Genomic DNA, 72,089 nt, shown 5'->3' with positions numbered 1-72,089 from the left:
CGCAGATGTTTTACTTTGCCACATTTTTTTCTTCTGCTAGGGAGAAGAGCTGAGGGTGAGTTTAGCTCTTAAATTTTCTTTTCTTTCATTTTGACTCTTCTGCATGTGGGTATTTTGGCTGAAGTCTCCTCTCTGGGGTGGTTGAACTGGTCCTGGCTGCAAGGTCTCGGCTTGGGGATCCCCCATGGCTCCTTACTGTGCCCTGACTATTGAAAGAGAAGTATTAGAATTAATTTTATTCTCCTTATATATCAGCTAAAGAACATATTCGAAGGAGATGAAATTATCTAATGACACAGAACGGTGGGCAGGCGGTTTGTACAGAGGGAAAGCTCATTGGGTTAGCAATGGCGCGCTGCCGGCAGGGCACAGGCAGACAAATGTGCCTTGAAACCAACCCTGACAAGTGGTGAGTGGCGGGAGGCAAGGCTCCGCCAGCATGTTAAGGAAAGCCTGTGTGTGTCTCTAACACCAAGCAGGAAGGAGCCAGGCATTCACAGGGTCAGATTCATGGCTATGTAAATAAGAGGTAACAAATATAAGCCAGAGAGAATGATGCTGGCATTGCTTCAGGGATGGAAAGTGATTTTTGAATTTTTTTCTTTTTAGTTATAGAAATTCAGGGCCAAATCTAATAAGGGGCTTAGTATCTAAACTGGGGTTAGTATCTAAACTGGGCTGTCCCGCTCAGTGGTGACATTTGCATCCAGGCCAGGCAAGGACAACGCTGGGGCTCAGCGGGGTGAGGAGACCTTCGTGGTCCCTCTGACCAGTTGGGGCCACAATAAGCCTCTGATTTCAGTGGAAACAGGGTCCCTGTGACTTCAAGAAGGTGGCCTGAGTCCAAGGGTCTCTGTCAGTGTTTTGTGGCTGCTGTGGGTGCTTTCTCAGATTTTCTGCTGATTATGCTAGAGCAATATTGCAAGGAATTTATGCATAATGGACATAAATCTCCCTATACGAGCCACCTGAGAGGCAAGAAAAATGGTCTCTGCCAAGGATCTACATACAGAAATACATTAAACAACAGCTCTCTGTAGAGCAGGAACTTCAGTTTCAAATGTAGGTTTAGGGGAATAATGAAGAATAAAACTAGCACTTTGGTAATGCATTAAGCCTTTTGGGGGGGTTTCACTGGCAGATTTTTATAGCCTTGAAGGATAAATGGTGATGATAATAAATTCTTCTAACTTTTGAACTGATCTTCCAAAAGAAGATGCAGAAAGCTTTTCCTGTGCCATTGTAGAGCTGGAAGGGCTGTTCAGCTGGGACTTCATTCAGATCACTGTTGTAACTTCCAATTAGCAAACCATGCATTAAAAGCAACTGCCTACCAGAATGGGAGGGCTTCTGATGGCCGTGACGAATGGCTGCACGCCCTGCGCTATCACTCGTGTTTCTGCACAGGGTCTTAATAGGCTGTTTGTGAATCATCCACACAAACTTTGTCAAGCCCCGGTTATCCATCAGAGGGGAGATGCCTTTTAGTGTGGGATTGTGTCTGTTAATGACACTGCCTTTTCTCTCTGACCAGGATGGGTGTGATATTTTTTCAGTGACTGAGTGCTGCCAAATTGTGTTGATAAAGAGAATTTAAAAACAGAATAATAAAATGAAAGCATGCTCATTCCTTTCAGTGTGTTAGTTATTACAAAGGCAAGCGTGATGTTATTAAAGTGTGTGTGAGCCTCTTCCCGTCGCATTTCTGTGGCTCTGGCTTTGTTATACATATTCCCATAAATTATTTTGTTGCTATAGCAATACTTTTCTGTGGGCCTAATCCTTTCTCGTTTACAGTGGAGCCCTTTACTTTGCTGTCTCAGTGCAATGGGGCCTTTACTCAGGCAAATTACCTTTCAAATTACATCTTCAGGTTACGTTTGCTTTTGCTTTTCAATGCTAATCTGGATTAGAGAATTCTTAATTTGGATTAAAATGAATTTGGAAATTCTTAGTAACAGAAGCGTGAAGAGATCACATCTGTAAAACTATAATATGTATCATGTGTATATATATACCTATATTCACATGTGTCTGTATCTTTGCAATCAGAATGGATCTTCTTATCTTGTCTCCTGTATTGATAGGAAAGTGGTGGGGAATACAGAAACATATGATAAGAAACTCCGTATGCTCCACGTTTACAGATTTCTGAATTGTGTTCTCACTATAATGCTTTTCACCATTTAAAAAATATCTCTCAGTCAAAAATTTTTTCCCAGCCTTGTGACAGGAGGAGCAGAGGGAGGATTGTGGGATGGCACAAGGCAGAGGCAGTGAGTTCTGGTGGGTCCCAGCACTGGTGGCTTTGTTCTAATCCATAATTTTTCTTCTTTTTCTTTCCATTTTTTTGCATCAGATTGGGTTTTTTTGTGTGTGTGTATATACATATATGTGTGTGTATGTGTATGTTTTTTACAGCACTCACAGACCAAGTATCTGCTGTCCCTCATGCTGGGTCTCTGCAACTCTTAGCAATCCTTTGCTGTGTGATTCATGGAGCTGCAAGAGGGGTGACAAGATTTAAATGCCAAAGTAGATACTTGTGATTGTATACATGTATGAAAGTCAGGTTCAAGGCGAAAGGATTAACTTGTTTGCTCTGTATTAAGTAATACGTATTACATAATGTTCTCTTATATTAATTTTTAAATGGACAAATTTAGGAATGAGACCAGATTCTGGATGATCTTCTTTTAATACCCTAAAAGAGTAATTATAATACCAGCTATGTTGCCATGCAAAACTAGTAATCGTGAAAGGTTAATAAATATAACTCAGCTTATTGAGCAGCAGAAAGCTGCTACTGAAGGGCAACAACGGGCTGGATTCTAATACTATTACTTCAAATAAAAGCATTTGAAGTCCAGCACTGAATTCATTGCAAAAGTCTGAAATTGAGCGAGAGGGTCTTGGGTTAGTGGCAAGGAGTGCCTATCAACCACAACTGCCTCGTTAGGCTCACACAGATTGGCACACGTTTGAATTAAGCCAATTTATTCATGGTTGCTCCTATAGGCAAATCTATTCAAATACATCAACCCTTTCAACTATTCCCATTTGGGTAAAAGCTTCCAGCTCCTCCAGCCTTCCTAGCTGACAGATGCAGGTGTCTTAGCTTCTGTTGCACTGCTTCAACAGTCTCATGTACTTCTTTATGAATAAGGTCCCTCCTATGGTGAAATGAAACCCTGATGTCTCCCTGTTTGAATGCTCACGATGACGGTGGGGTAGGATGGAAGAGGTGGGTGCAGTGTGGATGAGTGAGAGCCATAGGCATAAGGAAGAACAATGCATTTCTCAGTTTAAGAAAGGCAAAATACAGAGGGAGTCTATGAGTTACAGGGTTTTTTTTTCCCTTGAGTCTGTTGTTTCTAACTTCCTCTGACTTTAAAGAAAATAGCAGCATTTAGAGGTAGAGAAACAGACTCCCATAGTGGCTGCTGAGATTACCTCTGGAGCCACCGTGGCTTTCTCTGGAGACCTTAAATTTCCTCGGCTTCAAAACTCTGTTTGTTATTTAAGATCATAGGATGTTCCCACTGTGTATACAGAATACAGTTTTAACATACTGTCTTAAGTATAATCGGAGTGAGCTATCATTGATATCTATTGTAATAATTTTCCCTAAGGGCTGCATGACTGGTGTATACTTTGACTAATCTCTGGATATTTGCCTTTTTCTATTCACCCCCCTCCCCAAATGATGACTGCTTTTAGTTCCTAAAATCTTAAAATGTTTAAGGTTTAAGTATTGTTTTAGTTTGAAAAAAAAGTCAAAGCAGGTATATTGATGTTCCAGAGAAATTATTTTATTTGCATTCATTACTCTCCTTTTATCATGATGGGCTGTCTGGCTTTCTCCTCTCCATGTTATATATACACTGAGTGAGGGAGCTGCAGAGGCCACATTGCTTCTGAGGGTTGGAGAACAGAATGGGGGAGGAGTCACTTCCATGTGTGTCAGATCCTGGATCTGAATTATCATAATGACCCAAAGCCCTTTCTGAGGTGATACAAACAGGTTAAGCAAAAAAAGAAGTGTGCTGAGTTCATACCTAAAGTCCTTTTGTTAAATTTCCGCTCAATGTTTGCTTGGACTCCCATGATACCTGACCTCATATCCATCTCCATTGAGGACCTGAATAATACTTTAGTAAACTTGGTGCTGTGAATTGTCTTTCTAGAATAAGATTGACAAATGTACATTTTTGGTTGATGTTCTAGCAGTCTTTTTTTTTTTTTCATACTGAGTGTTACATGTATTGAATAGTTATTTTTGGTGACCGATTAATTTTTATCATGACCGTATAACCAAACGAAGATAAGCATCATTTTTTGTTGTTTATTTCCCAAAGCAACAAATCAATTTTACATTTTGAGTAGGAGGCAAACTAACTGAAGCTGGGAGAAATATAGATAACTATGTATCTTTGTTAGGCCACAAAAATAAAGATATCTCACAGCTTTTTAATCATGGATTCTCAAGGTCTACATTTAATATCTGGGACTTAACGTAATTAATTTCATAGCAGAGTTTGTCATCAAATTCATTAATTTTTGTCAGAATGCAAGTGATAAATTGTTCTGGATAAATAATCATCCATCTATGCCATTGGGAATCTTCCTACATGCAGGCTTTGGTACCCAGCTTCCATCTCTGCTGCCACCTCACACAGCTCCAGATGCTCCAGCTGCAGGTAACCACACACCTCACTGGACTGTGGGACATCTTCTGAAAAACCATGGGAAAACCACTCAATGTAGTTGAAGTCATACCAGAATGGTGTATCTTGATCTGATCTTCTGTTACCTCTGAGCAACGAATATGTATGTATGTTGCATTATTTACTCTCTATCAGCAAAATATAGGCCAGCTTTGAAATGCAAATAAGCTTCCTCATTTACCAGCCAAAGCATGCAGTAAATTGAATCTACCAAAATGTACCATTTTGTTGTTCAGGCAGTTTTATTATCACTGGCAAGCCAAGCTCACTGAAATATGGCACTTTTCTTTGGGACTTCCAGTGGAAAACAATCTCTGCTTTTCATTTGTTCTCCTTCTTCTGAAGTTTCAGGTTTCCTTCAGGTACCCTTTGCTGGTCGCTGTTTATCATGAAATCGATATATGTTTCCACAGGGCAATCCCAGTCATGAGCTGCATCTGCTCCCTGAAGTCTCATACGACAACGTCTTCTCAAACACTTAACAATTTTCAGGTGGTGTGGCAATGTGTTCTGCACATGGTCTAAATTGGGGCTTTTCACACAGCCATCACATTTGCTTAGGAGGAAAGTTCCTTTCCAGAGCAGAAACACAACATCGTCCTTTCTAGTCCCATCTGGTAAGAATAAATGCTGTAGCAGAGTAAATCTATTGTCCCTATACATCCAGGCAGAAGTTCCCACCTTATTGCCCCTGAAAACATGTCTCCTGTAATGGCCATCAAATAGATTTCCAACACGTGCAGACAAGCCAGTAAGCGTTATTTTAATTCCATGGTAACTTGAGAAAAGAGTAAGGGAATCTGACAAAGAGGGATGATGATCTTGCTAACAACATGAGTATTGGAAAAGAGGAAAAAATAGATCCAGTAGAGCAGATGAAGATAGATTATGAAAATACTAGACTTGAATCTGTATGCACAGCTTTGAAGCCTTGTGGCTCAGTGGCATAAGAAAAATATCAGCTCCTCCCACAAATCCCTTTTTACTCCCAAAATAAAATTATTTCTCAGTATTATCACATCAAAAATAGTTGTGTCATACTTATATCCCCAAATGCTTAACATTGTAGTCCCAAATTTTTGGCTACACACTTTTAAATGAAGTATAGACAGCCTTCTTAAGAAAATCAATTTTTATAGCCCTTTTTCCCCATCCTTCATCCTAGGTGGTATTCTTGGGTGAAATTCCCAAGGAATGTCAAAATTTAATTATATTTACATTTGACAGTCCTAATCTTCAATCTGTAAGAGTCCAGCTGTGATGCTGGATCCACCGTAGGTGTGTGCTGCTGGTGGCAGCAGAGAGGAGCCCATACAGTGGGGTCTGCAGGGCAGAGTACCTGCAAAACGTCAACAACAAACACATCCTTTGCTCACCAGGGACTTGCAGCCAAAATGGGGTGTGGAGAAGCAAACTGAGTAATGTTGCACCACTATAGCACACCGCAGTTTAGTCCTAGAAATGAAAAATGCTTGGCAGTTAGAGGGAGAGAAGGAACCAAAGAATGCAGATTTATTAATCCCAGTTGTTCAAACCAAATTCCAGCTCAGATAACATGTCTTTTTCCACAAGCTAAGATTTTTATGCTAAAACTCCTCTTTTGGAAGTATCTGGAATATTTTTCTATTACTTAGTTGTTCATGCTGAGAAATTGATTTTTTTAATTTATTTTTTTTCCTTGGCTCTAATCAGATGTTATTGCTTTCTCTTAATTTAGTTTTATAGCTGTTTAATGGATGCTGTTCCAAAAGGGAATAAAAAAATCCAGAGGATTTAAGGAGCTAGAAAACCCTTGGAATCTGATTTGTGGTGTATTTCAGGTGGAAGGGGACAACTACTGCTAGCTCTCTATCTTTGATAAGCCTACACAGCACCACAGATGAGATCATTTAGTCAGTTAAAAATCATTCTGAAGCAAAAACAATTTCCAGATGTTTCTCTAATTTTGCAGGACACTGAACTGTGAGCGGTCATATAACTTTATTCCTTTTTCTTCCTGAATTTTCAGAGAGAGAAGTAGATAAATAAGACTGTGGGGAAAAAAAAACCCAAACCATACCACTGCTGAGCGATAATTTGTGTAAGGGAAAACTCTGGGCTAAATATGTTTATTGTGGGTGTGGCCAAAGCAAAAGGGGACAAAGTGCAAGGGGAAGGCCTGGGAGTGCAATCATTGCGTTGAAGAGGGAGAGTAATCACGCGTCTTGCAGAACCTTGGTGTTGGTAAAGTCAAGTGTTGGAAACATCCCTGCGGAGAGATATTTTTTTAATAGTTATCACTTTCCCTATGGCTGGCTCTGAGACTGTGTGATTGAGATCTGTCAGCGGAAAGGTTTTTGCTTTTAAAATTAATTTAACTTGCTGAAGAACAAGCTCCTGATTTGCAATACTTTCTAACCCTGAGTGAGAATCTAGTATATTTTCTCCCAGAAATACTGTTTCCAGGACTATGAATTAAATCCTCCATAAAATTTTGATAAAGATCTTGAAGCTTCAACTTTAGAAAGCACGTACTTATAAAACTCGTCTTACTAGATGTTTAATACAATATTGACATTCAGTAATTAGTTTATCCATGATAGCCTTCAATTCTCTTCTGCCAGTTAGTGCTGCAGTGTTCACTTTTGCCTGTCATAGAAATAAACAGAGAAGATACCATTAGATTTTATTTTACTACTTTTTAACATGGTTTTCACATTCGTTTTTTGTCCATTTAGTAGTGGAAAATGTACTGAGCAGTGTAAATTTGCCAATTGCCCCAACGTATACCCTGCAACACCCCTTTTTAGGGGAGAAAAAATTTAGCTCTAATGTACCCAGGCAGTACTGACCGTAAATTAGCCATACTTGGTTTGAATGACTTGCTGGTTTTGCTGCTTTAATTTCTCCCGTAACTGTGGAATAGAAAACCAAGTGGATTTTTAACATCTCTAATTTGTATTTACCAATTAAGAACCCATAAGACCTGTTCATGTGCTTGCAACACTGTTTGGAAAAAAAATGAATACAACCTTTTTCTGTATTTTTTCTGTAAATGGTGTCATTTTACATTGATATAGTCTCTGTTTTTGTTGAAGCAGCTCCTGTGTTTTTTTGTTGGTTCTTTGGATTAGACTGGCTGTTATGAATTTGACAACAGTTATCAAATCTCCCCTGCAGCGGACTGACTGTCAAGGATATGATGGTCAAATGTTTCACATATTGCAATCAAACCATTTGTGTTTGGTTTGAAGAATTCCAAAAGAAAGCTGTCAGCTAAGAAATGAAGTCGAAGTAGCCTGAAGCTTTTGGAGCATGTTGATCCAATTATGATGATCCACTCATATCCTTCAGCTTTTTTTCAAAATCAATTTTCATTTTAGCTCAGGGGACGTTTTTTTTTTGGTAATGCGGAGAAACATCTGTAAGGGTATTTCAGATGTGTTGTTTCAGGAAATTTCTTTTTTGTGCAAGAGAGCATTGAACTCTACATGTATTTTGCAAGTGTCTTTTGTCTCTGGTACACATGAACATACATTTATATTATATGTTATCTGTCTTTACATATATGTATATACATGCAAGCAATATATACTAATCTGGATATGAATTTTAAATTGGTTTACATCTGTTCAATCCGGTTGCTTGAACCTGAGGGGGTAAAAATGCTGCAAAACCTCAAGGGGTGAAACGGCCAGCATGTAGGGATGGATGTAAAGAAACCGAAACCATGAGTGTTGTGGATCAGATTCTCATCTGGTGTTTAACAGCAAAGCTGTTTGTCACCAGCAGGGCTCTGTCCTGGAGAGACACCACTGTGTGTGACATGTTGACATAACAAGTCAGTGGTCATCTATCTCATTTCATCCCTTTAGCTGAAAGATAACATTTGAAACTGCTTAATATTTGTTATTCTGCTGCCAGGGTGTTGTTGCTGGGGTGTCTTGATTTCTGTGTACTTAGTGCCAAACTGAGAGTGATGCGACGGTGTGACTGATGTGATGATGAGTACCAAAGCCATGGGATCAATCCATGGGTATACAACATTTATGAGTTAGTTCAACAGAGCCGATCCAAGATTGCTGTGCAATTCTCATCATGTTGTTTTCACACTAGATATATGGCAAGTATTTAATAAATGTAATTAAATCAGATATTCCAAGCCTTTGGCCGTGGTAATAAGAACTAGGTCTGGGCACTCTCCTTTGGATGACAGGCATTGTCTTTGTGATGATAGACTCTCCAGTGCCCAACAGAGAAACATGAAATCCCTGCTGCTGGGAGGGGAGCGAGATGCAAAGCAGGAGCTCCATCCCTTTGGTCAGCTTTCCTGTTAGATCCAGTTCTGCTGATGGTTCCCTACAGCCATATCTAACCATCATCACCCACAACCTGATTCTCTTCTTGGGGAGGAGCTCTATAAATTCTTCAAACTGGCAATTATTTCACAAACAATCTATACACCCGGCAAGCTGCGAGTCCTGTGACCTTTCAGAGATCCATAAATGCTGTTCAGAAACCACCCGTATAAAATCTCCATCATTTTACCCAATAGTAAGAAATATATAAGGATATATTTCCAAATCTCCAAGAAGTGAAATTTGACCTTTTCTTTGTGATTCATCTTCGAGCTTCATTTAATGATTATTCTGCTATGAGAATGCACTACTGTAAGATAAGGAGAGGGAGCCTGACTATAATAGCGAGAAATATTTTCAAGTTTAGCATTCATGTTCCTACAGAGAAAACTTATCTTAGTTTTAGTAAAGACCTGATAGGACCAGAGGTTGTTTAATGGGCACAGATACCCAACCACCATGAACATGCTGTGGTCAGCAAAATCTGTAAAAAAATCCGTGATACAACTGCTCCAGGGGAAAATAGCAGACATTGCAGTTCTTATGTGGCACCTGATTCCTTGACCATCTCACTGTAGTGGCAGAAAGTTTTTTATACTGTTTATCGCCAGTGCCATGGGGCATCCTTCTCATTCACTCGGCACAGTGAGCTCAGGAGCTGTTATAGAGGCTGTTTTGGTTTGTGATTTAATGAAGACCACAGAAAGCTATTCAGTATTGTTAGGTTTATTAAGGATTTTAAGGTCTTAAATTAGATGTTTATAGAGAAGTTAATCTTCTTGACTTTTATGCCAATATACCTAGAGCTGAAGGGCAAATTTAACTACTCTTTCAGCAGTATATTTGGTTAAATCAGGATATTAATATCAATTGGATTGCTTATATTTTCTGTGGTATAACGTGAGCCAAGGCATAGCTGTTGGTATTTAAATATCTTTGCACCTTGCAATAGTGGTTTTAAGAATGATTTTGACAAATGCTGGCTTTCAGCAGAATCCAGATTTATTTTTATTCTGTTCTGAAGTCCTGGCATTTCTCAAGGAAATGAAGAGTTTATTTGATAAGCTCCAAATACTCAGGAATGGGCTCCAAATGCTGACTTTAACAGAAAGATGCTGATTTTCACCAGTTGAAACTTTCAGGCCTTTCTCTCCTTCTTCAAACAGAAAATTTGAAGTAAGGCGGCACCAAATTCCCTTATGATTTTACTAGGAACTGGATCAGCCCCATAAAAGCAGTTATCTGGAAAGAAATAGACCAACAGATACTGAATACTTTGCCAAGTATTTTTATTAAGTGATGATGGAGAAATGTGCTGAGACCAGAGATCAGCTTTCAAACCTTTTGGCCTAAGTGTACTTTATCTTGGACTTACTGTATATCTGTCAAACTTTGAAGTTAAAAAAGTGAATCAGTTAGTTTTTTGAGTCCTTTCACTGTACAGTAGCACTGCTGTTCAGAAGAATTATTCAAAAATCATTTAAGGTTCTGTTTAACTGTAAATATTTATTTTTCTTCAAAGGAGGGAAGTCCCAGAGGTGGGCTAGGCAACAATATATTATTTTTTGTACACCCTTTTCCAAGCTGTGCAGTCAGCAAGAGTCAGTAGCTCTTGAAGACGGGATCCCCTGCAAAGGCCAGGAGTAAGGGCAAGTTTCTCAGGTAAACATGACGGGCCATATTCTGCTCTAGAAAGGATATGTCTGGATTTTCTTTTCCCCCAAACCAAAGAGGCAAAGAAAAACATTTGTTTCCAGTCAAAGCAAAACATTTTGTAGGCTCCTGAATATTTAATTATAAAATCTTTCCATAATTTAGGTAAATTTTCAAAATACTTTATTTTTACCATATGATAGAATAGAAGCTAGAGTTTGATGCTCCTCCAGGAGACACTAAACCTCAGTGTTTGCAAATGTGATAAGAGCATTGCACAGATGTTTCAGACAAGTATGGACCTGCATAAGCACAGAAAAAACCCTGTCCAATCTCTCTAGATACTAAATTGTACAAGGAGAAAAGTATGCAAAATTAATACAGCTCATGATACTGAAATAAGGAAAATGCCAAAGTCTCCAACTGCTGCTATCAAGTGTCCCAATAACACAGGATTTGGACTAAAATCTATGTCAGCAGTTAATGGCTCACTTGCAAAATGGTGTACTTAATTATTTTCTGGTATTACCGCACACGAATGCTCTAGCTACGGCCTGGGACAGATCTGTATTAGTGCTGCATAAAAGCAAACTTCAATATGGGATGAAATACAGGGATGCAATTAGCATTGTAGAAGAAAACACCAAAGAGAATGTTAATTGCCTGCACATCATAAATCTGATCTGTGTCAATTTTTTTCTGTAGCAATTCCAAGAAAGGAAAATTTTACAATGATTTAAAGAAGAATCCAGATGCTCTTCCCACAGGTGTAGGGTCATTTAGTTGAAAGTGCAAAATTGCATTTTTGAAACCATTGGTCTCCCAACATTGAATGGCGTGAGGTGGAAAAATTCAGAGCTTGACAGGACGAGTTCCTCAGCAGCCTGCTCTGGCTGGACTTGCTGCGAGCGGAAGACTGGCCTGAGTGGCTTCTGGAGGTCCATATGGGTCCTATCAAGACACAAAATGCTAATGGTTTTCTGTATGGATGAACAGAGAAGGCCACGTATTAGCAGTATCATGCAGAATAAAAAATTGGAGACTTAAACATAGCCTGGAGGCTTACGTACAGGAAGATTTGCAAGTGAATATAAAGTCAGTATTACATAAATACAAGCTAAAGGATCAAAAGGCAGAGAGTGTGGTGATGTTTTCCACAATGGTTCGGTACTTGTATGTCTGATCAGGCTTGAGAAGAAAGATGAATAATTCCATTTAAATGGTATTGAACCAGAATAGGTGGCTCAAGATCTACAGGAGAACTAGAAAGACAAGGAGAAAAGAAAAACCAGCAGAAGGGCAATGCAGAAGGGTTCAGGAAACCCACCCTGATCCACACTGGCTGAAGCTCAGACCCAAGACGTGCTTTGTATCATGGCTTGGAGTATCTGAGCAAACGCTTTGGGGCTACTGCGATGTTGTTATCTTCTTAAAGGGAGGAGGAAGATCCCTAGTGCAGTCTGTATCCTTGACCCTTCATGCTTTCTGCTTTGAGCATAAGCCACTTATCAAATTCATGCATAAATATTGTACAACTTTTAGAGTTGTGTTTAGCTGCTTAAATTTCAAACCTGAGTAAATGGAACAATTTTATTTATTTATTTTTTACTCTGTGCTGCTGCTCAGGGGCAAATACATAAAGATGATGCATTTCAAAACTGAAGCTTTTGACTCAAAGTTTAGCAGAGTCATTAGTCATGTCACACATGCCAAGTCTGGTGGAATTTGGCGTAGCTGTTTAAACTTTAACAAGGGCTAAATTAAATGAACCTTTACCTAAGATATACTGCTGAGGACAGAATGCCTACGGTTACAATACAGATGCTAATTTATCAGGAACTGTTGAGTACTCAGCTTCGTATTAAAATATCAGTGTCAGCCAGGATCAATCCCTACAAATCTGCCAAGAAAGATACAATTTGGATCAAACAATAACATTTTTACTCAGGCTGCACAGACACAGTTTGGCTCTGATGTGTTTTCCTGGGTGAATTACAAAAGCAGGATTTGGAGATTCTTCCATCTTGGGAATTAAATGCTCGGAACTATTGGCTGTCAACTTGAAAAATGTTAGATCTGCATCTCTCTACAATTGTCTTAAGTTTCTTGGAATTGAGCCCAGCTATTAGCAGGGGGTAAATAAGACAAAAATTGACAACAATGTGCATTATAGGGTGAAGCGTTGAAGGATGGGTTTTAGATGTGAATGGTTAATGGATTTCTTAGAACTGCAGTATTTGATTTGAAGCTTACCGTGTTTTTGAAGCAGGTTCACCTAAATTGCTCTTTGGAAATTAAAAAAAAAAAAAAAATTGCATTTATTCCTATTGAAGTACTGCAAAAATGTGAGGTAGTGTTTATGAAAAATATGTTTTAAATGGACAGCTTTATAAGTTTGAGGTCAGCTGGATTCAGTTTGGCTGTTGATGTAGATCATCACAGTAAAATGGGAATTGCTCAGTGAAATAAGGGTTAAGTGTCTATTATTTCCGAGTCTATTCACATTATTTCCAAACTCCTGCTTTTATTTTCATAATATACTGTGCCCATATGAGTTGTACTGTCAGACTGGGACGGATCTTGCCTTTTCAGATAAATGGTTTTTTGCTTTATTATTTCTGCTGACTTATGTGTTTGAACAGTAAGAATCCTTCTCCTCTTCCGTGTGATGAGCTGGGCTTTCTATGTGACATTATCTTTACTAGGGTAGAAAAGTCCCAAAAAATAATTGTTAATTTTACCAAAGAGCCAATGAATGAATAGCACAGTTAAAATAGGGTAAACTTGCAAAACATCCCAATTCAACAGGTTCATTGGGTTGTATGCGATAAGCACAAACATGAACACCTTCACACAAGCCCCAGGCAGCATGAACAAACCTACATACATGTTAAAGCTCAGTTCAGCAAGGTACTTCAGTCTAAGGTTATTTAAATGTGCACATAGACTATTTGATGAGACCATGCAGCCAACCAGAGATGCACGAACCAGAGTGACTTGGTGTCTTCTGTTTTTACCAAAATACCACCCACTTGGGACTAAGACCCTGTAGCAATATAAGCTAATAGCTTAGATGCAGTAGTTGCACTGTCATTAGGTCACTGGGTTAGAGAAAATGTTAAATGGAAACTACTCAGACCACACCAGCATGTCCCAGCAAAGTACAGGAGCAGACAGGTTACGAGCAGCTTCACCAGGGTTCCTGTAAATGAGGAGTTTGCAAGTTCCCATTGATCATTCCTCTTTGCAACGTGTATAAAAGAGCAGTTTGAAGTTTCGGGGGTGTCATGTCTGCATGATGAGTCCATCAATTTTCTTTGGCTGCAGTTTTCCCTTCAGTGGCTGGAGCGTAAATTATGAGAAGCTGAAGGAGAAAGCTGTAAATTATTGGGGTCTGTCAACTTCAATATCCTCAGCCTGATGGATCCTTGATTTGACAACAATCTGCTTGTCAGTCACTCTTGCGAAATATTAACACGCTCGATTATCAAATGTGTTAGCCAAGTGTTAAATCTAAAAGATAGTGCAGTCGGAAGTCCAGAGATGCAAAGGCTCGGTCAGACTCAGCTTCCATTCCTGCTGCAAAACATCTGCTGAAGCTCAGGAGCTGCTCATTGTTGCCCTCTGGCAGCAGAGGTTCTTTAGGTTGTATAATATTTTCTAGGAAATTCTGGTTCTTCCTGTGAGAAAACTGGAAAGAAGAACACAAACATTGTTGCCTAATTTCCCCAGGTACAGTCCGAGTTTCTGCGCAAGGTCAATGGGAACAGGGTGTGCCCAGAGCTCCCAAAAATCAGTCTCTCTGAAGATGAAGAAAATAGATTATGTGCCTAAATGAAGTCCCCAGGTTTGAGAGCAAAAGCCAGGTTACTTTCACTGAAGAGTATTTTATAACCAGCTGAGGTGACTCCTCATAGCCAATCTGAAAGACCCTTTGGGAAAACCATCGTACTTCACTGTGGTTTTATTTGTCCTTCTGAGTTTTTTACCATCTGGTCTGTGAGCAGTCATGGCAGCAATGTCTGTCGCTGCTCACTTTTACAGCACCTGGCCCTCTGATTTGGGCCTAAGCCAACCTAGGAGATGGTAGAGAGAGCACAGGGAGCTGAGTACCAGGTTTACCCAAAGATTATATGAGCAGACCAGAAAACTTTGCTCTCTGGAAAAGCTGGAGCCAACAGTGCATCCCAGAGAGCTATGGGAGTGCTGGTTAGCAGGAGGGGACAGAGATGGGACCACAGGGAAGGGGACACCGGTCACTAGTTGCATCCCTTGGAGATAAGAAACCTGGGGTTGGAGAGAAATCCACAGTGCAGTAAAGGTGGGTTGCCCATTCCCCCTTCCAGACAAAAATATGAATTTTAACAATATTTTACTGGCAATAACGGAGGGAATGCCCTCTAGCATTACAATGCAAAATGAAAAAGATATGTGTTAACAGCCTCCAGCATCTCTGCTCATGGAGCTGCAGTAGCAACGTGTCTTGGAAATACCTACTAACAGGAGTGCCCATGCTTAATAAGCACTGTTAGTTTAATTGCCCCCATTACAGATGTTATCAGCAGCAGGAAGAAGAAAGTAATCGCCTGTCAAGCAGAGCAGGAACGCCAGGACAGTCGGCAACGCGGACTGCTGCGCTGTGCTGCATGCATAATGAAACTGCCAACCAGCACAAGTAAGGAATTACGCGTTTAAGCTATAAGGCCTCTCTTCAAAAATTCCTGCAGCTTTTTTTCTTTTTGTCTTCCTAAAATAATGTGCCTGCAGAGCTGGTTAAATAAGCACTGACTGTTGGTTTGGAAAGGTCTAAGACACCTCCCACCAATTTATATTGGAAAGTTTTTTATAGACGGGGCATTGATCAATTATTACATTTAATTGCTTGTGTGGATTTTAAAAAGAAAGTTGTATCTTTAAGCATACTAGTGTGCCTCAGGAAATGATGATGAGCATTAGCCTGTATCCTCATGCTGTAAATTATGATGGGCCACTGTAGATATGGGAGTTGTGCTAAACAATTACCTGGAAACAAATAAAAGTAGGAGTAATAACGAAATGCAAATTTATTCCCCATCTATAACGTGCTAGTAAATGCTGACATTCAGAGGGAAGGAATGTGGTGCAGGAGGAGGATGTTGGTTTTTGCAATTACAGTCCCAATCCATTCTCAAAAGATTAAAGTTTTACACAGTGGTTGTTCTCAGGAAATTTGCTGAATCCTAATATTTAAGATGAAAGCATAATAAAGGGTGATTTTTTAAAAAGAATTGTCTGATAGGTTTGATTTGCCAGTTCTCACTGAAGCAAAACTTTCCACTGACTTCAATTATCAGTAAATTGTGTTGACCTCAATAAGGGTTTGTGCAGAACTGGACCCGTAGCATGAATAGGCTGTTCTGCGCAGAAAAGTGGCTGCATGAAAATGGCATCTTCTTACTCATCAGTTCTGCTTCCCAAGGGCACACTGAGCTGCTGCATCTGACTTTAATGACAAAAATGAGGTTTTGCCGCTCTTTTCTCCTGCAAGACCCTCAGAGCTGGTGGAACCAGGCTGAGAGTTTGCTCAACAGAGTGAGAATTTGGGTAAGAACCACTTTGCAGAGTGGTCATGTCCTCCTGGTCCTACATACCCAGAGGGGTCTGAGCCCAAAGCTTGTCCCCAGACCTCTCTCTCCATGTGACAATGAATCAACCGTCGTTTTCCCAGTGGGCTACTCCAGTCCGGGAGCTTTAAATGCTCTCTGTTTGACATCCTCCAGATTTATTGCATTTGCAAAGGTGACCTTAAATATTTTAATGGTAATAATTCTTTCAAGGGCTTGAATCAGTAAATGTGCTACGTTCATATTTTGGCATTATATACTGTAGGCAATTTAATCCATATAAGCAGTTTCAGTGATATTAACACTGTAGGCAAACTGATACTAAAGTTTAAATGTCAGAGAGAGTTTTCATATTAGATCTAGTGCAAACAAAGCATTTTTACTCCAAGTACTGAGGCATAAAATACCAGGAGATAGTAAAGACAGAGAGTGCCAATGAATCTGAAATAAACAGGAGGTGAAATTTATAGTATTTTCAAATATGTGCCCTATCCAAGGACTGCTGCAGCTGCACAGATCTATAAAATTAGAGATAAGAGAAAAACCTTGTAGCGCTCCACAATAAATGCACCTACACCAGGGTATCTATCTGGATTTCTGTAACTCCTTGGAGATTTATTATTTCACCTTGGATTTATTACCCCACTGTGCATACCGTGGATGGCATTTTATATTTCCTCCATTGCCCCACTCATTATATAGTGGCAGGTCCCAGTTATAATCACTGTGCAGGAATGTGCTGGCAAACCATTGCCCACCCCTTGCAGATGGGGGCGAGCAGAAAAACACCAGGATGATCCCACTAGTATTTATCCAGTGATGCAATGGAAGCTGTGAAATGAGGCAGGTTTCCATCCTGTGGCCCATAAAGTTCTGGGTGCCTTCTTGCACTCAATGGGCAGCCAAGACTCTGCCTTATTGGTGAAAAAAAGCAGGGACTGGATAAAGGGAAGTGTCATTCATGTTTTCCAGCTTGTGGTGAGGTGCCAGCTGCTGCCCATGCTGGGGTAAGGGATGCCCAGGGCTCTGCAGAGCCGATGGCCCTGATGAGATGCGCCACACAGGGACGCCTGAGCCGACCAAGTGTTTGGCGGCACTTGCTCATAAAATCTGTGACAAACGGTCAAAAAGTTTATTGCCCATGTTCTGCTGCTTATGACTCCATAAACCACCAAGGATAATGTGTGTGGAAACATGGGCTGTTTGTTAGGATGTTTTCTTGCTAAATAACCTGACCTGCTCTGAAATCTGCTGGCATCCCTGGGCAAAAAAAGGGTGGCTGTAGAGATGAGCCCGCTAAAAATGAGCAAAGCAGCCCATGTGTACGTGCTCTATTGGATATATAGGTAATACATGCTCAGTCCCATGGAAACACTGACTTTGACTTCAAATCCCATTTTTCATGCAGGTAAATAATAGAGGCTGAAGTCAAGATAACTGTTTGTTCTGTACTTAAGGACATCTTCCTGCTAATGTCCTTCATGAACTGTGGACATCTCCCTCTCTCTGTTTCCTTGGCATGACAGTCATGCCTGATGGCCAATCCTGCTGTGTCTGCCTCCTCTGCCCAGCCAGCTCTGGGCTGTTCACCATCATTGCTTCAGCCTTGGAGGGGCACTAAACCTTAAGCCTTCCCCTTCCTTTTCCAACAGGAGAACTGTGCATATAAGCACAAGGTAAATGGTGATGGGGTGACAGACAGGAGAAGAAACCTGTTCCTACGAGAGCTCTAACACCAGTATAGCCACCGTTTGTTTCACTCCACTAATGCAAAGGAGCTGGGCTCCTCTGAACCAGATTTCCACTCAAGGAGGAGAACACGAGCATGGAAACAACCTCTATGTCTTTATGAAGCTTCATCATATTTCAGTACAATCAGTCACAGTTTCCCAAACTGTAGCGATAGGAGTCCTTGAACTGGGATGGGCACGGGTGGGGAGATGGTGGCTGGATAACAAAGTTTGGGTGCGTGATGTCAATGTTGCTTCATAATCAGCCTGCATTGTGTGGCGCATGTTTTTCTCCTTTCTTCAAGACTTTGCCAATCACCATTATGACACTCAACACAATTGTTAATCAGATTTTTTAGAAGTGGGATGAAGCTGGCAAGCTGTCTCCCTCAGAAAGTGCACAAAATGGTGTGGAGTAAGTGTCAGCTTTATGGGAGAACAACTCGAGGACTCAGAAATGACAATTTTTGAACCATTTCTCCAAGCTACCCCACTGAATGATGCATACGAAATCACAGGAGGAGGAAGGACAAGTGCTGTCACGTGGGAGATGAGAGTAGAAGGGGAACAACCACTGAGAATCAAAATGAGCTAATGGTGCTCCTTTCTCTAAGGATTTTGTCCTTTCTGTCGACCCTCTGAAGGTTTGGAACAGCTGTGGTGACCATGGCTCCCAGGTACTTTCATCACTATCATTTAGATACGTGTGACCACGGCACTGGACTTGGTAGTACTCCTTTACCCCAAGGTATTTTGAGGGTCCCTCAGGCAAACGTAGACATCTGTATTTAAGGGGGCAGACCCTGGCTGGGGCAATGAAAAAGGTCTGCAGCCTCCATCCTTCCCTGGCTCCTGGAGCTCCCAAGCTAAGCCCTGCTAGACCCTGCTGAGATGTCCCAGACCAGAAATGAAAAGACCTCAAGACTCTCAAAACCCCATGGGTGGGAAGGAAGAGACAGACAGGAACACTTTCTTTCACTTTTCAGAAAGCTGAAAATACGTAAGATCTTCCTAGTATTGTTGTAACTGCACCAAGGTGAACATTTTTTTTGTTCCAGGCTGAAGGACTCATCTGGCACAGCGCTTCCTTCAGGAGCCCCCAACAGCAGATGCGACCATTGCCATTTCTGGCCATGGCACTTGGTAGAGCAAGCGACCCATGCACAACTTGCAAACCCTCTAAAATTGGTGAGAAAATGAATTTTCTCAAAAGCTAGTTAAAAATTTCAGTCTTCTGCTGAAACAGAGACAAGATCTTTAATTAATATTCAAATCTCTAATCAATGTTTCAAGAAAATCAAAATGTAAAGATTAACCTGTGCATTCATGTTTCTGTCTTCGTCCTGATTGCACTTCATTTCATCAGGATCACACTAGAGAGCTCAGGCTTCATTAATTTTAAGCTATGACAATCAATGACAGTCAGAGGAACCCAATTTTAGTTGCCTCTCTGCAAGATTTTTCTTAGTCAAAAGCAATTCTTTAGCTTCCTTTGGCCTCCTTAAATTGACAAACTGTAAATAAGGTGTTATCATGGCTTGTTTCTCCATAGAAGTTGTTATCACCATACTTAAAAACATATAGAATGACTTGTGATAACTGCTACTACATCAATAGATGATAAACCAATAAATTAAAGTAACGGTGCATAAAATGATGAATTCCGATAGACTTAAGGCAATATAAAATAATTGGAGACTTTATTGCCATTTCCATTTTTAATGGGGTACCATGGCAGTACATTCTTGCAACGGGGCTGGAAAGGTAAATTAATCTTTATGTATCATCATCAGGCAGTGTAAACATGGCCAAACTTAATTATGACATAATAGATTGTTAAGTGTCTGCCCCACAGAGGTGTGATTGCTCTCAGGCAAGTGATTACAGCAGAGACGACTATCAGACAAGGTCTTCTTTAAAAGGCTGGTAGTGGCTTTTGCATGCCTCTGACAGTAAATCCGACATGAAAGCTGTGCCAGAGAGGCAGCTTTCCAGAGCCCCAGCTGTAGCAGAGCCGTATTTGAGGGACAAACACAAATTTACAGTGGAGCATTAATGAAATGGCCTGAGATCGCAGTACTTTGCCAGTAAAAACTCTTGTTTCACTGCAAAAACATGATGGGAGTTATTGAAACTGCAGCCCTGGAGCAGGATGGAGGTGCTGGGCACCCTGGCTCATCTCCCTGCACCCATTAGTACCCCATCCTCCTGTGCTGGGGTCCCGCAGGGAGGAAAACTCACGGAAGGGGTGACTGGGCTGAAGTACTTGTATAAAAAAAGCAAAAATCTTACTTGATGTATTGTCTTTTAGAAATTATAGCACATTAAGGAGAGAAATGCAATACAACATGTATTTTCTGCCTCTCTCTCTGATACTGTTTTCTGTCATTAGCAGCTCTGTTCCTGGCACAGATGCGTGATATTATGAACCCATTGTACCATTACCTCTCTTTCCATGGTAGCAGTTTAATTTATGCTTACATATGTAAGTATATATTTATACTTACGAGACACACTCTGCAGTGATCTTGCTTCTTTAGTGGACTAAATTCACTAAAGGAACACAAGGTAATAATTTATATTTTAAATTTTATATATATTTATATATATTTTAAATTTTATATATTTAAACTGCAAATCTAACAGGTTTTTTGTGAGAAGTTTTTGGGAACTAATTCTGAGAATGAAGTATGTTTTATTGAACAGTTTCAATCAGTCTAGATTTGATGTGTGTACAGTGTGGGCAGCAGAAAATTCAGAGAATATCTTTTAGTCTTGGAAAAATTTTAGTTATGTCTGCTTTAAAACTTGTACTGTAGTGTATGTTTTCTGTTTCAACATCATGATGCTGACAGTGGTGTGAACTGGTCAGACATGGAGTGGCAGATCTTTTTCACACTGTTAAATACCATAAGGTGTCTTCATAACTGGAAATCAAACAGCAGCAGGATCTTGAATTCCTTGATTACTCTAAGCCACTTTTTGGAGTATCACATACTTGTGTTTATTTCCTGATAATTGTGCTAAGAGTTTTCTGCTGCCAAATTGCCTCAGGAATTAGGATATGCTTTTGAGAGTGGTGGAAGGACTCCCCTGCTAGCACACCTCTCCAGAGCAGAAAACATCTCTCATTATGGAAATTATCATAGATGGTGTGTGAAAAGGGTGAAAAAATCATTTTAGAGTTATGGCAATGTCCGTTCCCGATCACCAAAGAGGCCTCTTGGACCCTTCTTGATAATCAGAATAAAACAGCAGAGAAGACACAAAATGTTAAGATCTCAACTTTATTTGGTTACTAGTGTACCTTGCTTCTCTGTACTTTAATTTCTATTTTAATTCTTTTTCTATTTTTAATTCCTCTTCGCTCATTTATTACACCACTTTGCTCACTGTTCGCAAGACCTAAAACTAAACTGGTTTAATCCACATACATCTCCAAGTCAGACTGCATCCCTGCCTCTTGCTTTTGCATTTCCACTCTTTGATAATGGCTTTTACTAGCAGCCCAGTTTAAATTCTTAATTTTGTCTAATTCCTCTAAATGCACAATGATTCTTCAACTGGAAAGGAAAGAGAGTAGCTCTGAATGATCCATATGTTGAAGTACTGTATTTTCATCGTTTAAATGATAAACTTCCCATCAAATATCCACAAATGTACATTCATGACTCCCATCCAATGATCTATTGGCCAGAGGCACATACATTGTTTTAATTTATTTTGGAGGAAAGGTGCTTTCCTGCCGAGTTTGAATAAGCTTGCTATGTACCAAACAGATGTTCAATAAAAGAGAGACTTTACTGAATATGACATATAAACACAGGGAAAGAGGATGAAGGAACGAAAATTACAGGATGTATGGATTCCTGGTTCATCAAACAACAGGCCACAGTTTTAATCAGGGCCCTTTTATGGATGGAGCAGTAATGAAACAGAAGGACTGGGGATGTCTTAGGAGAAGGTAACATCTACGCGTTGCTTGTGGTGGAATTAACTTTCGTGAACCCACTGTGACAGCACACAGTTTCCCCGTCCTCTGCAGCAGCACGATGGCTTCTGTTGTTGCTAAACTGTTACTCCCATCACAGAAAAAGAGCCTAAAATAATTCAATTGCATGATCTGGGAGAACTAAAGGGTCTAGAGGTAGGTACATGAGGGTTTCTTCCTACCATGTAAAATACCCAGTTTTGCTCTTGCCAGGGAAAAGTATTTCTTAGAGCGCCCACCTCTTGCATCTATTCAGTCTTTTCCTATTTGGAGAGAGGTTCTGTTTAAGGAGGCATTGAGGAGAGCAAAGCCGGCCTGATTCATCAGGAGATCAAAGGGGGAGTGCTGCCTTTGAGATAAAGATGTCTTTGCTTTGAAAGGTTTCTCCTTTGTGCAGGAGTGTTGCAGCGGGATGTCCACCCGCCGGGGAACATCTCTCTGGGTGGGACACCTCCTCCTAAGAGAGACACGAGAGGAGAAAAGTACCTACTCTGCCTGCTCCTGGTGAGCTTAACCCTGGGGGCAAAGTAGAATTTTTGGATCTTTCCGTCAAAGCAAAACCTTGTGCCTGACCTTCTCCAGACCTGCCCTGCCTTCGTGGCCAGATGTGGGCAGGGCAGCACAACTGTGACTGTCATGTGCCTCCAACTTCTTGACAGATATACTCGAACCTGCATTATGTAAAATTGAAAACTTTTAAAACCCCACTGAAAACTTTCTTATCTGCAGGCACTCACAAATGTGAACACCAGTGCTGATTTGCTAAGGAAAATTTATTGTCATTTTCAGCCTAGCAATTTGCCGTGCTTGGCCAGGGGCAGTGCGTTTTGCCTCACTCTGCCTTCCAGTATTCATGTGTCAGTGGTGAAAACTTGAAGTATTTAAATACTTTCATAGACATTTGGTAAAGTTTGATGATACAGAAGGCAGTGTGGCTCCTGCAGATGCTATCATCAGCGCTCTCCACCCGCAGTACTTGGTACTTTCAAAATCAGTCCTGATAGTAGTGATCATGTCCTAGCATGCAGTGTCAGACAACCTGCATGAACATCTTTAAGCTGCTGAGGCTTCCCAGAGAAGGACAACGGATTCGGTTTATGCTGAAGACTACACATTCTGTCTTCATTTGTGTTTGCATGCAAATTTACTTCAGTTTTACAGTTGGTAAAGACTGGCATAATAGTTTGAAAACCACAGTATTCCCAGCCCCACGGGCATTGCTGAGAGCCTGGAAGGGCTCATCCTCTGAAAGCATCCTGATTTGCAGATGCTGGTTGATGAGGTGTCAGAAGAGCACTGCTTTTTTTACTGTATAATGGAGTGGAGAGAAAAGGTAAGCAGCAGTTACTGGTGAAGAGGTTTTCATCATTGAATTGTATATTCAAAATGGGATCAGCATCCTCCAAACCAAAGCTTTGGTCATTCTGACAATATCAGACTGCATGAAGCTGGGGGGTGATTTTTCCCTGGGGCTGTGCTCTGCAGCGGGAGCTGGGTGTCACAGGATGGGCTGCAAATACTTACAAACAGGAGAAGAGCTTCTTAGGGAACCGGCTTCTATCAGACTATGTGTTGTCTGGCTGAATCAGCAGGTATGGAGACTTGATTTCTATGTATGTATGTATGTATGTATGTATCTATCTATCTATCTATCTATTTATCTATTTATTTATTTAAAATCACCACGTCCATCTGCAGGACTTCAAAACTCTTGAGTTACCCTAACCCTATGTTTACAGCATCCCTAAGCCAAATGGAAGACTCTGATGAGTTTTGGGTTTTTTTAACTTAGTCTTTTTGATAGTCACATTAGCACACTTGAGCTAGAGACTATTTTGCTGGTATCTTAAGTGCACAGGTAAAGGTAACTGCTCATTGAGTGGGAGAGGCATGTAAATAGCAGGGGGCTATTTTGGTGGGATCTGTAGGTGGCAAAGGGAATCACATGTGGGAGCAGAAGATTCGAACAGAAAATTGTAATGATGAAGCCAATCAAACTCATTAAAGCTGTTATTTTAATTCCATCTGACTGAGTATATTTAAAACAGCCACAGCAGAGGGACCTCTAGTCTGTAGGTGAATGAAGACACTTTTGAGAAGCCTTTTAATTCTGAAGGGGAAAAAGTACACTCGGCACTTTCTGAGCTTGTTCCTGACACTGCTGAAGCTTTGCCGCTTCTTCTGAGTAGGATATTTGGGGAAGGAACATGGCCAAAATTAATGGCAAAAGAAGAGCTGAAGAAAAGAAAAGGTCTAAGTGATAACTGGCGTCAGACCTTTTTTTTTTCCAAGAAGTCTCTGAGATGCTAACCTGGAGATTTATGAAGCTCTTCCTGGGCACAACATGCCAGTTACCTTCCAGTTGAGATGAGAAAGTAACTCAGCTGTGGAGCTGCGATGAGTTTCTCCAAAATACAAAGCAAGATTTGGTAATTTACACTGGGGAAGCAATATTGTCCCTTTAGTAACAGGGTATTTTATATCCCAGTCCTCAGCATGAGCCACCAGCCATTCAGAACCAAGCAGCGAATAAAAGGGAGTTTGCAACATTGGAGAATGATACCGTGTAAATAAAAACCCATATAGACTTGTTGCATCACTACTATGTGCAAGTAGCTACAACCAGGAGCACCACGTCTCCTACTCCAGCTGATGAACTCAAGCATGAGGCTGCAGTTTCAAAACACTGGAGCCTGGGCAATATTTTTAACGAGATGGATTGACAGTTTTAATAATTCCCAGATCCCAAACACATATGAAACGAGCCCTTGATGAGAAAGGTCTGATTACAAATAACCTGCAGAGAGATGAAAGTTTGCTTTTAATATCTGGTTTTTTAAGTCTGCTTTAGACTTTCAAGAGGCTTCAAAAGAAGGCAAAGACTAGAAAACAGTTTGATTTAATACTGTTAGATGTGTGAAATAAAATGCTGGACAATAAGAGATATAAAACAAGCAACAAGTGCAAATTACTTAAATCAAATTAAAGAGCTAATTGAAAATAATGGAATTAAAACCTTTTTTGGTTGTTTTTATTCATCTGTTTTTCATCACTGTTTGCAACAGCGTTTTTTTAATCTTTTTTGCTTTGAAGAACAAACTTTCTCCACCATAAAAGACAATGATTTTAATCAGTATCTGAAATGTCATTCTATGGGGATGTAGATTCTAAATGCCAGTCAGGAAGAGAAGCACCATCAACATAAGCCAGCAGGACAGCCAGGGAGCTATATGGCCTTTGTCTATAGAGCTTTCTGATACAACATCATGATACCGAGTTACTTTATCTCCCATTACAGTGATCCTCACTAACACGTCTTTGCTTTCATTTTCTGGGCTCTCTAAAGGAAATAGGTTTTTGTTCATTGTAGTGTACTTGCTCTTATACCTTCAGCTGTGCAAACCTCTGCCTCTGGTGAGTAACCAGCAAGGCAGGGCAAACTGAAATCTGAAATCTCGTCAGTGTGAGAACAGTTTTTGCTTGGATCACCCAAAAAAAAAAAAAAAAAGGACTTTAAAAAAAAAAAAAGGGCTTTGGTGTGTGTTTAAACAAATGGGGTTCACATTAGAATGTTTATGTATTATTCTTTTCATAACAGCAAAGGAGTGATTCCTCTGCAGTGGGCCTGGTGTGAGTGCAAACACGCCTGTGCATCGATAGGGACATGCCCTTCAGTGTTCCTACTGCAATGTCGCTGTCACGTGGGAGACCAGGCATCCCAGCCGGAACGTAACTATCCTTATGGCTCTTCACTCTCCCACTTCCCCTGCCCTCTCCAGTGCCATTTCCCTGCCTGGTTGACATCTCCTTGCTCTTCTCTCTCCCCTCTCAATCCTTTTTTGAATGGAAGCTCACAGAAGTAACTTCTCCATGGGCATCAGAGCAGGGCGGCAGGGCGGGTTCAGCTGCCCCATGGCTTTAGGGGTTATTTGTGCTTTACTCCATCCTGCACATGAGCAAACTGTGCAGCTTTGCTCACAGGCAGCTTCATTTTAAATCTTTGAGAAGAACAGGGGAAAAGCCAACTGAGAAAACATGAGGACGATTCCCCCGCTTGTGGGAACGGTATTTTTTAAATGAAATTATTTCCCCTGTGTACTGCTACGCTGCCTCTTCATTAGAGGGAGAGGAGAAGCATGTGCACTTGCCCAACGCCAAGAGCTCACAGTATGTGGGGACTGCATAAAAAATCATTTCTGGGACTAAAACCCAAACCATCATCGCTCCTTAAGTTTGGTGAAATATCCAGTCAGTCTCAGTGGGGTTTTGCGGGAAAAGGAATTAACTAAAAGAAAAAAAAAAAAAGGGGGGGGGGGGAGGAAGAGAGAAAACCCACCAACCCCAGTGCGTTCCCATAATGAAGGGTCTAAAAATGCCCCACTCATTGATGCAAAATTACAGTTATTGTTTATCCTCCTTCTACTTCACACAGCTTTATACAATATGCACGACGAAAAATACAAGCAAACAACCGACACATTAGTTAAGAGACCTTCCATTTTACTTTGGCAGTTCACGATAATGGAATTTAATTGTGGAAAAAGCTGAATAATTTTAGCTGAATGTCATTTGGTTCATTCAAACTGGGAATCAGGGACATTTTTAACAAAGGTTTTCAAACTTCTTTTGAAATCAGGAAGCTGCTGTGCACAGATAAGGGGAGAGGTTTGAGGATTCTCTATCAGAAATTTCAAGGTTTTTTCCATCTGCTTTTTCACATTAACTGGTAATTATCCAGAAAGGCACATAATAGTGCAGAAATGACAGAAGCTGACAAAGGTTTTCCTAAGATATGTAAATTGTCAGTGATAGGCAAGGTGCAACAGAAAGGCTTTCTACAGCACAATTATTTATGCCAGTTTCATTTGCTTTTAGGTAGCACTGATGGCATACGGCACCGCCGCGCTTATCACAGGCGCTGCACATTCCCTCCACCACCAGCACGCAGGAAAGATGGCAAAAACCGAGCTTGAAGGTTGGTGGTCTCCTCCGACTCTGCTATTTTATATTAAATACGTGTGCGTGTGTGCCTGTGTGTATAGATATTTCTGAGGACCCTCTTGTTTATTAGACCATTCCCCTTCATTTCTGACGCCGCAGAAATAAATAAATAAGTGCGGCACTTCCCACTGAAACAGCTTTCACATATTGCTTACGGCTGGTCTATGAGTCCACCTTACCGGCAGCAGCACTATTTGAGGGAGAATGTGTTAAAAGAAGCACTCACCTGTTTGCATCTGACGTTCGTTAGCCCTTTTCACTGATTGCATATTTTCAGCAAATAGCTGAGCCCGTTAAAGATGCTGAGATGAACTCCCTCCTCCAGCTGAAGAGCCCAGCTCTTGCTGCGCCGCGCTCCCCTTGCTGGGGTTACACTGGCGGGGGGTGGGACAGCCACTCCATCTGCTTTTAAATATTCAGTGCTGGGGCAGCCAGATTCAGATACTCTCAGTTTATAATCCTGAAGGGAGAAAAGACCCTCTCTCCATAAATTGCCCAGTCAGTCTCAGGAGTTATTATGCAGAGGAGTGCAAAAATGCCACCCCTCCGTCACATGTCCCTGCAGGTCACCAGGGTGGGCTCCAGGTCTTGAGTAGGATTTTAGATGGGTTTTTTAAGGTTTCTGCTATACAAGTGAGGGGACAGAGGGTGGAGATTTGATAAATATCCCCTTTCGAAAGGAGAGGTTGGGCTTCTGAGTCCTTCTGGGAGGTTAATTTTTATTTAAGTAAAGTGTCAGGGGCTGTGCATGGGAGAAGTTCCTGCCTGACCGTCGCGGCATTCAGCTCATACCGGAATTATGGGCTTTAATTAACCTTTTCTGGGAATAGGACTTTATATGTAACTACATATGTAACAAGAGGTTATAAGATCTTTAATGGATGAAAGGACTTTACCTATGAGTCCCTGGTGTAGTGGTACCAAAGGTATTATGGTGGCATAATTACTTTACATTAGCATGTGAGTGATGTTAAGTTACTCTGATGGGAGGGTGTTTCCTTGTGTGTGTGAGGGGTGGAATTAATTTCCTTTATGGTAATATTAACTTAAGTTAATGGGGGCTGGGAGAAAGTAAACAAGGATGCAACACAATAGATTTATATAGGAAAAAAAAAACAAGATTACATTTGAAAGTCAATGGGCTTAGCTATTAACTATAAGGACCTTGTCTCCTATGTCAAGCTTCGTTTTCCCAAATCAGGAGGCTGGAGGTCAGACTCATGTTAAAGGCTTTGGGATGGAGGGGAAGGATTTGACCCATCAGAACTGGTGGGGTTGCAGGCTGCTACCTGAGGGGGTCTATTCCTGCAGGAACCAGCCTGGGTGGTACTTGTTTTCTTTTTATCTTTTTTTTTTTTTTTTTTAAGGCAGATTTTCTTTTAGGTGCTCTCATGCTGTAGAGAATAAACAAAAACTTTCAAGAGCTGCTTTGCTTGGCCAGTGCTTAACTTCATCAGGAAGTGCATGGTGGAACATCCCAGCTGCTGAGGAAATCACGGCTGGTTTATGGGGCTGCAGCCCAAAGACCGCTCCTGTGTTTGTGCCCCCCCTTTGTCCCCCCTCCTGTTAACACACAGGGCTTCCTTTCCTACCTACAGCACTCTGGAAGTGCTGGAGGGACAAAACCACCAGCTCCAGCTTCTGACACTGCACTGTAGCTTGTGGTGAAAGACACACTTTTACTGGGTGACAGGTAGAGCTGGGCAAAGCCCTGAGGATGACCAAGAAACAATCACAGGAACGGTGGCGTGAATCCGTCTTCACTATCAGTACGTGTTTCTGCATTTGCTTGTAGTGAGGTTTTGGCCACCAGTAGGCATGCTCCTGAGCAGAGTGTGGATGCTGCCAGCTCCCAGCCCTGGGTCCTGCCCTGAAAGCAAGTCCTGAGTGAAGTTTCTCAGTCTCAAGCTACCACAAAAAGCTTGAAAATAAACCAGAGGACCATCTGCCTGAGTCTGCTGTCAGCCTGGAGCCTGGTGCCCCCATCAGCCAATGCCACACACCTGCTTAGAGAGTGATGTGGGGGGAGAAGCATCAACACAACTCACGTGAGCAGTTGTATTTACCCAGCAGAGCTTAAATTTTGACCATTAAATAATTGCAGGAAAATGCTCAGCATCCATCTACAGCTATTTAGCAAATAATTGGGAATAAAGACTCCATCAAAGGAAATTTTATACTGAAAAAAGGGGTGAAATTCACTGGAAGAATTATTCCCTTCAACTTATTCACTCAGCCCTGCTAGCAAAGATTTGGAATACAGGCTTCAAGGAGACCGCACAGGCATGGGAGACTGTACGCAGTGAAAAGAGAGAAGTGTAAGAAAAAACACCGAGGCTGAAAAAAGCACTGCACCAAAACCTGCCCATTTCCTTGGCTCTTGCTGTCCCCTAATGACCCTCATGATGGTCAGCAGCTGCTCAGGGAGTGCCAGTCTTCTGGTAAAGCAAGGAATGTCATTAAGCCCCCAAATGTATCTTCTGGTGCTTGACTTTAAGGTTGACCATAATATGGTAGGGAGGAGAGCATATGTCAGCGCCTGAGCTCAGAGCAGCAGCTCCCCATAGCCGTGTTACGTACTCCAGGCTGAGATCTGTAATGGTTTAGGAGAGTTTCACTCGTCTGCATCAATTTTCTTTGTAATGGGATGCGAGTGGCGAATTGGTTGGGCTGTTATGGGATTTTGCTCTTGCAGACCTTCCATTTTACGTATCTGATGAGCTTCATGTCAAAAGAGGAGGAGTTTAAAGTACACTAAAAACTTTAAGTAATATGGAAGAAAAACATGCTCCTTTTTAAAACAATATCCCCATGCCCAAGCACTGTCTCCTATAAAATATCCTGCTCAGATTTCCTCGTTCTCTTTTAATCAAGGGCTTTGAATTTCAGAAGTGCTTCTGACTTGCCCAGCAAGGCAGCGGAAGATTCGGAGTCAGAAGGGATTTCTGGAGGTGATGTGTTTTGCCCGAGTCCCTTGCTGCAAAATTTTGGACGTGCTTTAAGCAAGCAGTGCTCCTCCTGAGACATCTCTCCCAGGGCTGCTGGAAATCATAAAGTAAATGGTCATTGGGGATGGCAGGAGCTCTGCATCTTTCTAGGTCATAAAAGGATGAAAGAAAGAGCAATGTAGGAAAAAAAAAAAGCTTTAAAATATATTTTCATTGATCAAAACCTTCCAGCTTCTGTGATGACAGAGCTCCCAAACATCATTCCCAGAATTTTTGGGGGAAAGAAGAAGGAATTAGAGCAGCCAAATGTGGGGGTTGAAATGCACAGAAATGGCCTGAATGCATCATCCAGATTATCTGGAATTTTTTCTGCAGCCCTTTGAAAGAAAAAGAGAGGAAAAAAAATTAAACATATTTCAGAGTCATTGAACTGTGCTCACATTAGCTTACACTAAAATTATTTTTAATTAAATGAACTTCCCCTGTTTGTAGCTGGAAGGTACTTATGTGAGATAAAAACTCCATTCTAATAACGCTGAGACTCACCACCACTTAATTACCATCACAACTCAAGGCAGACCGAGTTGGGGGGTGGGCTTGTGCTGCTGGGTGGGATTTTAGGGAAAGATGCTCCCTCCTACAGCAGCCCCCATCCCAGAGCCCACCCAGTGCCGTGAGGCACACCAGGAGTGGAAATCACACCTTGTATTTGACACAGTTTGTGGCAAAAGCAATTATAATTAACATTATATTAAATATTAAGTCAAGATCATAAAATGTTGATTGGTACTGATTAGCTGTATAATCCATAATTAGAAATCACTGCACCCTTCACCAGGTACTGTAGTGCTTCGCTTATGATTTCACTGCTAAATTAAGTGAGTGATTCAGCTTTTGCCCTGAGTTTTACTTTTGCATTTAATTTAGGTCAGAACCACATTCGGGTGAAGAAAGGCACAAGGCTTGTTCCCACTAAGGCTGTTCCCAAACTCTCCATCCCATCACTTCTGTGCCCACGGGAAAGCAGTGGCCAAATCCCCCTTGACCAGCCCCAGCACAGCTTTGGTTGCGTGTGCAAGACATAGGAGGATGAAAGCTCCTTGTGTATTTACCCTCAAAACAGCAAATGCAGGAGGTAGAGCCAAGGCCACACGTGCCCTCCTGGCTGTTCTCAAGCCAAGGCAGATAAGCCAGCGTTAGGCAGCACCAAGATAATGGTTTATTGCTAGTGTAAGCTGGGAGTACACTGATACCTTAGGAGGGAGGGAGAGAGAGAGAGAAGACTCTTTAGTCTGATTTGATTTTAGAAGAACAAACCCATCTGTGCATCGCTCATCAATGGGATGGAAACACCCCGAGCCTTTAGTAAAAGCGTTTGGAGGGGAGGGTGGCTCTGGGCTGGCCAGTTGCTGCGGGAGGGCCAGTTCTTTGCGGTGTTTGGGAAGGCTCGCTGCAGCAGCCCTGCCTCCCTGAACAAGGCCTTCCCCTGACTTTATGGGCTCATTTATCATGGATATCTGTTGTCATCGTTGCAAACTAGGAAGCATTCAAGATTTGTTAAAGTGAAAAACAAAATCCACTAACCATAAGATTTTATGTCTTTGCTACTGTTTTTCAATGACTGCCTTCGCTGGAGATCCATCCATGATTTTCCATAGCATTTCTGGATAAGAATAATAAAATTTGATGGATAAAATCCCAAACCCATAGCAGCCCGGCCATCAGGAGGAAACCAGCTGTACCTGCTTGAACTCCAGCAGCCTTCTTGCAGTGCTGCAGGCGAGCTGGTCCGGAGGGACCTTCACAGGCTGAGCTCGGCACCCTCTGGCAAACCCAGAGCTAGGGAGAGAAAATACACTGTCATAATTTTTCTTTTCCAAGGGCGCTCTTTGGAGTTCTATGGAAGAAATAATTTTATTCCTTCTGCAACTAGAACACACTCTGTTCTCTTTTGCACCGATTAATTTTGCCTGGGAGCGGAGCTGGGATGCTGGGCAGAGCCCAACGCTCTCAGTCAATTAAATCAATGCAGCTGTGTACTCCACCGATTTTCCCTAACCAAGGGTTTGGCCTAAAAGGCAGTGTACACAGTGCTACGGAGGACACGGGGAGTCACAGATAACCTGGCTGCCGGTCAGGCTGAGAAAAACAGGAAAGCTCTGCTCCAGGTCTGCATTTCACGTTGATGGGCACCACAGGATGCAGCCCTGGACCGGGTCAGGGAGGCACTGCACCCTGTGATGCTCACACACATGTTCTCACAACCTTTTAACCATTCTTACTCTTATATTAATGGTTATATTTTTATTTAAATGAAGGCTCATCTTCTTTTAAGAGCTACTTTTGGCTAGTCCAGGGAAACTGCTGTGGTATCTCCTTCGCAGGGACTGCCCCGGTTGAGCTCCTTGAGCATCCATGTGTCCTAGGTAGAGCTTTACCTGTCCCACAACAAAGCATCCAAAGTCCAAGGTCACTCACATTCTTCCCCTCGGTGTCCAGCAACCTGAAAAAATAGAAGAGAGCACCAGAAAGCACTCCCAAACCTTGCACATTCTTTGCTGAAATGTTTATAGTGTAGAGGTTACCTCTGAGTCTGCAGTTAAATAGGCAGATATTTAAGAAGATTCGCATGCCATGACTATCAAACCCACAGTATTTCTACTCTCTCAGCATTTTCATTAGAAAAAAAATGGTCTTAAAAAAAAAAATGCAGAATTTCCTTATGTGGGCAGCATGGAGTGCAGGAGGTGGCTTTGATGCTGGGCACAGGGTGCTGCATCCTCCTATAAACCTGCTTTTGCATCAGCCCTCATCTCCTGTCTGTGATGTACAACAAATCCGCCCATCCAGCGGACAGCCTGTTGGCTTGTGTAATAAATACTAGAAATGTCTATTTTTGGCCTGCAGAACCAATGCATTAACTCAGAGAAGGGGCACCAGAACGAAAGCCTGAAGCTGCTGCCCTCCCTGGAGCCAAAACGCTGCTTGAGTAACAGTGGTGGCATTGCTGCAAAAGAAAGAAAAAAACCTCCTCTCCAAAATGGCTGCAAATATAGGTCTCTGCAGTCCCTTCTTAAACACTGAAGATATTTTCATTTAAAAATATCTACTTAAAGGCAGCTTTAATCTCAAAACAGCATTCCCAGTTGTTTTTTTTTTTAAAAAAAAGCCAACTTTGAAAATGTCTCAAGTTATTTCTCCTTCATTTTTTTCCCAATTAAATTAATTTAAAATGAGTGAAAAATGTTTCATGCCCTAAGATCCTGAAACCTCCGGTGTCAGCTGAAACCGGCACTTCTGCTCTCAGCTTCAGCCCTTGCTGCAGGCACCTCTGCTTTGAAGCCTTTGAAGTGTTTGTGGCACAGGCAGAGGCTTTCTGCGGAGAAAGCCACTCGTTTTATATATATTTAATGTGTCAAGTGTGTGCATGTGTGTGTTTGTATAACATGGGTTTTCACAATGCACGTGGAAAGATGTAGAAGAGTTCTTGGCTTGCAGAAGAAAATTGCAGGGAAACCCACCGTTGGCCTTGCTGAGAACGTCCATAAGGTGCCTTTTGCCCAAGCCTATGTCACTTCAGCATCGTCCTGAAGATCCAATTGAAACTGTCTGCTGACCTTCAGGGAGACTGGAACAGTTTCTTCAGTTGTGCCCATGGGCCTCGCTCACTCTTCCCTCTCCCAGCATCAGGATTCCCTCTTTTAAAGCTTAGAGGAAATAACGCTGCCAAGAAAGCACAAAAACAGCGGGAGCAAAGTGGCTGTGGATGCCCACCCTGGTTGGGAGCCGCAAAGCAGCTGACGTAGCTACCCTGCATTTATTTTGGGGATGTGATGCAAGAACAATGCAATAAATTTGATTAATGGTTGGTTTTTGGAGCTGACTATTTGACTCACCAATGACCTTGGTTCTGGCAGCGAGGTGTGTAGTTTGAGAGGCAGCTTCTCCTCCTGTGTAGGGAATGATCTGATGTGAAGGCTCCACCTCGGCAAGCAGTAGGATTAATTTGGTGGCTGGTTTCTCTAAATTGTTAAAATTTCCCCACTTTTTTTGGCAGGGATAGACTCAAAATTGATGCCTCTATTTCAGAATGAGCTGCATTTATTCACCATGCAGTGCAATTATTCCAGCCTGTAACCAATGAGGTTTAATCACTAGTAAAAGCTTCAGACCTTAAAGTAGCCAGTTCAGCCTATGTTATTTGAGCAGCATTTCTGAATGGTTTGGTGAACAGCTTCTCCCACGGACTGGTTTTTAAATAGAAGAAAAGTACAAAAGATTTCTAACATTTGAAATGGAAAAACAATTGCGTTCTGTGACTCTACAAAAATATTTCTGAGGACTGGTAATACATTTTGCCAGGGTAACGTCCCAATTCTAGGAGTGGTTCTTTCTTCTTAGCATTTGTTGCTTTTTTAAATGTAAGTCATACAGGGAAATATTGGAAAATGGAGAGGGAAAATATAATTAACCCTGTGTTTTTCACACAATTGCCCTTTATCCTACTTTATTTTTATTTTTTCTAACTTTTATGAAGCCATCATTAATCTAGTCAGCCAAGGTCAAGCGAGACTTTTTTCTTCTTTGCAGACCCTAAAGCTTATAAAGCTTCAATCTACTCTACAATGTTTAGTACCTACCGGTTGGGTTAATTAGAGTGCAATTCTTTACAGCGCTGATAATAATCACTACTACACCATCATAGCAGTGGCTGCAGACTATTTTTTCATTTGTTATTTCTTTTTAACGGCAAGCATTTATGTAGTCACACTGCTTAAACCACTGGTTCTCTTGGGTTCAGCCAAGGGTTCATGCGATGGAATGATACCTGGAAATATCAAGTTCCAGAAGAGCATCACCTGCACTCATGACAATTCGCAAAGTAAATGCAGCAGAGCATCTTGGATATATCTTAAAAATAGGTGACTTCTTTTGTTTGGTTGGGGTTTTTTAAGAGGAGGGGAGAATATTCATAGGGAAAAAAAAGATGAGAAGAAAGAGAGAAGGTCGCTGAATGTGCAGTATTGATTTAGAAACAGGCTTTGCTAAGCAAGATGAAAAAGAGCCTTCCCCAACCTATTCTGTGTATGGTTATTAGGACTCATAACAGGACCTTGGCTCCCAAGAGAAAGAGTGGGGAATGAATTAGGAAACAAGTACATTTCTGTAAATAAAGTTTTTCCAATTCAGATGGTTTATCTGTTTCTCAAATGTCAAGTACTTGAAAGACTAAAAATAGATCACCGGAATAAATAAATTAACCCAGAAGACAGGGCTGATGCTCTGCAGGCATCAGGGATTAAATAAATTCACTAAATTCAAAGTGGTATTCCAGATAAGAGCTCTTTGTGCCACAGCATGTACAGCTTATTGATTATAGGATTGAGGTGCTGTGCACTCTTGTAAAATGTACTCTGGCTGATACAACTTAATCCTGCAGTAATGTACAGCCCAGTGCACAAAGCATGGAGCTAGCTTATATTTTCTTACTTATTTTGATTTTGTTTGTGTCTTAATTTGCTGCACCGCATCTGTGCCCTCTCCCACCAGCGTTTCCCCAGGCAGGGATGAGTGACAAGAGGCACTTCAGAAGGTGCCGACTCAGCAGGATGAGGGCTAGGCTGCCCAATGGAAGCTTGCAGGACAGGGGACCATGGGAATCTTTCTGGGATACCGTCCCTTCCATAGGGATGTAAAGCCTGAGCACCTCGCTTTTCCGTTGCACTGCATGGGCTGGCTACAAGAATGAGTGGGCACTGGGTGCTGGTGGTGCTCAGTTGATGTAGGAAGCCTTGGGGCAGCTCAGATGGAGATATTTGATCTGCAAGACTTCCGTGTTTTGTTATGTGAGTCCACCAAGGCAGTAGAAGTGTGTCTAACCAAGCTGCAAACACTACCTCTCCAGATGAGATGGATTTTTCTGGACAAAAAGAAGTAGAATGTTTTTTAAGTCCTGCTGGGTCAAAGCCAGCAATCCTGGAGGGGCTGTTATACACCAAGCTGGAATGAACTGTAGTTAAGTTCCAGTTAACCTGTTTGCCATAGTAGAGTCAGATGTTGAACTGCCAAGGTCATTTCACTCTAATACAGAAGGACATTTCTTTCCTCCTTTGGAAGCTCTCCTGCCTCTGGTGCTCAGCCCAGCTCTCCCCTGCACATTGCTTTGAAGAGCCAGCAGACCTCTCCAAACATGGAATTTTACCATATAATTTACCAAGAAAGAGGAAAATCTCCACGCCTCTGATGGCGTGAGAAAGCAGCGAGGCACAGCAGCGATGCTCTCATGGTATGTTGGTTTCGTGGTCCATGTCTCCTTGGGGTTGATGCCCATCAGCCAGCACCTTCCTGGTCTTGGGGACTCCTTGGGTGCTAGTTTTCTGTCTCATCAGTAAAAAAGTTGGTCTGTCCAAGAGAAAAAACTTTTATCGTTAATTTTTGCCTCCCTGGTGCGAGGGAACAGCTGAACGAAGAAGCTGCAGGGGCTCAATTTTTGGGTAACTTCCTCACATTCCCGTATCTCCCACAGGTTTGGCAAATCTCCCAATATCTTACTTCACCAACATCGAGCCTTTTAATCTCAAGATATATAGCCTCTACTACGTAACACTGCATCCTGAGTGTGATCCACAGGGCCTGGATTTTAACACCCAAGATTCATTAATATTTCCTGCAGAGTGTTCAGTAAGTAGCAAATAAAGCAGGAAGTGTCCCAGATGTTGGAAAGAAAAAATGGAATTATTCATCGCTTACTAACGTCAAATGCTAATGTGAGAAAAGCATCCTTGAAGAAATCCTTGACTAAAATTCATCAGAGTGATGTGAAATCACTGTTTTAATTATGCATTTTTGAATGTATTTATTAGTCCCGGTTCTGATCTGACTTACAGATGTTTAACAGTGATAAGGCTCTACTGCAGTCTTTGGAATTACTCATGATTTATAATGACAAAACTTGGATCAGAATTAGGTCCTTGTCACTACTCTGTAATATCCTTTCATCAAACTTCTTCACATTCAACAGATGAAAGAGACTGTGGTTTCTGCAATTTCAAACCCTGCCGCTGAGTCCACTAGCTTGTTTTTTGAAATTTCTCCTCCAGAAACGAGGATTCTCACACAAAATTTTGTCTGCTTGAGCTGCGTTTGCCACAAGAAACTTGAGAGCAAAGGAACCGGTCCTTTCATTCCACCAAAACGATGTGTTTGGTTAACACTTGTGCTGGCTACAAATGCTGCATTTTAGCAGGGGAAGTAATTAATGGAGTTGTGCTAGTCTATAATCTCATTTCTGTATCCTTATTGTGGTGACTGTTACAGTACGCTCAATACCAGAGGCTTTATTAAAAAAACCTCCATTCAGGAATGATTCAAAGTCATGTGTTTTTCAAAAGAATGATGGAGTTTTAAACTATTGCTTGTTCTAGAGCTGATCCAGAATGAGCAAGTCTCCAGGGAGGGTTTACTCCCTAAGGCATGAATGCATGATTAAGCTAAATGTATTCCATAAATGCCTTGATGACATTAAACTAAATTTTTTAAAGAAAAGATGGAGAATGTTAATAAATATTTCATTCTATAATATAAAACTCACTTCTATATTCACAACTTCAGGGATCCTCAGCTTCATAGATATCAATAAGTCTGATGGATTTCTTGCTGCATTCTCATTCTTCTGCCCTGGTGTCTCTTACGGGATCATCATTTCTGCATGCTTGGATTGTTTTATGGGATCAGGGAAAGGCAAGTGACTGTAAATCTTGACCTCTTCTGCTCCTGGATTATATACTTTTATTCTTTGTGACCATAAGTGTTCATCTCTACACCGAATAGATAATTAAATGACAAAAATTATTCAAAGGGAATTTATAGTGAGAAATTATCACTTGGAGAACTGATGGGGCACAGGCATAACCCAAGGAGATACCATGAAAAAAATGGTTTAGAATGGCCAAATAAAACACTGAAATATCTGTGTGTTTGTAAATGTCACGAAACATCTATTCACTGGGAAAAAACCTGGCTTTTACCTCTATATACCAATTCTATTCAAACAAAATTTCTATTAATGGAAAACAGTGTGAATTTTGCTTAAGAACTGTAGACCAAGCCTGTTATTCATATGAAAGAACTAATCTTTACATGTGGGAATTTCAATTTCTCACTCTATGTATGCCATGAATCTTGTAAAATAATAATTAGAACTTGCTCCAAAAGGGAAGAAATGCCAGACTTGAACAGTATTTTAGGAAGAGCATTAACAAACATTTTTATACTGCCAACAGTCTTCACTGCATTCTAGAAGAGATTTACATTACCTTATTAATTAACTACACTGAGTCAATACTATGACATAAAGCTTGGGAGATATATGTCTAGCACAAACTATGACATTCATGAGGAAAGCGTGCACTTTTAGGAAGCTTGATTTGAAATTTATGCAAATGACTTCAGCAAGCAACGACCCAACAAACTACTTCAAAGCATCAAAATCCAGCCTGAAAAACATGACAAGCTCAAATCTTTGTCATTTCTCAAGTGTCTTTACAAACCTCCGCGTATACATATAAATTACTTCACCTCAATACCTTGATAGTTTAGTGTAGAATTAGCATGCGTAACTCTTTGTGGGACCACTGCAATCTCTCAGACAACATACACCTGAGCCATTACAAGAATTTAAAAGTATCTAAAAGGTATATAATTTGTCTTTTGGAGCCAACTCTTGTGTTACATGTGTAGAATTCAGCTAAGTCCCATGGTCTACCATAAAAAACACAATAAGAAATAATCCACCTCTGACAATTCCGTGATTCTGTGATAATAGTGCTATTGTTCCCACTCTCTTTCCCCCAATTCTGACCGTGTTTCAGTTTTTGGGTTGAGAATCCCCACTGCATTGTGTCTGGAGGAAATATTAAATGCAGAACAATGTGGTGCTGTGAAGAAATGCTAATTAATTCATGTTAGGTTTCATGCCACACAAATTGGTTTATTCACTTATTGAAAGTTAAGTTAGGTCCGGGTACATTTGTATCTTCAGAATCAGGGCTTTTAACGGAAAAAAAGTTTCTCATGTTTCCCGACATCCCATTAAAATGGTTGTCCTTTGACGTCAGTTAGAGCCAGCTAAAAAAAAATCATCCTTAATTGCTTTTCAGAAATAGACATTATAGTGTACACCGTCACAGCCAGATTCGATTACCTTTTACAAGAAACAAGGATGCTGGGAATGCTATAAAACTCCAGCTCTGCTGAATACGGATGCGGGGCTCTGCTGACAGCCGGGGGGAGCTGCTTTTCACAGTGAAGGCTCTTTCCTGGGCTGCAGAGAAAAAGACTCAAAAAAAAAAGATGTAAAACATATAGATATGTCTAAATTTCTCCAAAGTGCGAAAATACTGGAGCTGGACGTTCAGCTGGGGCTGGTTTTGGACTGACAGTGGTTGGATGCTTAGAGCTCCATCCCTGCCTCCATGTAATCATGTACCTACGCTGACAATTATAGCTACAAAAACAATCGAGTCCTCGAAACTTGGGTACTTTTCATTACAAGGAGCATCACCAATTTGCTCAAAGGCCTTCTCCAAATTTGTCTTACTCCAGGGACTTCATAATGGCTCTGCCGACCAGGTAGAAGAGGAGTCCGGAAAGTAAAACCAGGGGCACCCCCGCGGCGGCGAACATGAATGACCACCCATAATAGACGTGGACGGGCACATCCTCCATGCACTTCTCGCTTCTCTCCAGAAGGATGTACTTCTGAAAATCAGCAGCAAACTCCTTCCACATCACGAAGAGAAATATGAGCAGGAGAAATAAGCCCCCTGGAAAGAGAGACAAAGATGAGTTATTCTCTGCCTATGAAATGAAGAAATAAAACTTAGGAAGGATTGCAGCAGATTTCCATCTGCTCTTGCAGGTCCTTTGCATCAAAGCTGTGTTGCAGAATCACTAGCCATGACATGGCTCTGCAGGTTCCCGTGAAAGCCAAGCCCACTTGCCCTGGGAGAGACCCACACCACCATGCCCAGCTCCCACCCAGCCACAGGCACACTGACACCTCCTGCTCTCACCCCCGGCACTGCTGAGGGCTCCGTTACAGCTGGACACGGCCATGGAGAAACCATCATGAACATGGCTGATGTTCACGCCGGGATCTGCATGGGGCTCGCTCTGCTTTCCTGCCTGAAAGGTGGGTTGTTTTGCCTTTTTTATTTATACTTTGCCTGAGTGAGAAGGAGAGGCTAAGACTTACTTTTTCCTTTTTTATATCTACCCTTCCAAGCAGAGTCAGGTCCAATTTCCACCAGAAAAGCAAAGACACGGGGATTGGTCCTGATGAAGCGTTAGCCAGCATCGGACCTGCCAACCCCAGCTCTGGTGCAGGCAGAGCCCACGCAGACGCCGGAGTGCCTGCTGCAGCTGGTGGCAGTTCCCCTCCACAGCTTGTGTCACCCTTCCCGAAACCAAGCTTTGCAACCAAGTATTAAAACACACGGCAAGGAGTACAGATGATCCTGTTTTGCAGAGAAATAGCACATAATAGAGTGGAAAAGGCATGTAGCCATGAGATATAAATCTCAGATGGGCTACTAAACAACAGAATAATAAACAGCTTATTCCATAAGGCTAGAAAGTCTTTTTAGTGGCAGGTGAGACCTCCTTGGCCCTCCCCTGGAGCCAGACGGGAGGAGGGCTGAGGCCACACTCGCGCCTGAGCAGTGAGTGCAAGGTCAGCATCCTGCTCGGAGAGGGTCCGCTCTCCTGGCAGCCCCCCAAGCCTGCAAATAGCAGATCTCCCGTGAGACCTCACGATCTCCTATTTCCAGATGCACACCCGTCGAAGGTCAGTGTTTGCAGGAAGAGCTCAGTCACATCTGAAAAGCATGTGGTGACCAGGCACCTCCTGGACCTGGCGCAGCCACCGGTGGGTCTGGAGGCTTCTGTGCCTTGATAGGAAGCTCTTTTCCCCATAATTCAAAGTGATGGTGTTCGGAGGCTGCAAGTCTAGCTCCCCAGATGACAAAAACTAGTGTGGCCCCAATATTATTTACTGTGTCACATTAAAGAATAGATACGGTGCATTTTAAAGTCAACATGTATTAAAACTAAATAGTGGTGGTGTGATGGCAGATCTAAAAGCACTTCAGTAATATCTGATCTTGCTACTTCACAGTTAGAAGCTTGCTATTTTTAAATGGTGCTTTATAACATATAGATATACGCATATACACACACATATATGAGAGACATACATCACAGATTATAATATTTTTATAGTGCACAGTTCGAAATTAATTTAATTGACAAGTTACCACACAGTTCTGTGGATGTGTTCTGGCTTCTGCTGTATCTAATTTCTCCCCTTGCAATTTTTAAATCAAAGGTACTTGTACAATATTTAATTATTCTTCCTGGCAGCTGATGATACACTAGAAAATCCAACTCCTGTGCTAAGCAAAGGAAGTGGGTAAAGCTTGACATGTCTGCTTAGTCATGGTGGCTACTGAAACCTTGGTGAGAGAAAACATGTCAGTGTTTAACTGTGTTTCTGCTTATGATGGCTATAAGCACATCTGCTGCTACAGACCTCCGCTTCACACTGGAGGCCAAAAATGAGACTTATGTGAAGGTATAGAGGGTTTAAAGCCCTCCTTACATGTTATATAGAAGTTGAAGCCATCTATCCTCAGCTGCCTCCTATAACCTAAGACTGCAAATTGAATCTTAATAATCAAAAATTGGTGTCACCATACGAATATACTTCACATCACCCCATGCTGTTATTTCAAGCCATTCTCCCCTACACAGAAAAGTCCGTACCTTTGCTGGAGAGGCAGGCTAGGAGTTAAATAGCAGCTGTTGTAACATTTGCATGTTCATTGAGATTTTGATACCACTTGAAATTAAGTGCACAAATAAATATTTTACACTTAATATGATAGTTGTGTGCTTAAAATACCAATTATTCTACTATAAGAAAACGATTGCATGTTTAAATCGTCACGTCCTTTACAAAATACAATATATTGATAAGAAGGCAATTAAGTCTTTATTACTGATGTAATTTAAAATTAAATTAATTAGATAGCAACTGAACCTTGAAAAGTGCTCTTTTAAAGATCAATTTCTATTTCATTAACTTATACCTACCATAAGAGACACAAGTAAAAATGTAGCCCCAGTGGGACAGAGGACATGGGTACGGTAATGTACTTTTGAATTCTCCTACTTTTCTTTAAATCATAGAATCATCAAATGGTTCGGGTTGGAAGGGACCTTAAAGATCATCGAGTTCCAATCCCCCTGCCCTAGGCAGGGACACCTCCCACTAGACCAGGTTGCTCAAAGGGGTTTTGCGTTGAATTGTCCCAAGACAATTTAAATGGCCTAAGCCTCATTTTTTGAAGAAATCAGATTAAAACCTACCAGTTCTTACTAAGGAGGGTGCGGGGAAGCCCCGTGAGCATGTGGCCACTGTCCCCAAGGATGTGGAAACAGTCCCTGCCCTCGCTCCAGGAGAAACGCCAGGTCTCGGTATGGAAGAATTTATTATTAAACAGGTACTGGAGGTGATGGCACAGCCACAGCATCTAAATTAAGTACATTTTCACACTCTGGGAAAATGACAAGAAAATGTAAAGTAAGCAGCCTTCTTCCCTGGAATAATTACAGCTGAGTGGCAAGGAGTCCCTGGGATTTACACCATCTCCTCGGCAAGAAAAGAAAATCAGATGGGCAGGTGCAGCTGAAGAAGGACGGTGGAAGCGCAGAAAGGGCAGCTCACTGAAAACTGTTCAGCAAAAAAATGCTTACTTGAAACAATCACAACTATTCATGAACGTGCCTAAAATTTGTCAGGCTTTTAGACATTAATAGACTCCTCTACTAATGATAATATCAGGATATTTCACTCCCATATTACTAAAGTGACTGTTTGGTTTGCTTTAAAATACTATTTTATTTTGGATTTTTCATCTTTTGAACCCGTCTCACTCTGCCACCTCCTTTTTGATGCTTTTAGTCTCAGCCACAGCAGAGAAACATCTTCATTCCTTGCCAGCCCCAAATGGCTTTTTATGTACAGAGACAGATTTCTTCCTGTCTTGGGCAGCAAAATGGAAAACTGAAAAAACTCTAGTTTTCTGCCCGAGAAGTGAGCCCGGCATCAGCACATGCACCTGAGATACAGGACACATGTTGGGTTTGGGTAAGTGAAGACCTCATCAAACCAGACCATCCCCTTGTTCCTCTCAGCATCCCTGTGCTTTCTACCACAGGAAAATTAGCCAAGTGGTATCTTCCTTTCTCTCCCTTTCCCTCTTCATCCCTTCTCCCATCCCTTCATTAGGATGGTATGGAAAAAAATTAACTGCGAAACTCTGTCTCATAGCTGATGAGGTCAACGGCATCTTCTGGGGAGGGGCTAATTGCAAGAAAATTGAAGTGGGGTATTAAATTTTTTTCCTTCGTACACTGCTAACTGCAGGACAGCGAGCCCCAGCCCTCCAGCCCCCTCCCAGGAGAGCTGCACCTTCGCTGTGAGTAAATTGGAGTCGGGCTTTTTCTTTCTCTCACTTTATATCCTTGTGACACCTTTATAGCTGCTAATTGTAGGGACAGGTGAGTGAACTCAATCTTTAACTCTTATTCTGGCGAAGCTGCTGAACTTTCATGTAATCCGCTAATTACAAGAATAATGAACTTTGACTCATTCGCCTTTCTCACTAGTTGCCTCTTATGGATGTTAATAACAAGGAAATGGAGGGGTGACCTTCAGCTGCCCTTCCATAACTGTCAGCCTTTACTGCACATGGGGAGCCTGAGATTGCCAAAATAGAGATGCTTGATTTAGGAAGGGGAATCTGAGCAAAAAATTCAACACTTTAACTCATAGGACTGGCAAAGCTGCCTTTTTTTTTCATGCAGTTGGCTCATGCTGAAGAAGAGGTTGGTCTGAGCGCACGTCATGCTCCTCTTGCTCCTCCCTGACACAGGAGAGGATTTGTGCTGTCTTTGCCCGCTGGAAAGGGCCCATGGCCACAGTGACCCTACGGCTGTGGGATGGTGTGAGCACACCCATGTGTGCCACACGAGTCGGGATGCTGGAGGGACAGCACCGGGACCACGGCGGCTGGAAGAAGTGTAGACTGTACATGGTTCATCATGTATTTGTGCTTTCCAGAGTATGGCACGCTGATAACAAGCTCCTCTTTAGGTTGCTTAACTTTACCTGGGACAGGCATCCTTATTGCTTGCTTTGAAAACTCACCGTACGCTCACGCTCTGCCTGTGTGTTCCTCCAGAGCAGCCTCCTGCCCTGAGCAAGCCACCAGGTAGAGCTCAGGTCAGTTTTTCACTTAAGCCTGCAGCTGTGCAGCTGGTCCAGATGTATTAGGGCAGCTCTGCAAGCTCAGCAATTGCCCTAGGTCTGGACGAAGCATTTCTGCACTTCTAAGCTTGGTCTTTAAAATGCCCAAAAGAAATGAAAACTAAGGAGCACAAGTACAGAAAACTGAGGAGCACAAGCAAAGTTGTCTCAGCAATTCAAACAGTTTTCAGAAGCTGCAGTGCAGCGTTCACCCAGCCCTCTCGGTGACGTTGTAGTGATAATTAATCATATTGTCATCTGACTATTGAAACAGGGGGACAATTAGACACCAGGCGGTATCTGCCTCCCCCTTGCAGGCACTGAAGCTCACCCTGAGATGGCAAATGTTAGCAGGAAAGCAGCACGCTGACTATTTGCTGATGCGATTTGGGTGCTTTTGGGAGCAGGCTGGCGAGGGAAACTGCTCAGCTGGGGTGGTAGATGTGCAAATGCAAACTGCAGCAAACGTCAGATGGGCTCCGGCTGTATCTCCTGAGCCACCCAGCAGAGGAAATCGAGGGGGATGGCTCTGGTCCTTTGAAAGGGCTCTTAGAAACACCACCCACCGAGCACTACGTTTGTTAGGATAGCTGGCAGACGGTCAGATTTGTCTTCTGGAAAGTACAGTAAATAAAAGGCATCTCGGAGAGGAAACCCAAAGGGATCTAATTGAGTGATAACAATCTTCACCGTTTGGCATTGAATTCCCCCTGGCGACAGAGGGGCACACGTAACTCCTCAAGATCGTGTCAGGCTGGATAGCCATGAATGTGCTTGGGAGTGCATTTGCACCAATAACAACTTTAGAGCCTTTCAGTGGCAAATGTTGCATCATTTTGCAATGCTTAACCACGGCTGTGATTTCATGACCTCGGTGTGTGCTGCTACCAAATGGGGCAGAGGGAGTTTATGGACAGGATACAGTTGCATATAAAGGATGGCCTGAGAGGCCGGGGCACCTTGCAGCCGTGGTGCCCCATATCACCATCCCACTGCCAGACCACGCTCCCACTCTACAAATTGCCAGCATTTTCACACTTCCTCAAGGAGAGATCATTTCTGCGAGGGAGGTTAATTAACACTGACCCAGCAGGCCATGATTAGAAGACAAGACGCGCTTTCTCCTGCGTCGTCTCCCTCCACATCCACTATCGAAGGAAAGGGACAGCAAGGGAGTTGAAGCTGTATTAAATCTATTGTTCCTACTGCATAGCACAATAATGCAAAATATTTTTAGACGGGATAATGAGAAAATAACCATGGAGGGACACATCCCGAATCCATCAGGAAGCCAGTGCCAAGCAGGATCCAGAAGTGTGAGTACAGGATACCACCCAAAAAGAAAAAAAAGGATGAGCTGAAAATCCAAGCAAACTGCTTTCAGCTGAAAATGCTGAAATAACATTGCATTCTCCCAGCTAGGATTTAGATTGAAAATTTAGCAGTTTAGTTGAACTCGTTCCTCCTAATGACAGTTAATAACAATGACGGTTGTTCAGATTGAAACTGCTTTAATACCAACTTCGATTTAAACGGCAGCATCTTTGTCTAATGCCAAGAGGTTTATGGGATGCATAATCAGCTCTTCTAAAAAAATCAGTGTTAAATTCTATGCCCCAGCCTTTTAATCAAGAGATAGTCAAATAAAGTGCAAAAACAATGAAAAAAAATGGAATACAGTGATTCAATATTACTCGACACCCTTTTCTGTGTGATATTTTGTTTATCTGGTCAGTGTCAGAAGGTGATCAATCTCAGTTTTTCCATTTGGGCTGAAAGTTGAGTGTTTTGAAGAAGTAGGGCTTTAACTGAGGTAGCCAGAGTGTCACATCTGAGAGGATTCAAATATTTGGCCCCAGTCTCAGAAGAAGAAATTACTTCAATGCGCACATGTGTCAAGTGGCCAACAGTACTCGGAAGAAGGCATTGGTACCTGATTGAGATCTGATAGCAAGATGTATCTTTAGTCTTTACCATGAGGGTGGTGGAGCACTGGAATAGGTTGCCAAGGGAGGTGGTTGAGGCCCCTTCCCTGGAGACATTCGAGGTAAGGCTCGACGAGGCCCTGGGCAACCTGGTCTAGTTGGGGGTGTCCCCGCCGACTGCGGGGGGGGGTCGGACTAGATGACCTTTGAAGGTCCCTTCCGGCCCAGATGATTCTATGATTCTGTGTCTTGCATTCCCAAATGAAATCCGTGTGTGTAAAACCACCTGAAATTCACCTCTAGAAAAATTAAGTCCAACCAAGCATCTATTAAACTATATAAGAGAGAGAGAAACTGACACCCACAGGCTTGCTGGCCTCACTTCAATAACTGAAGACCTGGAGGCAAATAGAAAATTGGACAAAATGCAAAGCGAATTAGCAGAGGCAGGTAGGGCCACATTGATTTACTGCCTTCCAGATTTTTTAGACAAATAGATAGATGTCATCTAGCTTCATTTTAACAAGCAGCTCAGCTGGCATCACATGGTTAATTATTAGCACATCTGGAGAAGACAGAAATTAGGAGAGGAGCTATAAAATGGATAGGGAGCCAAATAACAGGGGAAAAGAGTAAAAGGTGATAATAGCAGGGCATGGTGAGATTGGAAGGAGTTTAGGTGAAGTTCCTCTAAGGTCGATGTTGAGACCTTTTCTGTTAAATATTTTAATGAGTGTTTTCAAAAAACTTGGGGATGCTCAAAGCCCAAACTGGGAGCAAAGACACTGGCTCGTGTTTGATTCATGCTGTGTAGGAGGAAGCAGGACCTGATGCAAGATCCATAATTAGGCAGTGGTGTTTCACAGAAAGGCCTGACTTCATAATGAAGTTCTTCACTTGGCATGGCTCAGCTAAGCTCCAGCCTTTAGCTGCTTGAGTCGTAAAAAAAGCTTTTTTCTGAGTTTGAATCACTGTTATAAATCAAGTATTTCTACTAGTTAAGCCAGTTATTGCTTCTCAAATACAGAAAAGGAAAAAGCCCAAGTGATAATTCAGTGGAATAATTTGTAGTGGTAGTGGGAATAATGAATAAATGCCTATTTTTAATTCATTTTCCTGCTGTGCCACTGCTTTATCTTTTCAGGTTTTATTAAGCCAGCCCTCCCATTTTGAATCGCCGGGTATGCCTCTCATCGCTCAGTGGGTTTCCAGCTCTGCCAGATGTTAACAGCAGAGACAGGAGAGGCCCAAGTGCAAAGACTGACTGAGGGGAACAGCGCACGGCTCATTGCTGCCCAGGGTTAGCGCAGCTACGGACTTTACAAAAATAAAGGGCCCTGCTCCTCTGGGTTGCACAGAAGAGTAGAAAAAAAAAAAAAAGGCATTTTTTCCCAAACCCCAGCTTCCCTAGGACTAAGAACTATCTTGCTAAAGCTTGTCTGAGCATAGAGGTTTAATTCCAGTGGGGGAAGAGGGAAATAATTTACTCCAAGTCAGCGCAGCTCCCAGCAGAGTCCCCGTCTCCCCCCAGCAGAGGCCCATCCCGGCTGCCTCTCCATCCCCGGCACCTTTCATTCCTGCCCCGGCCGTATCCCGTTACCGCTGCTTACCCGAGGCGAGGAGGAATCCGCCACCGACTTTGTAGGCCCGGGGGCTGACGAAGGGCACGCCGCACACCAGCAGCAGCCCTCCCACCAGCCCGGCGGCGACCGCCAGCATGATGAACGCCGTCCAGAAGCCTCTGTACACTGCACGGCCAAAAAGAGTGAAGTCAGGGGAAAGGAGAGGAAAAGCATTTTTCTTCAGTCCATGCTTAACTCCTGCTTCCACGACAGTAAAAGCAATAAACTGTAATGCTGCCCGTGCTGGGCAGAGCTGGATCCTGCGTTGCTGGCTCCCTGCGGCAGCATGGGTGCCCTGAGCCTGGAACCGGTGCAAGTTCAGGTTGAATGTCACACCCCACATAATGGGACTGGAACGAGCACAAGAGGTTGGAAGGGTTTGTTTGCCAGGGAAGCACTCCACAAAGGGGGCTGAGGGAAAAGGACACCGTCCCTAGCCGTGCCTGGGGAGGTGGAAAAGCTTGGCAAGAAAGGAAAGGAAATAGCAAAATTTGGAGAGATAGAATCAGACCACATCTTTGTTCCATCTTAATTAACACTTACAGAAGGTGCCAGGTTCCTGGTTTGAAATAAAGGCAGTTTTGTTAGCAGGACTGCAGGGAAAATAGGAGCTCATGATTTCCCCCATTAATGACTTTGCTTGACTCCAAGTAAGAGAACAGGGCAAGAAAACAGCTGCCTCTTCATCCACTGAATTTGGGGGTTTTGCTGTGACTGCATACAACCAGGCCAGCCAGAGCCCAGCAACCTTGTGTCCGTCACATCCCACGGGATGGGATGTAGCCCCAGTCTCCCAGTAGCCAAGTCTCTTCCAGTTACTGCTGTAAACCTTGGCCAAAGGTGGTGGTCTTCGGGCAGAGATCTTCTGATACCCTGGTCCCGGTTCCCCTGATTTATCTGGTCCCCTTAGACAGACCACTGCATCTCGCTCTGCCTGTTGTTTTTCAGAAGCGCTAGTTAGAGAGATTTAAGCGGAGCATGAGCAAGTGGGTAATGCTGAAATGATTCACACTTGAAAGAAAAATGATACAGAGAAGATGCGTTTTACTCATTTGAAACCATTTTGTCAGGAGAGCCACTTAGGGAGAGATAAGTATCTTGAACTCTCCAAAACCACAGAATTCATTTTCATGTTTAACCTCCCGTCACCCGTCTCTCTCAGGGAGCCTAAGAGGATGCAGATAAGGCAGAATTATCTCTGGAGCAGGTAATAGCTGGAGGACCCCTCTTCTTGGACGGCCTCCTGTTTTGTCATCATTTGCATATGAGGATGGACTGGCTTGAAATAAAATGAGTGTAAACGACAGGAGGGAGCATCTGCTCTCTGCAGATGTCCGAATGCTTTGCAGCGGGGCTGGTGCAGCAGAGGAGCCCAATTGTCCTGCTGCCCTAAACGGGGGTCCTGAGACATCCTCATCTCCCCAGGGACCATGGCAGGGTGGTGCTGGGAGCCGCCAGGCAGAGTCCCTGCGCAGAGCCGGTCCCCAGCACCTTCCCGGGACATTTCTGGGAGGCAGCTGAAGAGGGTTTCATAGCAAGGGCTGACAGGCAGGGACAGATGCCTCCAGGGCCCTTTATTTAGTATGGAAAAAATAGTGTGTTTATCAGCGAGATCATTCAGAAACTAGATGTCATGCCTGCCTATCCTAAGCAGAAAAAAATCCCACCGCTTAACCCGCATGCTTGCTGCACACAGCCTGCGACAGGCTCCTCCTTCTACCCTCGACAGGTCCCTCGTATCCATTTTACACTACGGCGTGTTCCCCAAGGCAGGAATCTTGCACAGCACAGCAAAAGAAACTAGCTGCTCTCCCTCACATGCCTCTACTGACAAATGTGGGGGATTTTAATTAATTCCTCTTAAAAAACAAAAAAAAACAAAAATAAAAAAGGTACTGCTAAAGGCTAAGGAAAAGGTCAAGATGTTTGTTTGTGCAGTATGCCTGCCCCGGATCCCCAGAGGCAACACAGAGTGATGCACACTATTTAAAGAAATCAATTCATTTCAAAAAAGATCATTGAATTAATTCTAGCTGCTGCCACCAATTTAGCAAATTAAAATTCCTAACAGCAGCTGATTCATTAAAGAACTCTGAAAATACAGAGAAACATAAATAAAAAGGGAACCAGTTGAAAGGAGAGCTCTCCAACTGTGTCATATTCAGTGTATTAAAAATAAGCCAGTCACTTACGTGGATCTTCTAGCAATTTGGTCTTTAACTGATTTTCCAGTGTTTGTTTATTTTGTCTTGCAACAAATCAACACCAGGGCTCTCCCAGGAAGTTAGACTCTGGAAACGAGTCAGCACTGGGCTGCCACAAGCCTGCGGCCCAGGAGAAATTATTTTTTCTTGCTTGCCCACAGGGTCTGGATTTGGCCATGGGGCTGAAGCCTTTTGCCTCCAGCTCCACCCAACAAGCAAGGAGGTGGGATCTTCCCTTGACAATGGGAGTATGTGCTGAGTTCCCAGCGGGAGGATGCATGGCTCAGGGCCAGGCATGGCTGGCTCTGGAGGAGAGAAGATGTGGAAGAACATCTCGATGTGCTCACGGCTTGGGGCAGTCAACTAAACAAGGCCATTTTGTAAAGGAACTTTCTGAAAGTCTTGGTCATGCTTGGCCACATGCATTTACAATGGGAGAACAGCAGCACTTACACACGTTATAAATCTCTGCCCAATTGCTTGGGAAAGAAGGTGCTGAGGGAGCAGGAAAGAAACTTACCTGCAGTTGTGTCATAGGAAGGATGGGGGAAAGGTCCAGGAGCAATGGGCAGGGGAAAGAGGTAGCCATGCATACAGAACTTGGGGTGTGCTTGGCTGGCTGAAAAAGAACAACCAAAAAATCCCTGTTTGCTTTTATTTTTTGCAAAATCACAGTTACAGTATTCAGAAGGCAATGCGCTATTCTGCAAAACCTACAAAACCCTCACTAAAATGAGAAGGCTGGGGAGTAAAGAAGTACAGTAAATGCTGGTTAGAAAGAAAAAAGAAAAAGAAGAATGGTAAGAGAGGGGAGATATAACAGGATCTGAGACTGTTACCCATACATCTTCTAATCTTCATAATATGAGTCTGAGGTGGGCATAAATCATGAAAGATGGAGTAACTCAAATCAGTGTAAATATTCCCATTGCTGTTTTCCTCCGGAGAATGTGTCAAACTGCCTGGAAGGGGCAAAGGTATTTGGGTACCAGAACAAGCTACCTTACAAGACCTCCGGTTTGTGAGAAGGGAAAGCACAATTAGAATGAAAGTGCCCCATCAATATTAATACCACTGAGGCTTATCATGATTAACGGTAATAGAATGAATGTTAAATGAATTAATTAATGGTTGGCCACTTATTTAAATATGTTCCCCAGCTCAAAGGAACACTTTATAATAGGTGGACATTAGTTCATGCTAAATTGACTATGGAATACCTATTGAATTAATTATTACATCCATGAGAGCAGCAAATTAATTTGCCATGATCAATCCTATTATAATAAATACCTAAAGAAGTAATACAAATTTGCCAGTTATCAGAAAGAGTCATTTTACTTCAGGTAACATTATATTATATCATGTATTTCCATATAATGTAATTAGATAGCAAACTGCCTCTCTCAAGCCTGTCCTTTTTTATCAAAAAAATTCTGTGTGAAAAATCTCACGTTGTTCAGTTGAATGGTGGCAGTAACTGTTCCTGCAAGATTTTACAGGAAACGCAAGTCAGGGACTGGGGGACAGCAAAGTCATCTGCAATTTTAATCACTGCAGAGTAAATGTATTGTGGGAACCTGCATTAATTGCAGCCAAATGCCCTGCCAGGTGATCGTGCTGCTCCACAAGCACGTAAGCATCTTTGAGGGGACCGAAGCAGCAGCAAGTGCAGGGTCAAGGCTTTTTCACTGTTTAAAACCTTTGTGGAACTCACTTAAAATCTCTTTTATCCCAAATACTTCTCAAGGGTTGTGGCATCTGAGGGAAAGGATGTCCTTTAATTACCCACTGTGCACTAATGTGGGTGAGCTGGTTGCTGGCTTGGCCGCTGGCAGGACTGGTGCCAGGCGTGCTGTGTGTGTGGGCTCTCACTCCTTTGCTCTTTCTGATGGAAGCACCTTGTTCACTAGGCCAAGACCCCACACTTCACTGCACGTGGGCCACCAGTCAGCACCAACTGGTTTCTCAGAACAGGTTTCACCTTCTCCTTCAATTTTTTTTGAAGAGTGAATGTGCTTGCAGAAAAAAAGAATGATTTTGATCTGTCTCTGCATATTCACACGTTTCAATGACCTTAAAAAGCAAAACAGGCAAGATCTTAAAATAAAAGTCTTATTTGCTTAAAAGCATAAACACGTGGTTATGGCTCTCCGTGTCCCATCACTGCCCACTGCTAGAGGTCCTGGGAGACCACATGATTGCGCATCCGGCCTTCCCCGTGCTGAAATCAGTGGGAGATGGGAACACTCTGATGGCTGAAAATGTGAACAGAAGAGCAATACTTGAGCTCAAATTTAGCAGACCTCGCTGAACACAAACATCAAGAGATCAAGGGGGACAGTTGTCCTTGCTGGTGGAAGCCACCACTCCGTAAGACTTTGTAGGTGACATATTAAATGGCATCAAGAGGTTCCCACATGTCTCTCTCTGGGAGAGAGAGAGAGCAAAATCCTCTCTGAGAGCAAAATCCAAGTCAAAAAAAGAGTAAAAGGGTGAGTCAAGTTTGCTTTCAATAGAGAGATGATGAGAATGAAAAAAAAATGAAATAAAATAAAAACTGTCTTCTCATCCCTGGGAGCCCTTGTTGTTCTTGTTTGCAATTCAAACTGTGAGCGAATACTGTGAATGTGGTGCAGGGACATCATACTCACTGTACCAGAAGGTCCAGATGGTGTCCGGGTGGCCCTCGCCAAAGAACCAGCACCGCCAGAAGAAGCCCTCATGATGGAAAGTGAGGATCTCCTTCCTGACCTCTGTCGGCGTTTCAGACTGTGGGAGGAATGAAAGTCCAAGCTGATACAGGCATGATCATGGTGGAAAGGTGCAAAGTGTTTATTTTCTTCTTATGCAGTTGTTGCTTTCATTTTTTTCGTTGGAGTTTTTATTTTTTGTTGTTTGAGTTGGTTTTAGAGGGTTTGGGGAACATGGAGGCAGCTGCTGTCCTTGACTTTCTGCTGTATCAGAGCTACAAAATGTTCTGATAACTAATCGTTCTGCAGAACTTCACAAAACAGTGTCTTCTTTCTCTAATACCTTTGAATCACTAATTGCCAGAGCTGGAGGGGTATGCCAGGCAGCAGAGATTCTGGGTGTATTCTACTTCTTAAATACTTTCCTTAAGTAAATTTTACTGCTGTTATAACTGGTTGGAAGCAGGTTGATACCAGGTAAACAATTTTAGGGGTGACTCAATGCAATGGTTCAGATGTCCTTACTACTCTGCAGGATCTATGTAAGGTCCAGCTTAACCCCAGAAGACAATCCAACTCTGACACTCCCATTGAGTCTCTTCCAAACACTACCCCAAAGGTTTTCTTCTTTCTCTCCCTCTGCTGAGCCCAGTAGAAGTTGTGCTAAACCTACGAGAGACAGAAATCACTCTTTGCCCCCACTAGTCTTCTCATAGACCAGGACAGGGATGCCGACAATTTTTCCTTTTGTGGTGAGTCTGCTTAAACCCTGAGATCAGATCTGCAAGCACAAGGTTTAGGTCTATCTAAAAGGAAGGATATTGCTAAGTTGAGTCAACGACTATTTACCAAAAAACTTACTAAAACTATAGCCAAAATCAATATTGCCTTTATCACATACAGTTTGGTAAAGGAGACATCACTGTTATAAAATTACATTTTGTGGCGTATGGAGAAACTCCATACAGGGTTGGACCCTGTGAACTGGAGAAAGGAGATGGAGAAAGGACTCAACAGGGAGGTGCTAGAAGATACTTCCCCTGCCTTGAGGTTTTTATGCATCAAGTTATGGCTACTTCCAGAGCTCTGACCTGAATTTCCTTTTACTTTCAGGATAAAGTACTAACTATGACAATGGTAACATGCAGCCCTCAAACTTCATCAGCTGGATGGCTGCTGACTTGAGTGCATCTATGGCAGATTTAACTGCTGTTTGGCAGATACTCGAGACCATCCTGATCTGTAAGGGACAGGATTCGCCAGTTTAAGAAAGGGCAGAGAAGGTAAAAACAGCCCGTTGTACACAACTGGTAACCAAAATAGAAATAATAGAAACAGTGTCTGAAATAGAAATTAAATAGCTCAGAGGGAAGAGTAAGAGCAGTTCCTATTTCTGCCTGGTGCTTTTGAAGTCGCTCTGCCTTGGTGACAGGCACACTAACACTTGGCCAAGAGCGCATCTGAAATGTTTGAGATGCTTATTCATGTTGTGCAGTGCAACATCTCTCATCTCTCCACTTTAAAAGACAACAGCACAAACAAAAATCTGAAACAATTAACATTGTCATTTCCCAAGTGCACAAAAGCTGAGCGGCACTCCTCTGTCCATGACTCTCTGCCATCTCCAGGGCTTCACTGGGATGCTTTAAACAGTAAAGACAGTGTCTTCTGCCAGGCAGTTTTTCTATCATAATTTTTTTTTTCAACAGAGAAAGTAATTTGGAAACATGACTCAAGCAAACGTGTCCTACATTTGATTATGGGATTCTGAAATGAAAGAAAGTATTTCTTGCTGGCATCATGATGCTTACCCAGTGTGACTCACCACACCGGAAAAAAATCAAACCTAATTGGATTGAACTTTGAAGTAACAAAAAGTCTGCACACAACAAGGATCTTCCTGTCATTTTGTAATTGAAACCACACATTGATCGGCACAAAAACATTTTTGAAGAGTGGGTGGCTCAGGGAACTGATCTGGTTGTTATTTCATTGAAGAGTTAGACAACAGCAAGGGCAGCTAAAATCAAACTTTCAAAGGGATCTATAAACAAGTGATACCAGCAGCTAGCACTAAAATACCAAATTGTCCTTTGAAAATTACATTTCCTGCTAACTAAAATCCTATATAAATCTTAATTGTAAAATATATAGGCCGCCTCTTGTTAGATGAGCAGTAATTCTTGTCTACTCTGTTCTGCGTCTGATGTTCGCTTTTGTTTTCTGTCTGTGCTGTAGTCATATCACTTCAGATGTAAATGATTGCCAAGTCCCACACTTTAAAATTTGAACTATTTTTAAATGAAGAAACTACAGAGGGAGAAATCTTTTAATGGCAAATATCAGGAGATATCTTTTGTCTTTAGAGGCAAATGCTGTCAACAAGTAAAGCTCTTACATTTTTGCCTTTCATTCCCTAATGTTCATATCTGCCAGATTACAGAGGTGCTGTCTTAATGTTGCCTAGACGCACTTTACTTCAGTCAAAATGCTAGATACTGTGGAAAAGCTGGTTTGGATTTTAAAGTTAGCTCAGGCTGTTATTTTCCATTAGCAGGTCATTTTCAATGAGCATAAAAATTATCACAGATTTAAAACTTTAAAAATTTTAAATTTTAATTATTTAAGTTAGTCAATTCTTCTAAAGCAAGACAATATTTCAGAGTTTACCTCTCCGGTCTGCAGAGTGCTATTCCCATGCTCGAAGATGCCACAGGTCTCTGTAGCTAGAAGCCAGTAATCTGTCCCAAAAGAGATGAGGAAGAGCAACACGCCAGTGCCGCCGAGGATCCCGGCTGCGAGAGCCGCTACTCCGGCCTTCATGGGGCAGCAGGTAGGCAGCAGAGCTGGAAATAAGAAAAGAAGAAAACCACTGAAATTTCCACAGTCACTGGAAGAGGGGGACAAGAGAAGTGCTATTTTTGGACACAGATAAGAATCTTCTCCTGGCTGGTGTGAGTTTCAGTGGGTGGTGGGAACAGAACTAATAAAAGCAGATGACCTGGCGTAACCAAACAGCTGTGGCATTAAGGAACATGACAAATAGCTATTGAGACAGAGTGGGAAGATTTCCAAATAAACACACGGCTGTTTATTTCAGAAGAGCGCTGCAGAGAGCTCTTAGCCTTGGCCAGTCAGGCAGCGTCCGTAGGTCACGAGTGGTTACGATGCAGGACGGCCCAGGACACTGCAGTGTCTTTAAAAGCCCGTTTGTGCACGAGATTAGCAGAAAGGCTGTGCGTGGATTGGCTCAGAACTCAAAGATCTTTCCCCTGTCATGGTGTCTGCAGCCATTGCTGTGAGATACCTTTGGCCATGTCCTCACAAGCGCAGTATAGAAGTGGCACTTTTAGAATATGTGTCTCCTTCAGCTCCTGCTTCCTCTGAACAAAGCACCAATGCAGCTTTCACACACAAAGTAACCCCAGAGTTCCAAGCAATAACATTAAAATATTGGTGTTATCTCTTAAAATCTTTGTGCTCTCAGAAGCGATGCAATCAACCCAATCAAATACATTTAAATCAGGCAGGTCCACATCCAGCTAGATGAGGAGCATTAAAATTGGGTGTACATACCAATATACCTTGAGTATCTTGCTATGCAGCTGTAGAAGGATGCTCTCTCTACTACCAGAGAAGAATAGATTATACAGCATCCATACCTCTCCCACCACCCAAGCCTGCTGTGGAAGAAGTGTCTCATGAGGACAAGGACATTCCTGCATGGAATTTTGCTGCTATTTACTTCCTAATATTTTCATCTTCTGCTGGAGCATCTGCTGCAGATCACTGCCAGGAACAGGATGCCAGACTAGGAAAATTATAATTTCTGTAGGGCAATAACTGTATTCTGGTGACATGCCAGTAGTCTGGAGGAGGAAATATAAATTACAGTGAAAATACCAGTTCTGGTTTTCTAACCTTAGCCTAAGTCATGACCTGTTCTGGAAAGCAGGATAGATGATGTTGAGTTCCTTACCCTACAGGATTCTGTGTGGACAAATTAATTTCCAAATGAATTTAAGTTAACTGTGAATATATGGGTGTCTCAGAGAAATTGCACGCTGCTTAGGGAAACAAGAGAGGGTTGGGTAAAATTTTGACTACGCTTCTAGCCAACTGTTGAGGCATAAAGACTGATGAATGTGGTTGTTCTTCTTCTATAAGCACAACAGACTTTAAATTATAATAATTTATTCTATCCTCTGCATCGTTCTTTCTTAAATATTGCAGGCTGGGATGGCTTTTAAATAATACATTAGACCTCTCATCCTCACTGTCACAGCAGCAGAGCTGCTGTTTGTTTAAGCTGACCGTGAGCACAAGGCATCCGACAGGATCCAGGAAAGAGGTCCCTGCCCAGAGGAGTCCCCGCAATGACACATAGAGGAAGGGAAGGTAGGACAGGTTGCAGACTTACCATCACGCAAGGTCGAAACTCAGCCACAGTCCCCAGAGCCCTATTAGTCAGAGCGAGAGTGGGGCTGCCAAGGGGCAAGAGGGCAAGGATGGCAGAAGATGTTGTTGCATCTGGCATGGTGGGGCAGGTGGTGGGCAAGCAAGGCAACTGGGAGCTGCAGGACATGGTGTGTGGGTTGTCTCAAAGGTTAGGTTTACATCGTCATTGATCGCTAAGAGGAAAGAATGCTTCTGATGTTTGTATAATGGGATGAAAGTCCTCACGGCAGGACTGAACACCACTCTCAGCAGGTAGAAACATCACTGCGTGGCCTTCAGACAGGGAGCAGTGGGTGTGCATCTGATGGCAGAGCTGCAATGCAAAGGCCATTTTCAGGGAAGTGAAAACATACATCATGTCTCTGGGCTACTTAACCACCCCTTTTCTTCCAAGCAAACTATTTAGTCAGCTAAGGGAGAGGAGAAATCATTCTGACATGATACAGCCTCCCACTGAAACCCTTGGCGAGCCCGTGGGGGAGCAGCTCCACTCTTCCCGTGGTGCACTGCCTGGGAAACAAGCCCTCCTCAGCCCTGTAATTCAGCATCAATAAACATGCACTGTCCCTCCCTGGCCACTTACTCGCCCTCCTGCATTTACCTGCCATCTCTGCTGGAAGCAATCCCTGCTACTACAACCAGTTTGCACATAGGTGCTTCTGGCCAACCCTCCCATTGCTTTCTCTTATCCCACACCACCACGTATTAACACTCTCCCAGCCCAACATACCCACTCTTTTTCTGTAGTTTTGAACTGCAGTAACATACCCATCTCACAGTTATCTGGTTACTTTGCAGACAATGATTACTGCAATGAGATGACCTCTTTGCATTGAACATAAAACGGTTGATTAAATACAAAGTTCAATATATCTATCACCTAGTTATCTCCAATAAGCGTAATTTCAATCAGTTGCCATTTAACTAATGTGTGATACTGGTTAAACCTGTCTGAAGTGACAAGGAAAATTGGTTGCCATCTATTCTTGTGATCTATATCTCAAAGCTGAACACAACCGATGGGGGAGCTTTGGCAATGCTTGAAGGAGCTTGGTGAAGACACAGGTTTGCACACTAGAAGTGAGGACTTTTTTTTGCAGACTGCATTGCAATTGCATAAAATTAAAATGCAAAGAGGGCACTCATGTATTTTTAAAAAAGGGATTAATGCACACTTCCACAATTATGTGTATGCTTTTTAGTCAGCTGTATTTGGCATTGCTGTATTTATGCTAATGCGTATTCACAAGTTAGCGCTGTTTGCCATTTGGAAGGTGTCCTCAGCAATTCTGCGTTCCATTGGCAGAAAAACCCCTGCGTGGCTGCGGCAGAGCAGTGCTGGTGCCCAGCTTTGGCTTCCTGCGGGCTGTTATGTCCCCAGCCAAACATTTCCCAAATTCTTAGGTTGTGGAGTAGGAACTGAGTTTGCAAGGTCAAAATGACTCTCCACGCAACGAGCCTTCCCTCCTCCTTGGCACACCCCCACGCACGTGCTTGTCACTATTAGGATCCGAAAAATTCCTGGACAAGGACAATGAGACTGTGCCTGGGCCACCTGCAGCCTGGGGAGGCGATGGGGCAGCACCCGGTGGGAGCACCCAGGCTTGCCAGGCGTGGCTAACACATGCGAGGGGCTACAGCCCCCTTATGTTTCCCTCTGTTCAGCTTGATTATTTTTTTGAATTAGGCATCAACTCCATTGTGTCCAGACAGACCAGAAGGTGAAGCCCCTCACGCCAGCAGGCTGTAGCAACTACCAGAGGAGCAAACTCCCTCAGCCCCGCTTAGTCCGCTACAACCCCTGTACTCCTCTATTTCCCCACTGGTCGGGGAAAAAATTAGATAGAATTAAAATTCTTATAACAGGAATGCTTTTTCATGACTTTTTAGTCTTACAAACTAGACTAATAGGAAAATAGCTCCTTTACTCTTCAGAAATAACATCTTTATTAAATATAAGATTCCAACCCATTCTGGTTTCAAAGTGTAAATTAGCTACCTGGTTTCCTTTTGTGCAATTATTTTGTTCATATAGATTTTATACAATGCAATAGACAGCCTTGTTAATAGACAAGACACACACATACTAGAAGAAAAGAGAGGGGGAAAAAGGAAGAAGAAACGGCAAGAAGGCCACCAATAAATCATTCCAGCCTGCCCCCACCCTTCCTCTGCAGTTAGAAAGGGCTGGGGATTTTCTGATGAACTAATTAGAAAATGTGGGGTTTTAAAAAACAAATAATTTTTGAGGCAGGGCTGGGGTGAGTGAGTCCCTCTGGAAAAATTTTAAGAAAGGCGCGTCTTAATTTTGAATGTTTCATTTCTACATTTTTCAAAGAAGAAGTTCCATTCTGGAGATCAAAACACCTTTTGATATGCATCAAAGAAATTAAAACAATTATTAAATACCTAAATTGATGTAAAATTGTTAATACAATATTTTTAAAAATCATGATCAACTAATCTATATGTTTTCATCTTATTGTTCCCTGGGCTGCTTTATGAGGTTGCCTTTGCACCTGAACTCTGTCTGGAAATGTTGCCGCTGTGTAAAAAGCTGCAGAGAGTGCTGGGGGTCAGGCTGCAGAGCTGGGGCCACCCTATTAACATCCAACATCCAGCGCTTGGTATTGGGAAGCCCATAAAGAACATGCAATAGGGCCATTAGGATGAAAACCTTATGGGGACAAAACAGGAATAAAAGTCCTTTTACTATGCAAAAATACTGTGAGATAAATCCCTTTGATTTAGAGAGGGAAAGAAACAATTTCCCAGCCAGGAACAGCAAGCCCTGGTACCAACGCTCACCCCACTGGCCTCAGGTCCCGCAGATGCTCTGCCCGGTCCATCCCACCCCTCAGCACGAGGTCCAAGAGGCACCTCCAGAAGGTGATGCAGCTCTTGGCTGGCCTGAATGACCACTAGGACCACACTTGTTTCCTCCTACAAAGCAAGTCTCCGCATGCCAAAAAAGCTACCTTATACACAAGCACTAGACAGACCAGGAGCTCTCTGCCTGCCTCCCCAGCCCGAAGGCAGGTGTTTGTGTGGGGAAGCCCTGGAGAGGAGGGCAGCAGTCATCCCAAACTAGTCTACAACTCCTCTCATCACTAGCTGGTGCCTGAGTTAATATAAAACCCCTGGAGTGCTATAGCAATGGACTTAGGCCCCTCATCCTAAAAAAAATAATAAAAAAATCACAAAAAGTAACATTCTGACACACTTTCTAAGCCTATAGAAACTGGTAATGATGTTGACTGTCCTTTGGATCTTGCTTTGGGATCTCTGGAGTGCTACATCAAAGCTAGGTAGGTGCATTAACTGAGCATCACCATGATCCATGCAATAGTCAGACACAAATACCATTTAATTATCAAGGAAAAGGACCCTCCCTTTCCTCCTTTACCTCTTTTGGTGCCAGCAGGAAGTTGCCTTCAGGTTCCTCTTATCCAGAGAGGCCGAATGAGGGTGCCACCACAGTCAGCACTATGATCTAGGTATAAAAAAAGGCAGGTCGTATCCTGGATGTTTTAGTGACTTGTATTTCCTAATTGACCCTGATGATTTTTTGCCCTTGAGCTTTTAAACTGAAATTGTGAATCTCCAAAACATACATACTGTAGCAAGGAGCTGGGCCTAGTCAGCTCAGATTCTTCCCAGAATCAGGGCTTTACCTTTTGATTGATGAGACTCCATCAGCATGGTCTGAGTTACTGTTATTTTCTGTGTTTTGATCCATGCTTGCTGAAAAATTACATGTTATGTAGATAGATATATTTTCACTCTCTCATGCTGAAAGCAGAGGATTTTTTTTATTTATTTTATAAACAGACATGATTTCAGGTCTGCTTTCAGTGACTTCCCCGAGTCCCTTTGGAGATCTGCATACCTTCCTGCATTAGAGCTTACCCTGACAATCTGTCATGCTCTGAAAGATGTTCCACGTAGTGTTCCCTTAGATAGATGGGGTAAATACCTCTCATGGCTCTCTGCCTTTACTCTTGCTTCCACAAACCTCAGAAAAAGAAGAAACCAAGGACAGCAAAGACATCCAGACCACAACAAATGCTACCAATTTTGCCTTGGAAATGCCACCAACATCCCCAGACGAACCCCCCAGTATGAACTGCGCGGGAAAGGAGAGGAATAGATATCCATATTGACATTTGCCCCTTTCGTTCTGCATTAAAATTATAATCACTTGTTCATCTCCATCACATGCTCCTTTTTCATCTCTACCGTCTCCATATCTCTTGAAAGAAGCACATAAGCCTGGATGTTGAAAGATATTTAATGTTTCTTATGAGGTTGAGTACCCCCAGCACTTGATGTCGGGAGAGAAAAAAGCTCAGTTTGCCTCACCTGCTTCTTAAGTGTTGCCAGTACTTTCCATTATAAAGCCATTATAATCTCCTTAAGCAGTCATGAAATAAAATAAACAAAAGCATGTTCAAAATAAAAATAGTCCACGTGCTAAACACAAATGCTTTTTGGAGTTGCAAGTGCAAGGGAGATTTATAGCCTGAGTTGTAAATGCGGCTGCTTGATCTATGTGCCCAGACTATTCTGATGTAGTTTTTGGGCTCTCACTTTGCCATTGAGCAACTCCCCATCATTAGCAACTTTTGCCTATTTTAACCTTAACTTTCAAAAGACGACTGTAAACTTCCAGAGTAAGCACAGAGCAGTAACTCTCTGAACTGCTAAAGGAATCAAACTGATGCAATTTATTTCCACAGAACCATGCAATATTCAATGATACACTGAATCTGTGTTTTTAACACTTTTTAAAGGACTAAAACCCTGCAAAGAATTAATTAGGCATGCTCTGAAGCCTGAGCATTTAACAGTTTTCCACTCGGTTGTAGAATTTTAAGACCACCAACACTGGATACTGGCAAAGATTATCAAAGGTTTTCTGGGCTGAAATACATAGTAGTCAGAGGGCTTGGCCACTAAGTAACTGGAAAATACTTCATGAAAGCTTTAGCTGTGATACTATATTTTGTGAAGAAACTTTAAAAAAAAAACCCATAGTATTTAGAAGGTTAATTTTGGGGCAGAATGACTCATTGGGAAAGTATGTACTGCACAGAATACTGTCTTCTCTGCAGATCAAGCATTGTTAATACAGCAGAGAGGTATTTATGGTCCCAGCACCGCAAAGCAGGGCTGAGGGCATAACGGGCTGGGATGTGGGCAGGATGAGGCCAATGCAAGTGCACGGGCACACGGTGCTGCTGGAGCGGCCTCCGCAGCCACGAGCCATGGAGCCACACACCCGGAGCCCAGCAACATTGGGAATTGCTAGAAGCTGGGAGATCCTGCCATCAAAATGTCTCTTCTGGTGCTAAATTGAGATGAAAATGTACAACCTAAAAAAATGCAAGCAAAACATGTTTTTTTTCCTTTTTTCCACACCAGGTAAAATTTCAGCTCCATTTTCTGGAAGTGTCCTGATTTTTCTAACCATTTCTGTTGTCTACTACAGTATTACAAAGAAATCTACTCATGCCAAAACAGCCACCATTTGATAAGGTCCTTGGTAGCCCATAAAAATATTGCAGAGAACTTATTTTACATGATGGGAAACTCAAACAGAAAAATATCATTACTTAAGTACCCAATGCCCAGAAGCCTGATGGATGCTGTGCAAGACAAAGATGGTACAGACATCCAGGTATTTCGGACAAAAGCAAGACAGTTCAGATGCCAAAAGTGAAAAAAAAAAAAAGAAAAAAGAAAGAAAAAGGAAAAGGAAAAAAAAAACCCTATTCCACAAAAAAAACCCCACAAAGCAAGAGTTGGCCAAGGGATTCACAAAGTTTCTATCCTTGATTAAAAAAAAGACTTAATTAAAAACTCCCTGGCAAGCAACTTGGTTTATTTTCCTTTTTGCTCTCCAGCTACAGAATAAAAAGGACCCGTCTTAGTCAATCTTTCCATAGATATTTACTGTGCAGAACTTAAGAAGAACTTTTAAACACTGTAGACAATAAACCACAGGTAAACAGTGGACATTCCAACCCCAGACAGCCAAGGTTTCAGTATTTTTTTCCCTCTCACTTGTATGCACTTGCTTACGCCAATAAACAGATGACTTTTCACATGCCTCACAATGACTCACCTTGCTCGTGATCTTGTGATCCCCGACCAAGGGCCGCACGGGGCGGAGCTGAACGCATCGCTGCTCAAAGTGGACCTGCCGGGATCGATGACACCCCGAGAGACACCCCGCGTGTCACCACCTACTGCTGACATCACCATGATTGCGTTGCAGATGCAAGGAGGTAATAACCCTTAGATATCTCACAACACAGCACATTTAATTGAGATAGAAACGTAGTACATGTATATTACACCATCTTCAGAAAAGGGCAGTTTTCTAAACAAAGTGTAGGCAAATCTACATGACTCCCATGCAAAATGTATTAAACTAAGAAACAAACCAAAATTTTAACAAAGTAACTGAAGATGACAATGAACCCATACTAAAATCAGTAAATATGTACATATATGTATATAAACACAACAATTACACATATAAGGCTAAAAGATCCAATTTTCATTTGCAGTGTGGTGAACTTCCAGTGATGGAAGAGTGGCCTTCAAGTCAAGATGAAATACATCAGCTTATGTCAGAACATTGTAAAGGAGTTTGTTCAAATGAAGAGACCTCCACACCATTGCAAAGTAAATACACACAATTTTTTGTCTTTAATCTAAAATGAAAGCCCTGGTGTAACAGGCAGTGGCCTCCTAGTGCAGTCTTTCTGCACAAAAAAAGATTGGCTCTGGAAGTCCAAAAATATCATGAAGGGGAGTATGCACATTTCTACAGTTTCTTTTATTTTCAATTCAGAAAGAGTCTCTTTGGCCACTCGTTTCGATTAAATGCCCTTGCATCCTTCAATGCAGAGGAAGGAGAAGAGAATGAAAAGTGCCGATGTTTGCAATGCTAAAACTTACCCTATTGGGTTCAGCTAAGGACAAGAATTCAAAGGCTTAAACGCTCACCTGGAGTTTCAAAGCAAATACCCAAATGTGGAGATATCTGTCTTCCTCAGGCACTATACCTGGAGTTCATCTGCATCTGCTCTGCAAAGGGGATTGCAGCCTTCCTGGCAGAAGTGCTCCACAGCAGCGAGGTTTTGGGTCCCTCTCTCCGCTGCATCTTCTAAGGAGACGCATTCAGACCTCCTTCGACCCTGCAGCTCTTGGCTATGGCAGCAGAGATCTTTTTGGGGAGCCTTTGCAGGCTTGCTGCAACCAACCAGCCACAGCACAAGGCTTGCACATCTGTTTAAGGGACAGTACCCTCTTCTGCTGGTATTGCCAATGGATTTGGAGCTTCCCCATTTTATCTTTTGAGGTAAACCATTTCTTAAATAAATTTTTAAAAAATCAGTAAGAATATATTTTCTCCTTTTAATGCAGCTGTAATAAATTTTCATTAAAAGAATTATGTCAAGGTGTAGGACAGTGCCTTTGGTAAGGCACAAAGCCTTATTTAACTATATAATTTAACTTTGGACTTCATGTGATTAGTATTGATAGTCAGGCCTCACCAGCTCTTGAGGAGTAGAAGAGATCTTTCCGTATTTCTGCTGTCTTTCCTGGTGGCATGCTCCATCACCTAATAAAACTCTCCTTGAGATTATAAAGCTTTTCCTAACATATAACCTAAATGCTCCCTGCTGTTTAGTCTATCCGTGCTGACTAATGACAAGACCTGATATCTCCTCTTATTAAAACATCCTTTCTTGCAGTTGCAGACATTTTCAGCAACTTTCCCAGGCTGAACGGACTAATTTTTCCTCGACATTCCTCAGAAATTCTCTTAGACATTACCCTGCATTGCTAGTGCCCAGCCGTGCATCTTTTCCCTTGGTTCCCATTAAAAACCCAGTGTTGTGCAGTACGAGCACATTTCGATGCAAACCACTCAGGATATTTTGCCCTGTCCATGCTGTCCTTTTCAATATGTATCTTATTTACATTATCTACATGTATAGTAGCCATCCATGAAGCAGAGTCAGATCCCTCATGGGAAGTCAGCAGCATCACTTGTGCTTTTTGTCTTCAAAGTCAGCTCTTTCTTAATTTCTTTCTTCTCACCCCAGGTGGTGAGAAGCCCAGCACTGGGCTGCCACGGTGGGATGACACACACCGACTTCGACCGGTTCTGTTTCACCTCCCGAACGTTTTCTGCATTTCCCACTGCAGGAAGAGAAAAACACCAACTCGTATGAGAAATGTTCTCCTTTGTGGGTCAAGAGGAACGAAGAAATACCAAGAGTACCGAGGTGGCCATTTGCTCATCAGGGATAAGCTATTTCAATGCAAGGAGCACTTTTTAATTATAAAATAGAATACAAAGATCAGTGGTTTGGGGGTGTGGTGGGAAGGAATTTAAACCCTATTTTGTACTTTGAAATATTTTACATATCTGGATCAATATAATAATACTTTTGTCAATCCCCACCAGCAACTTTGCAGAACAACAATTCTTATCAGTTACTACCCTAAAACATCTTTTCAAGATGCAAGTGTCCTGCCAGAGCACCTAAAATTCCACGTGGCCACATCAAGTGATTGTTTTCTGCAATCACAATGGAAGGGTTACAGCCTCCTTCATCCCTGTCGCCAGGGTATGTGGGGGGCTGTGGTGCTCACATTTTCCCTGGGGCAACCTCCACCCCCCAGAAACACTGCTTTTTATGACTTTGCTCTGCTTATACTCATGTTTTTCTTCAGGGAGAACATAGTTTAAACATTTATAATAAACTGTGGAATAAAATAGCTACATCCCTGGCAGATGTCCATATTATGAACACACGAATGCCACACAATTGTGTTTCTTCCATCTACTTTTGCAAACCTGTACCTTTGTGCAGATGAAGTGCCAGCTATTCTGTGGCTCTTTATTTAGCAAGTTTTTAGTTAATTGTTTAAAGAAAATTACAAAGGAAGAAAACATTAGCAATAGTACACAAAAAGATCGAAAGAAAACAATGATACTTTCTTGCTGCTTAAATATTTTTCCAGTACATATGTAATGAAAAAATATTCTGTATGTTAATGTTAGACCCAGCCCATTATTGTAACTCAGCCCATACTTGGAGGCAACATTACTTCCATGATGAACAAACACTGAATCTTTTCAATCATCACTTTTACAGACGTGATTGTGCTAAAACATGTTGTGCCAAATATTGTAAAAATTCAGTGCTCAGTTTCCCACTGAACATCTCGTGGTTCAGAGTCTAAAAGGACTTTGTCCTCTGTATTTTGAAAGATGCATTTTACAGTTTCAATGGTGTGTGAGGCTTCACTGATGTTAAACCACTTTTCTTAAGTGTGAAAACTAAGCTTTCAGATACCAAAAAACTGAGGTTTGACTTAAAAAAAACATGAGGTCTTGAGCCACTGATCTTTCTGTAACAGATACTCAAAATAGTGCTGCTAATGGGGCACTCAAAATGCATTTTAGTAATACTTAGCAACAAAAAAAAATAGATCTTAATTTTTGGAAAGCATTTGGGCATGAACTTCATGTTTCAAAGTATCATTCATTTTTATAAGGTTTTAGTTAATCCACTAGCTCCACCATAGGCAGAATGATCTGCAATTACTGTCAAACATCTTAGCAGCTGGTGGAATAAGAAGAATGGTACCAGTTTCAAACGCTCGCCTGGCTGGACATGGGAGACGAGAACTCTGTCTAAAATCACGCACCCCCTTGCAGCACACAGGTAATAAGGAGGTCAAACACCTGGGCTGGGACACATGTCTCACTACTGTGGTTTACAACACTCTGCCTGCCCCTGGGGAGCTGCCTGGAGCACCTTCACAGCCAGCTGTGCATCCCAGCACAGGCCGAATCTTGTCTCAGGTGGGGCTGAGGTGGAGCACTGGGGCTGGGAAGGCTCTCGGCCCTGCTGGCTTGCTAATGATGCTCATCTAAGGAGTCCCACTTTGTCCCCCACGATGGAGTAATGCCCCTGCTGCCCTGTCTGCAACATACAACCCAGGTCTTCCTGCTGCTGCCTGCAGTGAGGTAGGGAGGGCAGAAGGCTTTGCCTTGGCTGTCTCCCAAGTCCCAGCTCTGCAACAGAGATGCCATGGACCTCAGCCCATCCTCCCTTGTCACCTGATTGACCACCCCATGGTGACGGGGCAGGGCGAGCAGGGGAGGTAGGAAATTACCACCAGCACCCACCAGCTCCCCAGCTTACCAGTGAAGGAGCGGTACAGCTTGGGCTGCATGCTGGAGTCACCGTGCGCTGAATTGGAGTCATCCTTCTGTGATTAAGGAAGAAAAGTACTTTAATGCATTTATGAAGATTGCTAGCAAGTCTGTTAATGACACTCCTGCTTCATAAACAAGCCATTTGCAATCCCCAAGGACTCCGTTTCCATTTGTTTTACTTTTGCCAAGAAAAACAAAAAGAACTATTGCTAAAAGTAGACCAAATAGATGGCAGGAAATATTTACAGACACTGATTTGTTTCAAGTTGGTGGAATAGGTCTGAGATCTCCAGGAGTGATTCAGCAGATAGGATGGGAAGGAGCAGCCCTGGGGCGGGGAGGATGTGGCAGGCAAGTGTGGGAGGCGATGTCCATCCCCAGGACAGGGACATTTCTCACCTTGGCTGCTCCCCATCTTGGCTGCTGGCCAAGGAGGCAGGTAACGAGCTCGCACTAATGAGCTCCCTGTCCTTTCACTCCAGTGCTAATCTCCACCCTTCAGGAAAAAAAATAAATAATATAAATCAGGTAGCACAATGCTGCCTGCATTGTTCAGTGCTTCTGTAAAGTGGGAATAAGTCTCTTACGCAGCTGTGATTTGGCACCTCGGTCCAGAAGCCCAGACTGCCAAAATAACTCTGGACACCTCCCAGACTGGTTTTCTGTTTTGTTTAGGTTCATTCTCCTCCCTCCCCTAACGAGGACCGATGCCCTCCATCCCTTGTTCGCACTTTTTTTTGACCATTTTAATAACAATGCCTTCCCAGTTCCAGCAGCAGTGCACAGCTCCCTGGAAAGCCATTCCCAGGGGCATTTAACGATTCTCAGAGCATGCTCCATGAAAGGGCTCCGACATAATTACCAAAGGCAATATGTCATTTACGCACATGGCTTACAGGCAGCTCCAAATAAGCTCCTTCTGGGGGAGCGTACTTGTGTTTTGGCAGAAGAAAAGAGGACGAAGTTGCCTGGCTACAGGTGCAAGGATTTTCTGGGTGCTCAGTGGTAAATAAAAGCTATCCTGGGTCTCAGAAACCGCCCTGCCAGAGTACTCTGTGTTGGATCCTTGCCTAAAATAAGGCAAGCCCAAAATCCAGACAGCCTTCAGAGCCAGTGTGATGCACAGCTCCAGGAAGCAGCAGCCTTCGGAAGGAATTTTGTCTTTAGGCGGAGGAAGGCGAACTTTCTGCTGGAAATAGACAGTCTTGGAGTTAATCCTCTGGGCTATGATTCAGATCTGAAGTCACCTCGTAGTCCTGCCAAGGTTTTTCTGCCTGGTGTAAATCATTTAACCTGTGCCGTTGGCTTAGGAGGGATGAGGATTGTTCTTTTCTTACTTATTTTCTCTACCTTCCCTGTTCACTCTGCAACCCATCCTTTGCAGGGGCTTCTAACGCAGCAGTACTGTAAAAGCAAAGGTAGACACCCAAAGTGCAGCAGAGCCCCAAGGCTCCTAAAGCCACCCAGGTTAGAGAGAAGAGGCAATTCGACCTGGCTGAAGCCAGGTGTTGGCCATGGACCAGTGCCTGTCCTGGAGAGGGCACCGGTTTCTCTGTACTGACTGTGGAAGGAGATGGATTGTCCATCAGGTGAGAAGGACTTCACTCTTGGCTCCTCCCCAGCCTGGTGGAACCACAAACCTATAGAAACCATATATACCTTATTTTGTGGCCACTGATACAGTGGTAAAAGACCAACCAGCACCTAATAATTTATGCAATTAATATAACTGAGCTACAACAATTTCATATTTTCATAGCAAAGAACTAACCAACTTCACTAAAAAAGAAAAATATAAAGACATCCAGCAAGCGGAAAACGCAATGTTTCTACTGAACCAAAGGGATTTTTTAAATCATTCACTCAGCTGATAACACCTAACTGATTGAATGTATCAACAAAGATTTTTTCAAATAGACCAGCAATAGAAAACATGAGGCGTTTCACCAGCACCAGAGGGTTTTCAGTGGCCCTTTGCTTGAAGTTCATTTCACAGTCCCTTGATTTCCAGTTAGGTTTGCAAACACAGTTGTAATGCTTCCATCTTGTGGTGAAATGCAGAATAGGAAAAACGTGTGGCATGAGAGCATATAGTTCTTGCTGACTCAAAGCCTGGAAGGCCAAACCCTTCCCTTTGGGACTACAAAAGATGGAGCATATGACAATCAGGAAAACCTCAAACACTAACTAGCTATATTTTTCATTCATCTCTGTTTTAAACAGGAAAATGCCATTTGCTTGTCAACTTGGCATGAAACTAAATCTGAGTGGCTTAATTTATTCCCAAAAATTTGAAATATTGAGCTGCTTTTAATCGACTGAAATCTACTTCTTAGCACTGTGTTCCTTCTTTCTGCTGACAAATTCTGCAATCTGTCCTCCTACAGCGTGAAGTAACAGCGTTCACCCGCCCTCCTACCTTGTGTTAATATCTCCCATCACTTTTGTATCACCTTATTTTTATCCACAGTAAAATGAGGCAGCTATTCTAAAACATTAGTAGATAAGCTACTGATCACACAAAACACGCCTGACTTTTCCTTTGGGTGCAGAGGGTGACATCTTGGGCTTAGAGTCATCCTTACAGATGTCACTGGAATCAGCTCTCAGTATTTACCTCTACTTCACTTAGACTGGCACAAAGCAAAGTTAGCTGCTGTGAAGAGGTGTAATTAGCACCAAGAAATTACTCCTATGAGACAGTAGCATTCAGCACCAAATTGGCATTTTGCAAAATCCATAGGAGTGCTCACCACCATCCATGAGTCAGTATAAAGACAGAGCAAATTTTAACTGCAATTCCCCCCCAAATATTCTGTCCTCTGAGAGGCCAACTGTAAGCACGCAAAGTAACAGGAGAACCAGTCTTCCCAAAGGAGCTGAATTTCCTACCAAATGCACTGCAGTACCTAATGGGAGCAGCAGAGGAGAGCAGGAACGCAAGGGTTAACAATCAAATGTCCTTAAAGTATGTAACGTTGTACTCAAAATCAGCCCTAGTTTGATGTTGTTCTTTTGAAGTTTAATTATACCAAATGTTCTACAGGAACATGCCATGTTCTTGCCTATCTATTTTGAATTGTAAGTACCAATCAGCATGTAAATGATCAAATTAAATCTTTTAAGTTGTTTGCAAGAGCCGGAACACCTTTCTGTGAATGGAGGGCTGGGAAGCAGCAGCATTTGGTGTGTTACTGCCGTTCTCAGTGAGCTCTTCAATGACTGGCATTTGAACAAAGAAATCAGAGTGGTAGAAAGCTTGCGGCAGTCCCGAGTCCTTGTGTTGTGTTATCTAAATAAAGATAAATTATTTCTTTCTAAAAGATCATTCTGTTCTCCTTAGTGATGGAGCCTTGCTGCCCAGATCAGAGACCACAGTTTGCACTTGGGCAGTACTCTAGCTCAAGCCATCAAAACCTAAGATTTGGAGAAGTGGGTGAAATTTAGGAATGGCTCAACAATTCCTGCTGCTGACCTGGGGGTTTGGGAGCAAAATACGGTGGAGGTTAAATGCTTCTCCTCTAGTGCAAGAGTTACAGAGGATGGGAGGAACTGAAAAGACCAAGCCCGCTGCTTGTGCACCATTCCTGGCCCATTTCATCTTTCCACGGGGAAATGTTGGCTCAGCTTCTCTCCCTGTTTTCCAAAGAAGTCAGCAAAAGTCTTCACCAGCCACAGACATTGTTTTTACCTTGTTTCACCTCTAATTCAGAATATGAACCAATGTGGACCTGTGCCAGCAGTAAATTTGGGTTGAAAGCCATTCTCTCTGGAGTCTGGTATGCAACACTTCCCTCTGTTTTACTTTCTTCAAGTCTGCCCAGAACTGTAGCTGCTATTAAAAACAAAAAAACTCACTTCCAGAATAAATAAGAAAGCTCACAATAATGGTTCTGTCCTTTCAAAAGAGTAGGGGGGAAAAAAAACACCGAATAGTTTCAAATATTTACAGTCCATCTGGACCGCTGACAATGGGTGAACCAAATTCCCGCCTTCGAAGAAATCTCCCAGAAAAGAAAACACAGGAAAAACAGACCTCTGAATCTACAGGCTGAAACCAAATTAATAACATTTGCTCAGTAAATAACTTTCCTAGCATGGCTGGAAGCCTGTGTTCACAAAGCACTGAACAGTGCTGCACCCAAGACGGCTCGTTTGTTTGTCAGGACTTGGGATGATTTTTCCCTCAGTATTTTCTACTCACTGGAATGCAATTTAGGATTGAGAGACACTCTGGTGTTTTTTTTAAGGCAGCAGGATTTGTCTTTGAAAGGAAATACCACTAGCAATAAACTGCACTATTCCTAGTGTCTGTTATACCTGCACACAGAAAGCAGCCTGTGCATGGTCTCTGCAGGTCCAAGCCTTCCCTGCTCCTTCTTACCTCCTTGCTGGAGCTGGCCATGTCGCCTCCACTCACTTCCATCCGCAGGCTTTTGTGCCGGAGGATCAGGATCTCCTTGGCATGCTCCACGGGCTCGGTCTCTCCAGGAAGGGTGTGCCTGTTGTATGCTGGCCCCTGCACATGGCACCAGAAAGACCACTGTTGGAGATGGGATCGTCCCTCTCTCCGC

The 72,089-nt window shown here is 42.5% G+C and overlaps 2 protein-coding genes across 2 annotated transcripts in view; both read right to left on the bottom strand.

Annotated features, from left to right (window-relative positions):
* Positions 1-38,234: 38,234 nt before the first annotated feature.
* Positions 38,235-55,755, bottom strand: LOC141464985 (transmembrane protein 182-like). The gene is made up of 5 exons (XM_074148160.1): positions 55,476-55,755; positions 52,767-52,884; positions 50,633-50,731; positions 47,897-48,034; positions 38,235-39,814 (listed from the first exon to the last, which is right to left on the bottom strand). Exons 1-5 carry the CDS (start codon positions 55,626-55,628, stop codon positions 39,585-39,587), a joined length of 738 nt encoding a protein of 245 aa, XP_074004261.1. The 5' UTR covers positions 55,629-55,755; the 3' UTR covers positions 38,235-39,584.
* A 9,552-nt stretch (positions 55,756-65,307) lies between these two features.
* Positions 65,308-72,089, bottom strand: part of LOC141464445 (sodium/hydrogen exchanger 2-like) — a 25,356-nt gene continuing 18,574 nt past the window's right edge. The window contains exons 9-11 of the mRNA XM_074147363.1: positions 71,900-72,034; positions 67,502-67,568; positions 65,308-65,483 (exon numbers count right to left, since the gene is read on the bottom strand). Of these exons, the coding sequence (XP_074003464.1) occupies positions 65,308-65,483; positions 67,502-67,568; positions 71,900-72,034 (378 nt within the window). The remainder of the gene's footprint in view (positions 65,484-67,501; positions 67,569-71,899; positions 72,035-72,089) is intronic.

The sequence above is a fragment of the Numenius arquata genome, chromosome 5 (assembly GCF_964106895.1).
Source record: "Numenius arquata chromosome 5, bNumArq3.hap1.1, whole genome shotgun sequence".
NCBI classification, from domain to species: domain Eukaryota; kingdom Metazoa; phylum Chordata; class Aves; order Charadriiformes; family Scolopacidae; genus Numenius; species Numenius arquata.
This window is presented reverse-complemented; position numbering and strand designations above follow the sequence as displayed.

What these genes read in the sequence shown, in the direction of transcription:
- LOC141464985 (XM_074148160.1), bottom strand. Translation starts at nt 55,628, where the DNA reads ATGAAGGCCGGAGTAGCGGCTCTCGCAGCCGGGATCCTCGGCGGCACT. An exon ending in GCACTCTGCAGACCGGAGAG is followed by an intron (nt 52,885 to 55,475) that starts GTAAACTCTGAA and finishes TTCCTCCCACAG; the next exon opens with TCTGAAACGCCGACAGAGGT. An exon ending in CGGATTCCTCCTCGCCTCGG is followed by an intron (nt 39,815 to 47,896) that starts GTAAGCAGCGGT and finishes CTCTCTTTCCAG; the next exon opens with GGGGCTTATTTCTCCTGCTC.